Genomic DNA, 72,089 nt, shown 5'->3' with positions numbered 1-72,089 from the left:
TTTTGTTTTTGCCATAAAAAACGAAGTTTTCTTACACAAAAAGTGCATAAAACAAACAACAACAAAAAATCATAAAAACGTGATAAAAAGAATAAAAAGATCTGAGGTCGATCTAAAAATTTAACCGCTAAAATATATATTTTTTTAAATGTACGACTTATTTTTAAGTGAAGTGAAGTGAATTATATTTATATAGCGCTTTTTCCCTAGTGACTCAAAGCGCTTTACATAGTGAAACCCAATATCTAAGTTACATTCAAACCAGTGTGGGTGGCACTGGGAGCAGGTGGGTAAAGTGTCTTGCCCAAGGACACAACGGCAGTGACTAGGATGGCAGAAGCGGGAATCGAACCTGCAACCCTCAAGTTGCTGGCACGGCCACTATACCAACCGAGCTATACCGCTTAACACTTTAATGAGTGGCACCCTCTTGAATTCCCAATAATTTTAGTGGGATGTTTTTGTTTTTAAACTGTCTTTGTTCAAACAAAAACAATTAAAATCAACAAACAAAAATAATTAAATTCAATGTTATGAATCAATGACCAATTTAGGGTTCCAATTGTTTCACAACAAATATTACACTTAGAATTATTTTTAGGGAAGATATTTAATATTTTGTTTTTGCCATAAAAAACGAAGTTTTCTTAGACAAAAAGTGCATAAAACAAACAACAAAAAAGCATAAAAACGTGATAAAAAGAATAAAAAGATCTGAGGTTGATCTAAAAATTTAACCGCTAAAATAAACATTTTTTTTTTTAAATATACGACTTATAACACTTTTACAAGCGGCGCCCTCTTGAATCCCCACTAATTTTAGTGGGATTTTTTTGTTTTTAAACTGTCTTTGTTCAAACAAAAACAATTAAAATCAATGTTATGAATTGGTGACTTATTTAAGGCTCCAATTACTTAACATTAAATATTACAATATGTTAGTGAAACTATTGCATATTTTGTGTTTCCCATAAAAAAACAAAGTTTTCCTTGCCAAAAATGCATAAAACAAACCCCCAAAAAAGTCTAAAAACATGATAAAAACTCATAATCAACAAAAAGATCTGAGGTCTATCTAAAAATGTAATTTCTGAAAAAAAAATTATATATATATATATGTATATGTATACATATATATATAGTTGTTTTTTAAATGTACGACAAACACAAATAATTAAAATCAATGTTGTGAATTATTGACGTATTGTAGGCTCCAATTACTTAACATCTAATGTTACAATATTTTAGGGAAAATATTACATATTTTGTGTTTGCCATAAAAAAACCTGAGTTTTCTTTGACAAAAAGGGCACAAAACTATTTAAAAAAAACATAAAAACATGATAGAAATTCATAATCGACAAAAAGATCTGAGGTCGATTTAGAAATGTAACCGCTAAAAATGAAACTTATTTTTCTTTTATGTAAAAATGAAACTTATTTTTTTTTAAATGTACGACTTATTTTTAACTCTTTTATGGGTGGAGCCCTTTTGAATCCCCAATAACTTTAGAGGGATTTTTTTAATTTTTCAATTTCTTTGTTAAAACAAAAACAATTAAAATCAATGTTATAAATTATTGACTTATTTAAGGCTCCAATTACTTAACATTAAATATTACAATATGTTAGTGAAACTATTGCATATTTTGTGTTTCCCATAAAAAAAACTAAGTTTTCCCTGCCAAAAATGCATAAAACAAACCCCCAAAAAGTCTAAAAACATGATAAAAACTCATAATCGGCAAAAACATCTGAGGTCTATCTAAAAATGTAATTTCTGAAAAAAAAATTATATATATATGTATACATATATATATAGTTGTTTTTTAAATGTACGACAAACACAAATAATTAAAACCAATGTTGTGAATTATTGACGTATTTAAGGCTCCAATTACTTAACATCTAATATTACAATATTTTAGGGAATATATTACATATTTTGTGTTTGCCATACAAACACTGAGTTTTCTTTGACAAAAAGGGTACAAAACAATTTCAAAAAAACATAAAAACATAATAAAAACTCATAATCGACAAAAAGATCTGAGGTCGATTTAGAAATTTAACCGCTAAAAATGAAACTTATTTTTTTTAAATGTACGACTCATTTTTAACTCTTTTATGAGTGGAGCCCTTTTGAATCCCCAATAACTTTAGTGGGATTTTTTATTTTTTCAATTTCTTTGTTAAAACAAAAACGATTAAAATCAATGTTATAAATTATTGACCTATTTAAGGCTTCGATTACTTCACATCAAACATTACAATATTTTAGGGAAAATATTGCATATTTTGTCTTTACCATAAAAAAAAAAAAAAACATGATAAAAACTCATAATCGACAAAAAGATTTGAGGTCGATCTAGAAATGTAATCGCTGTAAATATATATACATATATATATATATATATATATATTGTTTTTATTAATGTACGACAAACAAAAATACTTAAAACAAATGTTATGAATGATTGACTTATTTAAGGCTCCAATTACTTAACATCAAATATTACAATATTTTACGGAAAATGTTGCATATTTTGTGTTTTTGCCATAAAAAAATAGGGTTTTGACAAAATGGCTTTAAAATGTAAAATGAAAATAATACATTCATATCGACAGATGGATCTGAAGTTGATCTAGAGCAGGGGTGCCCGTTACGTCGATCGCGAGCTACCAGTCGACCGCGGGGGGTGTGTCAGTCGATCTCCAGCCAGGCTTTTAAAAAAAATAGACCTAAAAATTAGTGATCATCAATCTTCACCAAGACGTCACTTAAATGACATTCACGGTACCGGAGGGTCTTGTGAGATGACGCTGGCTGCTGCAAGATCATTATTATGAAAATATGACCGAGAGGAAGGCGAGAAACACTTTTTATTTCAACAGACTCTTGCGCCGTACCTTCCGTCAAAACTCTAAAGGCCGACTGCACATTTCCTATCTTCACAATAAAAGCCCTGCTTCATGCTGCCTGCGCTAACTCAATACAGAGTCTCGGAAAACTGGCGTGCACAAGCGATCCCTCAGAAAGCTGGCGTGCACATCACTTGTGCACGCCAGCTTTCCGAGACTCTTATTTTGTTAGCGCAGGCAGCATGAAGCAGGGCTTTTATTGTGAAGATAGGAAATGTGCAGTCGGCCTTTAGAGTTCTGACGGAAGGGACGGCGCGAAAGTCTGTTGAAATAAAAAGTGTTTCTCGCCTTCCTCTCCGTCATTTTTTCATAATAATGAACTGGCAGCAGCCAGCGTCATCTCACAAGACCCTCGGGTGCCGTGAATGTCAATCAAGCAAGCTACGGAATTTGCCGCCAATGTTTTTCTTGTAAAGTGTACGGAAGCTGGATGAATTAGATGCCAAAAACCAACCACTTTCATGTGGTATTGTACAGAAAGGACAACTTTTTTTCTCCTCCATTTGAAAATGTGGGCGTTATCATCATTACTGTCTGATTCCAATCAATGCAAGTCATCAGAATCAGGTAATACACCAACTTATATTCTTGTCTTTGTGAAAGAAAGACATCTATATGTGTTACACATGCTTGTATTATCATTAAACACATTTAACTTGTTTACAAAAATGTCTCTTTCATAAATAAATAAATATAAATGAGGTAGATCCCCTCGAGTTGGTCAATTGAAAAGTAGCTCGCCTGCAGAAAAAGTGTGGGCACCCCTGATCTAGAGATTTAAGTGTTAAATAGAAACATTTTTCAAAAATCAACAAATTACTTATTTAAAATTTTTTGGAACCACAAGATGAGGGGAGCGCTAAAGGTAAAAAAAAAAGAAATAAAAAAATATTGTATTGGTTTTAAAAGCGAAAATTAATAAAAAATGGCCACCGTATGCTCTGATTTGGCTTTGAGGAAAACGTTTTGGGACACCGCTGCTTGTGGTGTTTTTCTTTTATGGAGAGAAATAGGCCGTCCTTAACACACACACACACACACTCACACACACACACACACGCACACACGCACACACACACACACACACGCACGCACACACACACACACACACACACACACACACACACACACACGTGAGAGACGGATGACATGTGGACCATGTAAAGTATCAGATGGTATCAGAGTGGGCGTGCTGCTGACTGGCTTCAGCGTCACAAGGCTCTATGAGGGAGGAGGGGGGCAGCAGGTGACCATGCATGCTTCTGGGAGAGTCCAGAGGTGGAAAGAAATACCTGAAGACACCACAGAAGAAGACGTGGACAAGAATGGAATGGAAAGAGAAAGAAGACGGACATTAAAAGAACGACTGCGGTCATGACATCAAGTTGTAATTCTACTGGAGGAAGTGAAGAAGCGAGGGTGCGCAGGACAGCAGCAGATGTGGTTAGAGGCATGCTGTTAGTGGAGGACATCTTTGGACCTGTCCTCTTTCTAATCCTGCATGCAAACAAACCAACACTTTTGTAAACACACCTGTAACACACCTGTCATGTAACACACCAGTCATCTAATACAGTGGTCCCCAAACACTGCAGAATAATTGTAGAAATATATATATATATATATTTTTTTATTCTTTGTATTAAATCAACATAAAAAACACAAGATACACATACAATTAGTGCAACAACCCCAAAAACCTGCCGTTTTCATGACAAAAAAGAAAAAAAATCCCCCCATCTTGCGGGACTAATTATCAAGCGTTGACCGGTCCGCAGCTACAAAAAGGTTGGGGACCACTGATGTAACACACCTGTCATGAAACACCTGTCATGAAACACACCTGTCATGTAACACATCTGTCATGAAACACATCTGTCATGAAACACACCTGTCATGAAACACACCTGTCATGAAACACATCTGTCATGTAACACACCTGTCATGTAACACACCTGTCATGAAACACACGTCACATGTAACACGCCTGTCATGAAACACACGTCACATGTAACACGCCTGTCATGAAACACGTCACATGTAACACACCTGTCATGAAACGTGTCACATGAACCACTCCAGTCATGAAATAGATCACGTGTAAAACGCCTATCATGAAACACACTTCACAAGAAACACACTTGACATGAAACACACGTCACATGTAACACGCTTGTCATGAAACACACGTCACATGTAACACGCCTGTCATGAAACACGTCACATGTAACACACCTGTCATGAAACATGTCACATAAAACACTCCAATCATGAAATACGTCACGTGTAAAACGCCTATCATGAAGCACACTTCACATGTAACACACCTGTCAGGAAACACACTTCACGTGTAACACACCTGACATGAAACACATGTCACATGTAACACAGATTTCATGAAACAAACTTCACATGTAACACACCTGTCATGAAACACACTTCACATGTAAAACACCTATCATGAAACCGACTTCACCTGTAACACACCTGTCATGACACAAACTTCATGTGTAACACACTTGTCATGAAAAACACTTAACGTGTAACACATTAGACATGAAACACAGTTCACGTGTAACACACCTGACATGAAACACACGTCATGTGTAACACACCTCTCATGAAACATACTTCATGTGTAACACACCTGTTATGAGACACACTTCAGTCGTAAAACACCTTTCATGAGACACACTTTGCATGTAACACACCTCTCATGAAACATACTTCATGTGTAACACACCTGTTATGAGACACACTTCAGTCGTAAAACACCTTTCATGAGACACACTTTACATGTAACACACGGGTAATGAAACCCACTTCACCTATAACATGCCTGTAATGAAACACACTTCAGATGTAACACACCGGTCATGAAACACACTTCACATGTAACACACCTGTCATGTCACAAATGACACATGTAACACACCTGTCATGAAATACACTTCATGTGTAAAACGCCTATCATGAAACACTTCACGTGTAAGAGACCTGTCATGAAACACACTTCATGTGTAACACGCTTGTCATGAAAAACACTTCACGTGTAACACACCTGACATGAAACACACTTCACGTGTAACACACCTGACATGAAACATACTTCACATGTAACACACCTGACATGAAACACACTTTGCATGTAACACACCTCTCATGAAACATCATACTTCATGTGTAACACACCTGTTATGAGACACACTTCAGTCGTAAAACACCTTTCATGAGACACACTTTACATGTAACACACGGGTAATGAAACCCACTTCACCTATAACATGCCTGTAATGAAACACACTTCAGATGTAACACACCGGTCATGAAACACACTTCACATGTAACACACCTGTCATGACACACATGACACATGTAACACACCTGTCATGAAATACACATCATGTGTAAAACGCCTATCATGAAACACTTCACGTGTAACAGACCTTTCATGAAACACACTTCATGTGTAACACGCTTGTCATGAAAAACACTTCACGTGTAACACACCTGACATGAAACACACTTCACGTGTAACACACTTGACATGAAACATACTTCACATGTAACACACCTGACATGAAACACACTTCACATGTAACACACCTGACATGAAATACACTTCACATGTAACACACCTGTCATGAAACACAATTCACGTGTAACACACCTGTCATGAGACACACTTCACGTGTAACACACCTGTCATGAAACACACTTCACGTATAACACCTGTCATAAGACACACTTCACATGTAACACGCCTGTCATGAAAAATAGTTCACATATAACACACCTGTCATAAAACACACGTCACATGTAACACACCGGTCATGAAACACACAACATGTAACACACCTGTCATAAAACACACTTCTCATGTAACACACCTGCAATAAAACACACATGTAACACACCTGTCATGAAACACACAACATGTAACACACCTGTCATGAAACATACTTCTCATGTAACACACCTGTCATGAAACACACAATATGTAACACACATGTCATAAAACACACTTCTCATGTAACACACCTGTCATGAAACACACTTCTCATGTGACACACCTGCAATAAAACACACATGTAACACACCTGTCATGAAACACACAACATGTAACACACCTGTCATGAAACATACTTCTCATGTAACACACCTGTCATGAAACACACAATATGTAACACGCATGTCATGAAACACACTTCTCATGTAACACACCTGTCATGAAACACACAATATGTAACACACATGTCATGAAACACACTTCTCATGTAACACACCTGTCATGAAACACACTTCTCATGTGACACACCTGCAATAAAACACACATGTAACACACCTGTCGTGAAACACACAACATGTAACACACTTGTCATGAAACATACTTCTCAAGTAACACACCTGTCATGAAACACACAATATGTAACACACATGTCATGAAACACACTTCTCATGTAACACACCTGTCATGAAACACACTTCTCATGTGACACACCTGTCATGAAACACACGTCACATGAATCATGCATGTTATGAAACACACTTCACGTGTTATACATTTCATTGCGACACGCAAAAGGCCTATTTAGTCATGTGGCATGTTGTTAGGACAGTTGCAGTTCCAGTAAAAAAAACAAAAAAACATCTTTACTGGAACTGATGGGATCAATAAGCAACATCTCATGAAGTGGGAGTCATTTTTTGATGGGATCATTATTTTGTTAGCCCACTTGGACCGGATGGGATGAGTAGAGCTATTATTGTGAAGGCCGGACGTGTGTGACTGGTGGGAAAAAGAGAGCTCTTGACGGTGGCCCTGTTTAAATGAGACGCGTCTCTCTGTAGAGTTCCTGACTGCTGGGTCCAAATGTTTTCCACCGAGAGCCGTACACTGGAAGATCATGGCTTGCGGGCGCCATTTTGGTATATATATTTTTCAAAACCATTACGATATTTTGTTTAACGTTTTGAGCTCATCCTAAGTTTGGTCCTAGATACCCAAAATGGTCTCAGCCATGAAATAGGCCATACATTACAGTATATACATATATATATATATATATATATATATATATATATGTATATATGTAGGTGTGGGAAAAATCACAAGACTACTTCATCTCTACAGAACTGTTTCATGAGGGGTTCCCTCAATCATCCTGACGATTGAGGGAACCCCTCATGAAACAGTTCTGTAGAGATGAAGTAGTCTTGTGATTTTTCCCACACCTACATATTGCGCTCTACCACGGTATCGAGCACTATTCTCTGGATAATCCAATCAAGATATATATATATATATGTATATATACATATATACATATATACACAAACACACACATACAGTATACATATATATATATATATTTATATATACACACATACATATATATATATACACACATACATATATATATACACAGAAAATGCACACATATATACATACACATATATACACGTATATATGTATGTGTATATATATATATGCATATATATGTTTATATTTGTGTATGTAAAAACCCCGTTTCCATATGAGTTGTGAAATTGTGTTAGATGTAAATATAAACGGAATACAATGATATGCAAATGATTTTCAACCCATATTCAGTTGAATATGCTACAAAGACAACATATTTTATGTTCAAACTGATAAACATTTTTTTTTTTTTTGCAAATAGTCATTAACTTTAGAATTTGATTTGGTGCATATATATACATACATACAGTACAGGCCTAAAGTTTAGACACACCTTCTCATTCAATGCGTTTTCTTTATTTTCATGACTATTTACATTTCAGATTGTCACTGAAGGCATCAAAACTATGAATGAACACATGTGGAGTTATGTACTTAATAAAAAAAAAGGTGAAATAACTGAAAACATGTTTTATATTCTAGTTTCTTCTAAATAGCCACCCCTTTGCTCTGATTAATGCTTTGCACACTCTTGGCATTCTCTCCATGAGATTCAAGAGGTAGTCACCTGAAATAGTTTTCACTTCACAGGTGTCATATATATATTTTTTGATTCTCTGCTGCACTTGGGTAACACCACTTCGGCTTTATAAAAACATCTCATAACAGGTTTGTTTTGTTCTTTTGATGTATTTTCTCAAAACTGTTATTAATCTACTATTAGTATCTGGCTGCTTCATGTTGTATCATGGTTTTAGCGTTACTTGTTAAAATGTAATACACTTATTCTTCCGTTGTTTGGAGACCTCCCATTAGTTTTGGGCGATACTACAAATTTGAGTATCGAGTAGTTACAGGGGTATAATTTGTCATTTCAATGCAGATATTGATACTTTAATTATAATCAGATAAAAACACAGGATGGTGGTGTCACAATATTAATTTACATTTAAATAATTTCTTCATTCACTTTTATTATATGCAGTGTTTTGATCAAAATAAAGCCAATAGTGCTAAATAACTGAATTTCCTCAGTTTGTAAACAATAACAAAAAACACCAAAATATTTGTAATGTGATATTAAAAAACATCAATCTAATCGTTGTATTGACCATATTTGTATGGATCCGGTCGCCCCGGATTACAGTCAGGAGCTCTGTTTTAGAGGTTAGTATGGCTTCTTGTATCCTCCTCCAGTTCATGTGTGACACCTTCGCACATAACACACACAACGAGCATTTAATTCAGGGGTGTCCAGATTTTAACTTTTTCCACTGAGGGTCGCACACTGAATATTTTCCCTTTTCCAAAATCAATACAATATATTGATTTTTTTAACCATCACGGCTCCCCTCATGTTTGGTACCGGGAACCCAAAACTGTCTCAGTCATAAAAAAGTTCAAAATAAGCCATATATCATTTTTTTATTCATGCGATACTTTCCCCAAAACTTTTTAAAACGTATTATTAATTCAATCGATAATTCATAGCAACATTCATTGGAATACATTTTTTTAGCAATGAGTTTTAATCAACTTTGTTAAAAGTCCTACTGAAATACTGAGAAATGTTCGAAGTTATACTTTGTTTTTGTTTTTTACTATCGAAGTGAAGTGAAGTGAATTATATTTATATAGCGTTTTTTCTCAAGTGACTCAAAGCGCTTTACATAGTGAAACCCAATATCTAAGTTACATTTAAACCAGTGTGGGTGGCACTGGGAGCAGGTGGGTAAAGTGTCTTGCCCAAGGACACAACGGCAGTGACTAGGATGGCAAAAGCGGGAATCGAACCTGCAACCCTCAAGTTGCTGGCACGGCCACTCTACCAACCGAGCTATGCCGCCCCAACAAATAAGTCTCAGATACACATTTGATTTTTTTACGTTTTTTATGTGTTTGTTTTATGCACATTTTGTCAAAGGAAACTTTGTTTTTAATATGGCAAACAAAACAAAATATACAATATTTTCCACAAAAATATTTCCATGTTTTGATGTGAAATAGTTGGAGCTTTAAATAGGTTAATATTTCATATGAACTTTGATTTTAATTATTTTGACAGTTTTTTTTTTTTTTTAAACTTGTAATAAAATTATTGGGATCCAAAAGAGCCCCACTCATAAGTGTTAAAAGTAAATGATACGTAATTCTTCATTTTTCAACACTTATGTCTCTAGATCAACTTCAGGACTTCCTACTGATTAAAAGTTTGTATTGTTTTCTTCATGTTTTTTGTGTTTGTTTTATGCCCTTTTTGTCAAAATGTTTAATATAACAAATTTTTGTTATTTTAAACTCATACTAAAGTTACTGGGGATCCAAAGTCATAAGAGTGTAAAATATAAATCCTTTTATTTTTTTTACTTTCAACTCTTACGTCTCTATATCAACCTCAGATATATTTTGTTGATTATGAGTTTTTGTTTTTTAAGGATTTTGTGTGTGTTTGTATTTTGCCCTTTTTGTTAACAAACATAAAATATGCAATATTTTCCCACCCCAAAAAATATTTTAAAATTGAATATCTAATGTGAAGTAATTAGAGCCTTATATTATCGGAGTCCATAATTCAAAACAACATTGACATTTATAATTATTTTTGAGCAACAACATTTTTAAAGAAAATAACAGCCTGCATGAGAGCTTTATGTTATTAGAGTCAAACATAGCAACTTTTCCTTGTTACATTTCACCTCTTTGCTCTTTTATTCCACTCTAATTAAGAGTTATTATAGAATATGTCACAGGAAGTTAAATAAATTAGCTGCGGGCCGCACACTTTGGACACCCATGATTTAAATTCAAGCTCAATATGGCTACTACTGCAACATTAAAGGGGAACATTATCACCAAACCTATGTAAGCGTCAATATATACCTTGATGGTGCAGAAAAAAGACCATATTTTTTTTTTAACCGATTTCCGAACTCTAAATGGGTGAATTTTGGCGAATTAAACGCCTTTCTGTTTATCGCTCATGTGGTGATGACGTCAGAACGTGACGTCGACGAGGTAACACAGCCGCCATTTTCATTTTCAACACATTGTCAACACCGGGTCTCAGCTCTGTTATTTTCCGTTTTTTCGACTATTTTTGGGAACCTTGGAGACATCATGCCTCGTCGGTGTGTTGTCGGAGGGTGTAACAACACTAACAGGGAGGGATTCAAGTTGCACCACTGGCCCGTAGATGCGAAAGTGGCAAGAAATCTGCCGCCAGACCCCCATTGAATGTGCCAGAGTGTCTCCACATTTTACCGGCGATGACAGACATGGCACAGAGATGTATGGATAACCTGCAGATGCATTTACAACTATAAAGTCAACTAAATCACAAAGGTGAGTTTTGTTGACGTTGATTTATGTGCTAATCAGACATATTTGGTCGTGGCGTGACTGCCAGCTAATCGATGCTAACATGCTACGCTAATCGACGCTAACATGCTATTTACCGGCGGTGCTAAAGCAGACATGGCACAGATATGTATGGATAACCTGCAGATGCATTTGCAACTATAAAGTCAACGAAATCACAAAGGTGAGTTTTGTTGATGTTGACTGCCAGCTAATCGATGCTAACATACTACGCTAATCCACGCTAACATGCTATTTACCGGCGGTGCTAAAGCAGACATGGCACAGAGATGTATGGATAACCTGTAGATGCATTTGCAACTATAAAGTCAACTAAATCACAAAGGTGAGATTTGTTGATGTTGACTGCCAGCTAATCGATGCTAACATGCCACGCTAATCGACGCTAACATGCTATTTACCGGCTATTTACCAAAGCAGACATGGCACAGAGATGTATGGATAACCTGTAGATCAGGGGTGCCCATTACGTCGATCGCGATCGACTGGTCGATCTCGGAGGGTGTGTCAGTCGATCTCAAGCCAGGCATTAAAAAATAGACATAAAAATGAGCAATCATCAATCATACCAAGACTTCACTTTCGTCAGTTGTTTGACATTCTCGGCACCCGAGGATTTTGTGAGATGACGCTGGCTGCTGCGAGCTCATATTTAAGAAAAAAATCACTAACAGGGCGGACGCAGAGAAACACATTTTAATTCTAGAGACAAAACTCTAAAGACCGACTGCACAGTTCCTGTCTTCACAATAAAAGACCTGTTTCATCCTGCCTGTGCTAACAAAATAAGAGTCTCAGAAAGCTAGCGTGCACAAGCTAGCAAGCTACGGAGTTTGATGCCAATGTATTTCTCCCCCGCCCTCAGCGACCGCTTTCTCACTTGCTTGCCCACCCGCACAGTCACTGACGTCACTCACCTGCTGCCAGACATTAAAGGGCCACACACATATGCAACTCTCATAACAAAGTGTTTAAAAACGAGTATGCAAGTTGGACAAATGAGATGCCGGATCCAACCACTTTCATGTGGTATTGGACAGAAAGGAGGACATTTTTTTTCCTCCTTTTGATAATGCGGACGTTATCAGCACCACTGTCTAATTCCAATCAATGCAAGTCATCAGAATCAGGTAATACACCAACTTATATTCTTGTCTTCATGAAAGAAAGGAATCTATGTGTGTTAAACATGCTTGTATTATCATTAAACACCATTAACTTGTTAACAAAAATGTCTCTTTCATAAATAAAAATAAATATAAATTATAAATAGGAATGAGGTAGATCTCCTCGACTTGGTCAATTGAAAAGTAGCTCACCTGCAGAAAAAGTGTGAGCGCCCCTGCTGTAGATGCATTTGCAACTATATTATGTTTCCTTCCACCCACATTTAATGCGAAACAAACACTTACCAATCGACGGATTTAAGTTGCTCCAGTGTCAAGAGATGCGAAAGTCCTGATCGTTTGGTCCGCACATTTTACCGGCGATGCTAACGCAGCTATTCGGCCATGCTATGGCTATGAATAGCGTCAATAGCTATTCGCTCAATAGCTTCAGTTTCTTCTTCAATACTTTCATACTCCAACCATCCGTTTCAATACATGCGTAATCTGTTGAATCGCTTAAACCGCTGAAATCCGAGTATGAATCCGAGCTAATGTCGCTATATCTTGCTGTGGTATTCCCATTGTTTGTTTACATTGGCAGCACTGTATGACGTCACAGATAAATGGATAGTCGTATCGCAAATAGCGAAAATCAAGCACTGTAAAACTTTTCTTTAGGGCTATTTGGGGACCGGTAAAATTTTGAAAAAAACTCCAAAAAATACAACAAGCCACTGGGAACTGATTTTTATTGTTTTTAACCTTTTTGAAATTGTGATAATGTTCCCCTTTAAACTAATGTTGCTTGTTAGATTACGGCATAGCACACTGATGCGATTGCTTCTCTTACATGTGCGGTGCACACATGCGTGTGTGTGAAAGGCAGGTTGAGCTGACAGAGCCGAAACGAACACATGCACACATGCACACGCGCATTGTAGCCAACTGTATTGCGAACCCTCCTCCAGTTACATTTCACAAAGGCTGGCAATAGAAGGAGTCCAAAAGAATTCACAAAGTCAAAATCAAGAGGTGTTATTTAATGACTGCGATCGCTTCTCCACATGTGATACAGAGAACAGATGAGTTGTAAACATGTAGACAGGAATGTCATGTCGTATATGAAATGCATGTTGAAGTGATGGAACTAGTACAGTTTGGGTGTCATTAAATGTATGTTTACATGGGACTAGTTGGTCATGGCGCCAGTCAAGGTGTGTTATGGCAGGTAGTCAGTTGGCCCCGGTTTGTGGCGAGCGGTGTCAGGCTGGCAACGCCACCTACCTTCCTGCAGGCATTCCGTTCACAGCGTTCTGTGCGGAAGAACCAACCACGGTTCTCATGGCTGTCGGCTGACCAGATGAACCCGCCAAGGGGCTGCCATCTCCCTTCAGGATGCCCGTGCACTTCCAGTTGTCCATGTAGTTAGCTAAGGAAGACGTCAAACATTTTCATTGTCTCTTCTCTCTTGTACAACATTGCTTCTTGAGGTATTTTATACAACCGTATCAACACGGTCAGAATAATTGTATCTTAAGTTATCACAAAACTTTGTGTTTCAACGAGAAGACAACAGCTGTCATTGAACCTACCAAGAAGAAGGCTTGTAAAACTCCACTGTGTAGGATGGGAAGCAACATGAAGGTGTTCTGTTTCTTTCATGAATTCTAATCATCCATCCACCCATCATCTTCCGCTTATCCGAGGTCGGGTCGCGGGTGCAACAGCCTAAGCAGGGAAACCCAGACTTCCCTCTCCCCAGCCACTTCATCTAGCTCTTCCCGGGGGATCCCGAGGCGTTCCCAGGCCAGCCGGGAGACATAGTCTTCCCAACGTGTCCTGGGTCTTCCCCGTGGCCTCCTACCGGTTGGACGTGCCCTAAACACCTCCCTAGGGAGGCGTTCGGGTGGCATCCTGACCAGATGCCCGAACCACCTCATCTGGCTCCTCTCGATGTGAAGGAGCAGCGGCTTTACTTTGAGTTCCTCCCGGATGGCAGAGCTTCTCACCCTATCTCTAAGGGAGAGACCCAAACTCATTTGGGCCGCTTGTACCCGTGATCTTATCCTTTCGGTCATGACCCAAAGCTCATGACCATAGGTGAGGATGGGAACGTAGATCGACCGGTAAATTGAGAGCTTTGCCTTCCGGCTCAGCTCCTTCTTCACCACAACGGATCGGTACAACGTCCGCATTACTGAAGACGCCGCACCGATCCGCCTGTCGATCTCACGATCCACTCTTCCCTCACTCGCGAACAAGACTCCTAGGTACTTGAACTCCTCCACTTGGGGCAGGGTCTCCTCCCCAACCCGGAGATGGCATTCCACCCTTTCTAATCAAAAGAAAGATATTGTCTTGACTCGAGATCTACAAAGCGAAGAGGAAGCAGGATGCGTCTCCCCTCCAGGCACTGCTTCTTTGAACTGTTTTACGACCTTTTCTTTGAATTGTTTTAATCAAAGGCGATGGCTGTTTACGACCCTTGGAAACAGCTGTTGCCGTGTAATCAGGGAAAGTCCAAATAAAAGAGGAGGCGTACAATCTTACGCCAGAGCGTAATGACACAGTACAAGGGTACAGATTAGGGCTGAGCAAGATATCAATATATACGATATATCGCGGGTTTGTCTCTGTGCGATAAAGAAAAGGACTATATCGTAATATTCGAGTATACGTTCTCATGCAGGACTTTTAGCTGCGGGCATTACACTTCAGGCTCCCCTCGCTCTTTCCTGTCTCTCATTCTCACGGACAAGCAGGCGCACATTCTTACATACGTCACATACACGCCCTCGCAGGGCAGAGAGGTAGCGGCGTGGCTAACGTTAGCTGCTACGAGAGAAAGATGGTGCGGATCTGGTAACAAATGAAGGAAGACTTAATTCCCAATAAAAACAGCAGGGTTTCCATCGTCTGGCGGTGGTTCGGCTTCAAGTGGGAATATGTCGAACATACAACCGTAATTTGTCAAGTGTGGGGGGAAAAGCGTTGGTATAAAAAGTAGCATTACTGCTAATATGTAGCATCATTTGTAAAGTCACTCGCTAGAGAATGAAGAGAATTTAATAACCTTTGTAACCTACCACATAGTAAAGGACGAATACTATTTGATTTCCTATTATGCAGCTCATTTTTATTTGACACTTAAAATGTCTCTGACAATCTTGCACTTTCTGTTTTGGAAATGACTTGAATGTTTGTGCCATTGCTTAATAACTTTAATAAATACACTTTTGGTCAATTGACTTAGTTGTGATTTCCCTCTCTGCATGAAAGTTTAAAAGTAGCATATATTAACGCAGTATGAAGAAGAATGTTTTAATGTAGACACATAGAATCATCATACTGCTGTGATTATATGGATCAAGTGTACATTCAAGGCCAAGGCAAAATATCGAAATATATATCGTATATTGCGATATGGCCTAAACCAGGGGTGCCCACACTTTTTCTGCAGGCGAGCTACTTTTCAATTGACCAACTCGAGGGGATCTACCTCATTTATATATATCATTTATATTTATTTATTTATGAAAGAGACATTTTTGTAAACAAGTTGAATGTGTTTAATGATAATACAAGCATGTGTAACACATATAGATGTCTTTCTTTCACGAAGACAAGAATATAAGTTGGTGTATTACCTGATTCTGATGACTTGCATTGATTGGAATCAGACAGTAATGATGATAACGCCCACATTTTCAAATGGAGGAGAAAAAAAGTTGTCCTTTCTGTACAATACCACATGAAAGTGGTTGGTTTTTGGCATCTAATTCATCCAGCTTCCATACACTTTACAAGAAAAACATTGGCGGCAAATTCCGTAGCTTGCTTGATTGACATTCACGGCACCCGAGGGTCTTGTGAGATGACGCTGGCTGCTGCAAGATCATTATTATGAAAATATGACAGAGAGGAAGGCGAGAAACACTTTTTATTTCAACAGACTTTCGCGCCGTACCTTCCGTCAAAACTCTAAAGGCCGACTGCACATTTCCTATCTTCAAAATAAAAGCCCTGCTTCATGCTGCCTGCGCTAACAAAATAAGATTCTCGGAAAGCTGGCGTGCACATTACTGGCAGCAGCCAGCGTCATCTCACAAGACCCTCCGGTACCGTGAATGTCATTTAAGTGACGTCTTGGTGAAGAATGATGATCACTAATTTTGAGGTCTATTTTTTTTAAAAGCCTGGCTCGAGATCGACTGACACACCCCCCACGGTCGACTGGTAGCTCGCGATCGACGTAATGGGCACCTCTGGCCTAAACATATCGCGATATTAAAAAAAGGCAATATAGCCCAGCCCTAGTACAGATGTACACGTGTCTCCTTCCTGAGCCAAATTGAATTCTGTCTCTGTTTGATTCTTTGCTACTTGCCTTGTTTAATAGATGTCATCAGTGTTTGAACCTGACAAAACTAATGCTACTTTTATAAGTCTATACTGGCTCACCTGCACTGGCTTCCTGTGCACTTAAGATGTGACTTTAAGGTTTTACTACTTACGTATAAAATACTACACGGTCTAGCTCCAGCCTATCTTGTCGATTGTATTGTACCATCTGCTTTCAAAGGACTCCGGCTTATTAGTGATTCCTAAAGCCCCAAAAAAGTATGCGGGCTATAGAGCGTTTTCCGTTCTGGCTCCACTACTCTGGAATGCCCTCCCGGTAACAGTTCAAGATGCCACCTCAGTAGAAGCATTTAACTCTCACCTTAAAACTCATTTGTATACTCTAGCCTTTAAATAGACTCCCTTTTTAGACCGTTTGATCTGCCGTTTCTTTACTTTTTCTCCTATGTCCCACTCTCCCTTGTGGAGGGGGTCCGGTCCGATCCGGTGGCCATGTACTGCTCGCCTGTGTATCGGCTGGGGACATCTCTGCGCTGCTGATCCGCCTCCGCTTGGGATGGTTTCCTGCTGGCTCCGCTGTGAACGGGACTCTCGCTGCTGTGTTGGATCCGCTTTGGACTGGATTCTCGCGGCTGTGTTGGATCCATTATGGATTGAACTTTCACAGTATCATGTTAGACCCGCTCGACATCCATTGCTTTCGTCCTCTCCAAGGTTCTCATAGTCATCATTGTCACCTACGTCCCACTGGGTGTGAGTTTTCCTTGCCCTTATGTGGGCCTACCGAGGATGTCCTAGTGGTTTGTGCTGTGGTTTGTGCAGCCCTTTGAGACACTAGTGATTTAGGGCTATATAAGTAAACATTGATTGATTGATGTCATTTCCAAAACAGAAAGTGCAAGATTGTCAGAGAAATTTTAAGTGTCAAATAAAAATGAGCTGCATAATAGGAAATCAAAGTGTTTGTCTTTCGCCATGTGTTAGGTTACTATGGACGTTATTAAATTCTATATTTTTCATATGGTGTTGACGTAGAAATGTTTGCCTCCACATTTTGATGGTGTTTTAGGGCGTGTGGCACCGAACTGAGATGTTGATATGCGAAGTAATTACCCTTCAATCTCTAGCAGGTTACTTTTCAAATGATGCAACATATTAGCAGTAATGCTCCTTTTTATTGCAACGCTTCTGCTGCATGCTTGAGTTATTACGGTTGTTTGTTCGACATATTCCCACTTGAAGCCACACCACCGCCAGACGACGGACCCCCTGCTGTTTTTCTTGGGAATTAAGTCTTCCTTCATTCGCACCTTCTTTCTCTCGTATTACCACTCACACGGCTTTGCTAGCATCACAGCTAACGTAACGCATGCTGCTACCTCTCTGCTCCGCGAGGGCGTATACGTATGTGACGTATGACGTGACAGTATGTGACGTATGTAAGAAGGTGTGCTTAGTGTCTGTGAGAAGGAGAGACAAAAAAGAGTGGGAAGAGCCTGTAGTGTAATGCGTGCAGCTAAAAGCAACTGCGTGAGAACGTATACTCGAATATCACGATATAGTCATTTTCTATATTGCACAGAGACATACCCGCGATATATCGTGTATATCGATCAGCCCTAATCTGAATCCTCGATCTTGCAAAAAAAACAAAATCGGGTGCTCATGCTAATCACCCTTGGTAAAGTTGTTTAAATGATAGTTTTCAAGAAACAAAAATGCTGCTACAGCATGGGTGTCAAACTCTGGCCCGCGGGCCAGATTTGGCCCGCCGTGTAATTTAATTTGGCCCTCGAGGCAATATCAAATTAACATAGCAGCGGTGCCGCTGTAACACCGCAATTCCTCAAATTTGCCAATCCTCCCGAAGTTCAGTGGCCCTCCCGAAAATCTCCCGGGGCAATCATTCTCCAGATTTTCACCCGGACAACAATATTGCGGGCGTGCCTTAAAGGCACTGCCTTTATCATTCTCTACAACCTGTCGTCACGTCCGCATTTTCTCCATACAAACAGCGTGCAGGCCCACTCGCATAATATATGCGGCTATTAAATAAATAAATGGGTTGTACTTGTATAGCGCTTTTCTACCTTCAAGGTACTCAAAGCGCTTTGACACTACTTCCACATTTACCCATTCACACACACATTCACACACTGATGGAGGGAGCTGCCATGCAAGGCGCCAACCAGCACCCATCAGGAGCAAGGGTGAAGTGTCTTGCTCAGGACACAACGGACGTGACGAGGTTGGTACTAGGTGGGAATTGAACCAGGAACGCTCGGGTTGCGCACGGCCACTCCCCCACTGCGCCACGCCGTACACACACATAAGTGAATGCAAGTCATACTTGGTCAACAGCCATACAGGTCACACTGAGGGTGGCCGTATAAACAACTTTAACACCGTTACAAATATGCGCCACACTGTGAACTCACACCAAACAAGAATGACAAACACATTTCGGGAGAACACCTGCACTGTAACATAACATAAACACAACATAACAAATACCCAGAACCCCTTGCAGCACTAACTATTTTGGGACGCTACAATATATTTTGATATTTACCTCAGAAGGCTGCAAATAGAAAAGAGGCATTACATTTGTATTTAAATTTTATTTAAAAAGCCATTGATATTTTTTAATTATTATTATTATTATTATTTGAAGCTCGATTTTGCATGTCACTATAAAGTTATATAAGCCTTGCTTGTTCAAAGTTCAATGCAAAACTTGTTTGGGTCCCTATTAAAAGGTTCATTTGTTCAACCTTGGCCCGCGGCTTTGTTCAGTTTTCAATTTTGGCCCACTCTGCATTTGAGTTTGACACCCCTGTGCTACAGGAAACAATTGTCCCCCCAGTCAGACCATAGAAACCTAAAATGTACATCTGAGTACAAGTGTAAAATAAAGCAGTTTACCATTTGATGAATGATGTTTGCTAAATTCAACAATGCAAGCATAGAGTTCACCCTAAAAATGGCTCACCTTTCCAGAGGCGCACGCAGCCGTCATCCCCAGAAGAAGCCAGTAGGGTTCCTGTGATGTTCCAGCTGACACGCCACACCTGTGAGTTGTGGTTGTCAAAGTGAGCAACAATCTGCACGTCAAACTTGGTGGGTCCTGTGGTGCTGCTCTCCTTCCTGGATGGAGACACACAATGCTAAGTATCCTTTGTGCCAGTCACTCCCACATCAAGCAAGGGCTGCACGATTATGGCCTAAATAATCATCACCATGCTTTTTATCGAGATTTTTAACTGGCAGAGAGCAAAGAGTCTCTGTAAAGAGCTGTCTCCCTGACTCTGTAACCATCTCCACAGGTTCACCCCAAGGATGAGTCCTTTCACCCTTACTTTTTATTACGTTTACTGATGAATGCAGGAGTCGGCAGGAAGACAGCTATGTGGAATGCACTCCCAACAGGTATAAAAGTAAGTGCATCTCTATATTCCTTCAAAACCGCTCTAAAACAACACCTCCAGGCAACTTCAACACTTTACTAACACCCTCCTCCATTCACATCCAATCTCCACCAATTATAAACAACTCAAATGTACTTCTAATGTATATACTTGTTCTTATGCTATGTGAACTCACTATGTTCTCTGCTGGCTGTACATATCCTACTAAATAAGACCTACACTGTTTCAATGTCCGCATTTCTCTGTTGATGACCGAAGTACTGATATCAACCAAAGCTCTTCATCCCACCCCCCGGATTGTAAATAATGTAAATAATTCAATGTACATACTATGATGATTAACTTGTGTGATAACTGTATTATGTTGATAGTATATATTTGTACCATGAATTGATTAACGTGGACCCCGACTTAAACAAGTTGAAAAACTTATTCGGGTGTTACCATTTAGTGGTCAATTGTACGGAATATGTACTGAACTGTGCAATCTACTAATAAAAGTGTCAATCAATCATAAATCTTCTGCCGCTTATCAGAGGTCGGGTCACGGGGGCAGCAGCCTAAGCAGGGAAGCCCAGACTTCCCTCTCCCCAGCCACTTCGTCTAGCTCTTCCCGGGGGATCCCGAGGCGTTCCCAGGCCAGCCGGGAGACATAGTCTTCCCAACGTGTCCTGGGTCTTCCCCGTGGCCTCCTACCGGTTGGACGTGCCCTAAACACCTCCCTAGGGAGGCGTTCGGGTGGCATCCTGACCAGATGCCCGAACCACCTCATCTGGCTCCTCTCGATGTGGAGGAGCAGCGGCTTTACTTTGAGTTCCTCCCGGATGACAGAGCTTCTCACCCTATCTCTAAGGGAGAGACCCAAACTCATTTCGGCCGCTTGTACCCGTGATCTTATCCTTTCGGTCATGACCCAAAGCTCATGACCATAGGTGAGGATGGGAACGTAGATCGACCGGTAAATTGAGAGCTTTGCCTTCCGGCTCAGCTCCTTCTTCACCACAACGGATCAGTACAACGTCCGCATTACTGAAGACGCCGCACCGATCCGCCTGTCGATCTCACGATCCACTCTTCCCCCACTCGTGAACAAGACTCCTAGGTACTTGAACTCCTCCACTTGGGGCAGGGTCTCCTCCCCAACCCGGAGATGGCATTCCACCCTTTTCCGGGCGAGAACCATGGACTCAGATTTGGAGGTGCTGATTCTCATTCCGGCCGCTTCACACTTGGCTGCGAACCGATCCAGTGAGAGCTGAAGATCCCGGCCAGATGAAGCCAACAGGACCACATCGATTGCAAAAAGCAGAGACCTAATCCCGCGGCCACCAAACCGGAACCCCTCAATGCCTTGACTGCGCCTAGAAATTCTGTCCGTAAAAGTTATGAACAGAATCGGTGACAAAGGGCAACCTTGGCGGAGTCCAACCCTCACTAGAAACGTGTCCGACTTACTGCCAGCAATGCGGACCAATCAATCAATCAATCAAAAGGATTAAGTTCTCTGATGACACGGCACTGCTGTCTCTCCTCTATGGTTCACAATCAAAGCATGAGAGCATCCTAACGGATTTGATCTTCTGGTGTGACTGTAACTTTTTGGATTTAAATGTATCTAAAACCAAATAATTAATTATTGATTTTACAAGTAAGAAGGAAATTTCTACGGAGTGCATCATACATAAAAAAAAACATCGACATTGTTTCATCATATTTGGGGACCTTTTTTGACGACCAGCTCAAGTTTGATGTGAACACAGATTTTATAGTGAAGCGAGCACCACAGAGAGTTAATCCTCTCAAGAAATTACATTATTTCTCTGTCAAGCCTGTTATCCTCTGTCATTGTTATCAAACATTTATTGAAAGTCTCATGTGTCTGTCTTTTATTTGTTGGTTTCACTGTCTTTCAGTTATTTATCTATTTATTGAGTCAAAAATATTAAAGCTCGATGACTTGATAAAATTGCAAACAGCTAAATTGATGTACAAAGTAAATTATAACCTGCTACCAAAGAATGTACAACAATTCTTCTCAACTAAAGAGGAGAAATATAACCTTAGAGGAAAATCTAACTTAAAACATTTGTATGCCCGTACAACACTTACAACTTTTAGCATATCAGTATGTGGAATTAAATCATGGAATGGATTAAGTAAAGAAGTTAAACATTGTACTGATATGAGCCAGTTTAAGAGGATGTTTAAATTAATAGTGCTTACAAAGTACAAAGAAGAAGTATTATGAGAAACACTTTCAAACTTATTGAAAATAAGATATTCTTCATCTTAGTATGTTAATAATGACTGAAATAATTAAGTACATGTTAGAAAACTGCTGTGTTAATCACTCATAGATGTCATTTTGCTATTTTGCTGTAAAGAAGGTCAGTGAATAATTGTATATATTGTGGGCGCTCTGAAGTGGGAAAAGGGGTAGGATTAAATAAGGTTTGCTTCTTCCTACTCCTTTTCGGACATGATGTATTGTGTATTGCGAAATTATGAATTTAACTGATGTATAATGTATGTATGTCCATCCATCCATCCATTTTCTACCGCTTATTCCCTTTTGGGGTCACGGGGGGCGCTGCCATTTTCTACCGCTTATTCCCTTTCGGGGTCACGGGGGGCGCTGGCGCATGTTCGAAATAAACTAAGAAAAAGAAAAAAGAAAGACCGAAACAGCCTGACTAGTTTAATTAAGTCTTGCTCTAAGATTACCAGAGTAAAAAACTAAGAGACTTAAACTGCTTCTGCAACCAGCAAATCCTCCAAAAACAAAAAACAAAAAAAGAGCATTTTAGCCTCCCGAGTCATGTCTTTGAGGGGGAATTCTCTCTGTTGCCTTCAGGGTGACGTTATGCCCTTCCATTGAGTAAAACAAATTGTTTTTTCAAATCATTCGTCCCCTCTGTACTCAGACTCCTAAACTTTTAAAGTCCTACTGAAAGCCACTACTAGCGACCACACAGTCTGATAGTTTATATATCAATGATGAAATATTAACATTGCAACACATGCCAATACGGCCTTTTTAGTTTACTAAATTACAATTTTAAATTTCCCGCGGAGTTCCCTGTTGAAAACGTCGCGGAATGATGACGCGTGTTTGTGACGTTATTGGTTGGAGGGGACGTATTACCCAGCACCACTTGCGGCTAAAAGTCGTCTCTTTTAATCGCGCAATTACACGGTATTTTTTACATCTGTGTTGCTGAATTTTTTGCAATTTGTTCAATTAATAATGGAGAAGTCAAAGTAGAAAGATGGAGGTGGGAAGCTTTTAGCCTTTAGCCACACAAACACACGGTGTTTCCTTGTTTCAAATTCCCGAAGGTGAAGCTTTACTATGGATCAGAGCGGTCAAGCGAACATGGTTCCCGACCACTTGTCAACCGGCAGTTTTCGGTGAGAAAATTGTGGTAAAAAGACGCCTCTTACTGGAGATCAGCGGAGGTTGCGCCGTCCATGCAGCTGCCGTGACTTCCCTCAGAGACTGGCGTCAACACACCCCTCCGACTATCAGGTACTATTTAACTCACTAAAACACTAGCAGCACAATAGAAAGATAAGGGTCTTCCCGGAATTATCCTTGTAAATGTGTCTAAAAACATCTGAATCGCTCCCAAAGCAATCGCCTTTTTTTTTTTTTTTACTTTATTTTTTTTCTAGTCCTTCAATATCAATATCCTCATCCACGAATCTTTCATCCTCGCTCAAATTAATGGGGAAATTGTCGCTTTCTCGGTCCGAATAGCTCTTGATGTTGGAGGCTCACATTATAAACAATGTGAGGAGCCCTCACACCGATGACATCATCGTCTGCTACTTCCGGTAAAGGCAGAGCTTTTTTATTAGCGAGCAAAAGTCGCGAACTTTATCGTCGATGTTCTCTACTAAATCCTTTCAGCAAAAATATGGTAATATCGCGAAATAATCAAGTATGACACATAGAATGGACCGGCTATCCCCGTTTAAATAAGAAAATCTCATTTCAGTAGGCCTTTAAAACTTTAAAATTTTTCAGAGTGTTGTATTGTTTATGTCTATATTTACTTTTTATTTATTGTGAGCCATTTAGGCTTTGTGAACCTGTTGCTCAAATTGAATTGCCCCTTGAGGGATTAATAAAGTTGTTTGAATTGATTGAAAGATTGAAATCAGGATTACTGAGCATGATTATTCATTATGTTGGGTAAAACAGTGTGCCCCACAGGTCAGCAATCTACTTGCAGTAATGGGGTCCTGGAAGATAAAAAGTGTTTGGAGCAAGACACAAGCCTATGTGAGAAGGAAAAGCATCAACACAGGTTCAAAATTGGCGAAATACTCTGGGTTGCAAGACCAGATGTAATGTTAGATGCCAGCAACATAGCATCAGGCATGAAAAACGCAACTGTGCAGACTCTTCATGAAGCAAACAGAATAGTGTGCTAGATTAAGAGCAAGAAAGTGTCTTTGTACTTGTCTATGAATGTTCTCATTCATCTAGGTCAGGGGTCGGGAACCTTTTTGGCTGAGAGAGCCAAGAATCCAAATATTTTAAAATGTATTTCCGTAAGAGCCGTATAATATTTTTTTCAACACTGAACACAACTAAATGCGTGAATTTTAAGTAAGAGCAACATTTCTAGAGTATAATAGCTCTCTTATTCTTTGTAATAACACTGTTATTCTGAAGCCAACTGTGGAGGGGGCGTGGCCTGCAGCGAAGTGGGGTGTTGCCAGGATCGGCCTCGAAATCAGCGACAGGTGCGTAGATGGACCACCTGGGCCTTGTTATCTAATCACCTGTCTCTATGTTATAAGCAGCAGCCAGGAGGAGAGACGGGGTTGGGGCTGGAGCCAGAGCGCGAGTGAGAACAAAAGAGGAAAAGACAATTGCTGAAAAGAAACTAAGAGACTTATTGAACAATAAAACAATATTGTAACCCTGAAACAGGCTCTCATGTCGGTGCTTGGTGGTCTGAAAAACCCCCAGGAAAGTAAACACTACAATAACCAATAATAAGAAAATAACTTCTTACCATTAACGAAACTTCTTGAACTGGGGCGGTAGTAAATGGATGGATGGATTAAAAATGCATGAGAATGTTTTGCATTTTGAACTTTTTTTTTAATACCGTGATTACAAGTGGAATTATTCATTACTTGTCGTGCTACGCAATGTCAGCTCAGATTTATCCGAGAGCCAGATGCAGTCATGAAAAGAGCCACAGGTTCCCTACCCCTGATCTAGGTCATTGTAATCTCAGGGCATTCAAGAATAACAAAGATCAACCATGTTTAAACGAGGCAGCCCAAATCAATATGGTGATTCTAAATTGGATTAACTGTGCAGCCCTACATTCAGCATTTGAAAGTCACCTAACAGGGAGCATCTTAAAGATTCGAACATCTTTGGTGGCGATGGCGAGGACGTGGAAGGATCTGCCCAGGTTCGGAGCAAAGGCGATGTCATGCACTGCGTCTGTGATGGTCATCAGAGTCTCGGCTTTAGCGTATTTCCTTTTCCATATTGGCAGGGAGACAAAATGCAAAGAAAATTAAGTACAGTGGAAACACAAACACGCAGTCACCGGCGAAGAAGAAGCTACCTTGTGTTTTCGTTGTACTCATAGATATGGACTTTGCCGCCATACGTCATACTGTCGTCGCTGCCTACTGCAAACATTGGCGGGTGGGCACGCGAGCTGGTTGGGGAACACAAATTGCAATTTACTCTTCTATGAGAACACACAGTAATACAACTGTAATTGCAACTTAATGTCGTACTTAAAGGGGAACATTATCACCAGACCTATGTAAGCGTCAATATATACCTTGATGTTGCAGGAAAAAGACCATCTATTTTTTTAACCGATTTCCGAACTCTAAATGGGTGAATTTTGGCGAATTAAACGCCTTTCTGTCTATCGCGCTGGAGGCGATGACGTCAGAATGTGACGTCGCCGAGGTAACACACCCACCATTTTCATTTTCAAACCCATTACAGCTCTGTTATTTTCCGTTTTTTTGACTATTTTTTGGAACCTTGGAGACATCATGCCTCGACGGTGTGTTGTCGGAGGGTGTAACAACACTAACAGGGAGGGATTCAAGTTGCACCACTGGCCCGAAGATGCCAAAGTGTCTGCCGCCAGACCCCCATTGAATGTGCCGGAGTGTCTCCACATTTGACCGGCGATGCTAAGGCAGACATGGCACAGAGATGTATGGATAACTTGCAAATGCATTTGCAACGATAGTCAACGAAATCACAAAGGTTAGTTTTGTTGATGTTGACTACCAGCTAATCGATGCTAACATGCTACGCTAATCGATGCTAACATGCTATTTACCGGCGTTGTTAAAGCAGACATGGCACAGAGATGTATGGATAACCTGTAGATGCATTTGCAACTATATTACCTTTCCTTCCACCCACATTTAATGCGAAAAAAACACTTACCAATCGACGGATTTAAGTTGCTCCAGTGTCAAAAGATGCGAAAGTCCTGATCGTTTGGTCCGCACATTTTACCGGCGATGCTAACGCAGCTATTCGGCCATGCCATGGCTATGAATAGCGTCAATAGCTATTCGCTCAATAGCTTCAGTTTCTTCTTCAATATTTTCATACTCCAACCATCTGTTTCAATACATGCGTAATCTGTTGAATCGCTTAAGTCGCTGAAATCCGAGTTTGAATCCGAGCTAATGTCGCTATATCTTGCTGTGGTATTCCCATTGTTTGTTTACATTGGCAGCACTGTATGACGTCACAGGGAAATGACCAGTGTCTTCGCAGACAGTCGAAAATAAGGCACTTTAAAGCTTTATTTAGGGATATTCCGAGACCGGTAAAATTTTGAAAAAAACTTCAAAAAATATAACAAGCCACTGGGAACTGATTTTTATTGTTTTTAACCCTTTTGAAATTGTGATAATGTTCCCCTTTAACAACTCAGAAATGGCATTTAAAACAAGATATGACAGATCGACAGTAATTGTCATAATCAGCATATTTTCAAAGGTTGCAATAAAAAATGAGAAGTTATTATTCAAAATATTTCATATTTATGAGCAAAACTTAAGTATCAAAAATTGGTAAGGATTCCAAGGTACCCGGAATTGGTACCGTATCGGTTGAATGTGAAAGGTAACTGTCCCTATATTATTGTCTCTCCTGATTTATTATTCTACTTGCTAATTTCTTCTACTTAGCCAGTTACTATCTGCTGTAAAGCCTTTCCAGTTGGCCTTCTGTTCAAATATATATTTATAGTTATTTACAAAACCAAAAACAAGTGAAGTTGGCACGTAGTGTAAATCCTAAATAAAAACAGAATAAAATGATTTGCAAATCCTTTTCAACCTAAATTCAATTGAATAAACTGCAAAGACAAGATACTTAACGTTTGAACTGGTGAACTTTGTTGATTTTTGCAAATATTAGCTCATTTGGAATTTGATCCCTGCAGCATGTTTCAAAAAAGCTGGCACAAGTGGCAAAAAAGACTGAGAAAGTTGAGGAATTCTCATCAAACACTTATGTGGAACATCGCACAGGAAATACAGGCTAATTGAGAACAGGTAGGTGCCATGATTGGGTATAAAAGCAGCTACCATGAAATGCTTAGTTATTTACAAACAAGGATGGGGCGAGGGTCACCACCTTGTGAAAAAATGCGTGAGCAGATTGTCCAACAGTTAAAGAACAACATTTCTAAACAAACTATTGCAAGGAATTTAGGGATTTCATCATCCAGGGTCCGTAATATCATCAAAACGTTCAGACTATCTGGAGAAATCAATGCATGTAAATGCCAAGGACAAAAACTAACATTTAATGCCTGTGACCTTTGATCCCTCAGTCGGTACTGCATCAAAAACCGCATCGGTGTGTAAAAGATATCACCACATGGGCTTCAGGAACACTTCAGAAAACCACTGTCAGTAACTACAGTTTGTCGCTACATCTGTAAGTGCAAGTTAAAACTCTACTATGTAAAGCCATTTATCAACAACACCCAGAAACGTCGCTGGCTCATCTACGATGGACTGATACAAAGAAGAAAAGTATTCTGTGGTCTGAGGAGTCCACATTTCAAATTGCTTTTGGAAACTGTGGACGTCGTGTCCTCCGGAACAATGAGGAAAAGAACCATCCGGACTGTAATAGGCGCAAAGTTCAAAAGCCAGCATCTGTGATGGTATGGGGGTGTATTAGTGCCCAAGGCATGGGTAACTTACACATCTGTGAAGGCGCCAATAATGCTGAAAGGTACATACAGCAAAGTCTTTTTCATGCACAGTCCTGCTTGTTTCAGCAAGACAATGCCAAGCCACATTCTGTACGTGTTAAAACAGCGTAGCTTCGTAGTAAAAGTGCAGGCACTAGACTGACCTGCCGTAGTCCAAACCTGAAAATGTGTGGCGCAATATGAAGCCTAATCTACCACGACTGAGACCCCGAACTGGTTGAACAACTTACAGGTACTGTTCATATTATTAGAATATCATGAAAAAGTTGATTTATTTCAGTAATTATATTCAGAACGTGAAACTTACATATTATATCAATTCATTACACACATAGTGATATATTTGAAATGTTTATTTCTTTAAATGTTGATGATTAGTACGGACAATTACTGAAAATCCCAAATTCAGTATTTCAGAAAATTAGATTAGTTACGACTAGTACCAAAAAATATTTTTTAGAAATGTGGGCCAACTGAAAAGTATGAACATGGAAAGTTTCAGCATGTACGGCAATCAATACTTAGTTGCAGCTCCTTTTGCCTGAATTGCTGCATAAAATACGGCGTGGCTTGGAGTCCACCAGTCTGTTGCACTCCTCAGGTGTTATGAGAGCCCAGGTTGCTTTAATAGTGGCCTTCAACTCTTCAGCATTGTTGGGTCTGGCATCTTGCATCTTCCGCTTCACAATACCCCGTAGGTTTTCTATGGGGTTAAGGTCAGGTGAGTTTGCAGGCCAATCAAGAACAGGGATACCATGGTCCTTAAACCAGGTACTGGTAGATTTGGCACTGTGTGCAGGTGCCAAGTCATGTTGGAAAATGAAATCTTCACCTCCTTAAAATTGGTCCGCGGCAGGCAGCATAAAGTGTTCTAAAACTTCCTGGTAGACTGCTGCATTTACCCTAGACCTCAGGAAACCCAGTGGACCAACACCAGCAGATGACATGGCACCCCAGACCATTACCGATTGTGGAAATTTGACACTGGACTTCAGGCAACGTGGATACTGTGCCTCTCCTGTCGTCCTCCAGACTCTGGGACCTTGATTTCCAAAGGAGATACAAAATGTACTCTCATCTGAAAACATAACTTTGGACCACTCAGCAGCAGTCCAGTCCTTTTTGTCTTGAGCCCAGGCGAGACGCTTTTGACGTTGTCTCTTATTCAAGAGTGGCTTTACACAAGGAATGCGACAGCTGAAGCCCATATCTTGCATACGTCGGTGCGTGGTGGTTCTTGAAGCACTGACTCCAGCTCCAGTCCACTCTTTGTGGATCTCCCCCACATTTTTGAATCGGTTTTGTTTGACAATCCTCTCCAGGGGGCGGTTATCCCTCTTGCTTGTACACTTTTTTCTACAGCATCTTTGTCTTCCCTTCGCCTCTCTATTAATGTGCTTGGACACAGAGCTCTGGGAACATCCAACCTCTTTGGCAATGACCTTTTGTGTCTTGCCCTCCTTCTTCAAAATATCAATGGTCATCTTTTGGACAGTTGTCAAGTCAGCAGTCTTCCCCATGATTGTGTGTCATACAGAATCAAAACGAGAGACCATTTAAAGGCTTTTCCAGGTGTTTTGAGTTAGTTAGCTAATTAGAGTGTGGCACCAGGTGTCTTCAATATCTGACCTTTTCACCATATTCTAATTTTCTGAGATGTTGAATTTAGGGTTTTCATTGGTTGTCAGCTATAATCATCTCCTTTTTGGCAAAAAACACTTGAAATGTATCAGTCTGTTTGGAATGAATGTATACATCCCACAAGTTTGACTTTTTAAATGGAATTAATGAAATAAATCAACTTTTTCATGATATTCTAATAATATGACCAGCACTGGTAAGCTGTACATCAAGCAAGAACGGGAAATAATTACAACTGAAAAGCTTAAAAAATTGGTCTCCTCAGTTCCCAAACATTTACTGAGTGTAGTTAAAAGGAAAGGCCATGTAACACAGTGGTAAATATGCCCCTGTGCCAACTTTTTTGCAATGTGTTGCTGCCATTAAATGTGCCAATTTAACTGGTTTTGTATATATTCCCAATCGTGAGAAGCGAAAACAAAAGCAAAATTAAAATTCAACTAATGGTCAAGCCCTACTTTTTGACTATTAAAATAATCAGTATTGGATCTGAGAAATCTACATCTGTATATTACTACATCATCAGTCACAATAGCAATGCCATGGTTTTTCTTTTAATATGCCAACTCTTCCCTTCAACCAGAAACATCCTGACTTTTAATCTCACAAGATGTGTATTCTACTTCCCCTTGGGCTGCTTGTTCCGAATACTTGGAACTAGTAAGTGAGTGATCTAACCTGGAGGGGTTCCAAGAAATACAGCTGCAGCTGAGCTTGCAAGAAATTTCATGCTGTAGGGACCACTGACTGAGGTTCATGACATCAGGTGCCTCATAGATCCTCACCACACCGTCTGCAGAACACGTGGTCAACATCAGGCCCATGTGTTTAGGAGCAAACTTCACGTCCGTAACTGATGTTCGACTGTCCACAAGAGTGGTTCTTTTGATCTGGGAAGGAAGAACATGGCACACTTAAAATCCAATAATGGCTACTACAACAACAACATTATCACTCTATGTTTCTACATCTGTTCCACTATTGCAGGAGTATCCAAAGCTGTGGCCCACAGGTAATTTTAAAATGGCTCACGGCACACTCTGAAAATAATATTGAAAAAAAAAAGCAGACAGTGAAATAAAAGAACAAACAGGTGAAACGTACCAAAAAAATCAGGCTGTTTTTTTTTTTATCTGACATTGCTCAGTAAATAATAATGACTCAAAACCAATATTTTTATGAAAAATTTACCTGTTCAAAGCTTCAATTACTTCACATTCAAATTCTAAATTTTAAATATTTTGGGGGGAAAATATTACATATTTTGTGTGTTTACCATAAAAAAAAGTTTTTTACCAAATGGGCATAAAACAAACAAAAAAACGAGAAAAAATAATACAACTTATAATCGACAGATAGATCCGAAGTGACCTAAATATTCAAGTGGTAAAAGTAGAAAAATATATTTGTTTAATACTTTACTGAGTAATGATAGTGATAATGAGAATAATTTTTGTGGTACTTTAATATCTTTTTTAAACGTCTGCTAAAATAACAATAATTTATTAAAATCAATGTTATGAACTATTGACCAAAATAAGGTAACAATTATTTTTCCATTAATTATTCCACTTCGAACTTTTTTGAAGGGAAAATATTGCATATTTTGTGTTTTTGCCCCCAAAAAAAACAGGGCTTTCTTGGACAAAAAGCGCAGAAAAAAACATATCAAATCTTTATATTGACAAATAGACTTGAAATGGATCTAGCGATTTAAGTATTGAATGAAAAACAATACAAATAAAAATATACATATTGTTTATTTTTAACATATTCATGACTGGGACCATTCTGGGTCACTCGGACCAAACTTGAGGAGAGGCCAAAAGGTTTAAAAAATAATCTATAAAATATTAGGAGTGTAAAAATTAATCGGTACAGACTAATAACCGATTTTAACTTTAGAGTTACGAATACATTGCTTGGCAAACCTCTGAATCGATCTACAGTGGGGCAAAAAAGTATTTAGTCAGCCACCGATTGTGCAAGTTCTCCCACTTAAAATGATGACAGAGGTCTGTAATTTTCATCATAGGTACACTTCAACTGTGAGAGACAGAATGTGAAAAAAAAATCCAGGAATTCACATTGTAGGAATTTTAAAGAATTTATTTGTAAATTATGGTGGAAAATAAGTATTTGGTCAACCATTCAAAGCTCTCACTGATGGAAGGAGGTTTTGGCTCAAAATCTCACGATACATGGCCCCATTCATTCTTTCCTTAACACGGATCAATCGTCCTGTCCCCTTAGCAGAAAAACAGCCCCAAAGCATGATGTTTCCACACCCATGTTTCACAGTAGGTATGGTGTTCTTGGGATGCAACTCAGTAGTCTTCTTCCTCCAAACACGACCAGTTGAGTTTATACCAGAAAGTTATATTTTGGTTTCCTCTGACCATATGACATTCTCCCAATCCTCTGCTGTATCATCCATGTATCCATTTTGGTATAAACTCAACTGGTCGTGTTTGGAGGAAGAAGAATACTGAGTTGCATCCCAAGAACACCACACCTACTGTGAAGCATGGGGGTGGAAACATCATGCTTTGGGGCTGTTTTTCTGCTAAGGGGACAGGACGATTGATCCGTGTTAAGGAAAGAATGAATGGGGCCATGTATCGTGAGATTTTGAGCCAAAACCTCCTTCCATCAGAAAAAGATTTGAATGGTTGACCAAATACTTATTTTCCACCATAATTTACAAATAAATTCTTTAAAATTCCTACAATGTGAATTCCTGGATTTTTTTTTTCACATACTGTCTCTCACAGTTGAAGTGTACCTATGATGAAAATGACAGACCTCTGTCATCATTTTAAGTGGAAGAACTTGCACAATCGGTGGCTGACTAAATGCTTTTTTGCCCCACTGTACATGGAATATGGATCGGTCGATGTTCGGTTGGAAAGTCATGAATCGTTTTTCTGTTGATCTGATAAAAATATATGGCCGATCTAATCTGGCGAGACTTTTGTGATGAAGTACTACGAGAGTAGGCGACGTAAGGCGGGTCTTTAAGGCTTTATTTTTCCCACACACTTCAGTGCATCATTATCAACTTGGCGAATTTCTTGCTAAATCTAGAACTTTTCCAACTCCTCTCAATCATTTTCCTTCTCAAAAGCCACTCACGACAAATCTAGCAACGTTTTTGGATGTTTGGAGACATGAAAGCGCGTAACACTGTCTTCAACGTGAAAGTGGTGCAGCTGTGAGCCTTTCCTCTCAGGCGCTCACTTGTCTACTGAATGTCAGCTCTTAGACATCTTAAACACATTTTGTTTTACTTTTAAGTGCAATCACAATGAAGTCCGTTCCATTCGAGTCAGAACAGTGAGGAGACAAACACCCACTCTGTGCAAAGCTGCCGCTGTTCTGCCTTGGTTGAGATGTAAACTTTTCATCCTCTGTCATGCTTCAAATAAAAACAAACCTATCGAATCGTTCACGTTAAAGAGCCAGTCAGTAGATCTGGTTTGGTAGTGAATATCCCAACCTTTCAGTCTTTTGATCCAATGTGATAATCGAACATTGAACAGTGTAGAACAGGGGTGCCCACACTTTTTCTGAAGGCGAGCTACTTTTCAATTGACCAACTTGAGGGGATCTACCTCATTTATATATATCATTTATATTTATTTATTTATGAAAGAGACATTTTTGTAAACAAGTTAAATGTGTTTGATGATAATACAAGCATGTGTAACACATATAGATGTCTTTCTTTCACGAAGACAAGAATATAAGTTGGTGTATTACCTGATTCTGATGACTTGCATTGATTGGAATCAGACCGTAATGATGATAACGCCCACATTTTCAAATGGAGGAGAAAAAAAGTTGTCCTTTCTGTACAATACCACATGAAAGTGGTTGGTTTTTGGCATCCAATTCATCCAGCTTCCATACACTTTACAAGAAAAACATTGGCGGCAAATTCCGTAGCTTGCTTGATTGACATTCACGGCACCCGAGGGTCTTGTGAGATGACGCTGGCTGCTGCCAGTTCATTATTATGAAAAAATGACAGAGAGGAAGGCGAGAAACACTTTTTATTTCAACAGACTTTCGCGCCGTCCCTTCCGTCAAAACTCTAAAGGCCGAGTGCACATTTCCTATCTTCACAATAAAAGCCCTGCTTCATGGTGCCTGCGCTAACAAAATAAGAGTCTCGGAAAGCTGGCGTACACAAGCGATGTGGACGCCAGCTTTCTGAGGGATCGCTTGTGCACGCCAGTTTTCCGAGACTCTGTATTTAGTTAGCGCAGGCAGCATGAAGCAGGGCTTTTATTGTGAAGATAGGAAATGTGCAGTCGGCCTTTAGTTTTGACGGAGGGTACGGCGCGAGAGTCTGTTGAAATAAAAAGTGTTTCTCGCCTTCCTCTCGGTCATATTTTCATAATAATGATCTTGCAGCAGCCAGCGTCATCTCACAAGACCCTCCGGTACCGTGAATGTCATTTAAGTGACGTCTTGGTGAAGATTGATGATCACTCATTTATAGGTCTATTTTTTTTAAAAGCCTGGCTCGAGATCGACTGACACACCCCCCCGCGGTCGACTGGTAGCTCGCGATCGACGTAATGGGCACCCCTGGTGTAGAACAAATAAAAATACAACTAAACAAACAGTTTAGTTTACAGTTCTAGCCATAATTTGCATTTTTTTTAAACTCACATCTTTGATTTTCTTTAAGTTAATGGATTGCAATGCATTGAAGTTGATAGTTCTACTATTAGCTAATAATACAGGAACCACCTGTTTTGTATTTGTCTATTAAAAAAACACATGGCATTGTTCTGAAATGATACATGATGCATTTAATTTAATTTTCACCATGCAAAGCTTACATTTGCATCCAATCGAATCGCTTTGTATCGAAATGTTTTAAAAAGTATTGTTAGTGAATCGTATCGTAATCTATCTATCGAGCACCATTTAAGGTAGAGATGCACACCCATCCATCCATTTTCTACCGCTTGTCCCTTTTGGGGTCGCTGGAGTCAATCTCAGCTGCATTCGGGCGGTAGGCGGGGTACACCCTGGACAAGTCGCCACCACATCGCAGGGCCAACACAGATAGACAGACAACATTCACACTCATATTCACACACTAGGGCCAATTTAGTGTTGCCAATCAACTCCTAATATATTGGATTGGTTTTGAAAAGGAAAATTATCAAAAAATTAGCATGCTCTGATTTTTCAGTGTGCCGCCCTCTGCGCCTTTTGCAATATTTATTTCCACTCCATAAAACAGGTGTACCTTGGCAAAGTGTATATACAGTTGTGATCACAATTATTCAACCTCCATACAATTTTGGTGTTTTAGCAAGTTGGACATTTATTCCGTATTTTGTTTATAGTCATATCAAATAAAGATGCATTATATGGACAAATGCAACTTGAATTACAACATTATATTTTGTAACATACCAAACAGTGTCATTTATCTTAATATCTCATTGACAAAATTATTCAACCCCTTGAAGATCATAACTCTTAAGAACAGAATTTGAATAAGGTCTTTTCAATCAGGTGTTAAACACCTGTAGATGTGATTAGAACCATAACGAGCAACAATTAAACTGATTGAAAAAGACTGACGCTCAGCTTCTTGTCAATGGTGTATTTACAACATGGTGAAGTCCAGGGAGTGGTCAAGGAAGTCAAGAGAGGAGGTAATTTCTCTTCATAAGAAAGGATATGCATATAAGAAAATAGCAAAGACATTACACATTCCAAGAGACACAGTTGGGAGCATAATTGGCAAGTTTAAAGCTAAAGGCACAGTGGAAACACTACCTGGGCGAGATAGAAAGAGGATGCTGTGTGCAACTGCTGTCCGGTATTTGAAGCGTACAGTGGTGAAAAACCCCTGGGTAACAGCTGAGGAACTACAACAGGACATTGCAGAGGGGGGAACGCAGGTTTCGTCAGACAATAAGGCGCGCACTACGAGATGAAGGCCTCCATGCCAGAACTCCCAGGCGCACCCCACTTCTGACTACCAGGAACAAGAAAAATAGACACCAGTATGCCAAAAATCATCTGGACAAACCCCAAAGGTTTTGGGAAACTGTTCTATGGAGTGATGAGAAACTCTTTGGGCCTATAAATCAACGTTATGTCTGGAGGAGAAAAAATGAAGCTTACAAAGAGAAGAACACCTTGCCTACTGTTAAGCATGGTGGGGGTGGGTCAATCATGCTCTGGGGCTTTTTCTCTGCCTCAGGTACCGGTTATCTCCAGCGCGTTCACGGCATTATGAATTCTATTTCCTACCAGGATATATTAGCTGTAAATGTCATGAAGTCAGTGACGAAGCTGAGGCTTGGGACACGTTGGACCTTCCAACAGGACAACAATCCCAAGCATACCTCCAAATCAACAGAGTGGTTGCAGAAGAAGGGCTGGAAGACTCTGGAGTGGCCTTCACAGTCGCCAGAACTAAATCCTATAGAAAAGCTGTGGTGGGACTTGAAGAAGGCAGTTGCAGCACGCAAGCCCAAGAATATGAATGAACTGGAGGCCTTTACCCAAGAGGAATGGGCTAAAATACCTGTAGATGGTTGGAAGAAGCTTGTGTCCGGTTATGTATCACCTTTGAAGGATGTCATTACTGCCAAAGGGTGTTCTACTTAGTACTAAAGATGCATGGAACTAGGGGGTTGAATCATATTGTCAATGAGATATTAAGAAAAATGTCCTTTTTTGGTATTTTGTAAAACACAGTGTTACAATTTAAGTTGCATTTGTCTATTTGACACATCTTTATTTGATATGACTATAAACAAAATACGGAATAAATGTCCAACTTGCTAAAACACCAAAATTGTGTGGGGGTTGAATCATTTTGATTACAACTGTAGTGTCAAAGTCATATTAGGAACACTTGCTTTGTTACAGGACTAATTTACAAGTGACTCTTTTGGCAAAACTTTTGTAGGGACAAGTTGGAAGCGAAGTTCTGGTAAAAGACATACACTGAAGAGTTGGTTGAGATTGTTTTAGTGTACATAAGTGAAACAAGAAACAATGTTTGGTTGTACCAACCCAGTGGCTCAGTCCTCTCTGCTTGTCGTTTGACTCGCCCACAATCTCCTCCCACACAGCCGCCGTCCTGTCAAAGGAGCACGAAGCCAGCACTTGTCCAAACTCTGGATGAGCCCAAGTCACTCTCCACACCGATCCACTGTGTGTCTTTGTGCAGAAAGAATACACGACTCACGAACAATTTTTGAATTTTTGTCAAGTCACTCTCCATGAGAAATGGATTCATCTTCAAATACGGCTCATTTTATCATGGCCCATTGGTCCAAAGCCTGACTGCAGTAAATGTAGTATCATCGTTATTACATTTAAAGGCCTACTGAAAGCCACTATTACCAACCACGCAGTCTGATAGTTTATATATCAATGATGAAATATTAACTTTACAACACATGCCAATACGGCCTTTTTAGTTAACTAAATCGCAATTTTAAATTTCCCGCTAAGTGTCGTGATGAAAACGTCGCGGTATGATGACTCGTATGATGACGCCTGCGTTTGACGTCTCGGGTTGTAGCGGACATTATTATCCAGCCCGATCCAAGCTATAAGTAGTCTGCTTTAATCGCATAATCAAACAGTATTCTGGACATCTGTGTTGCTGAATCTTTGGCAATTTGTTCAATTAATAATGGAGAAGTCAAAGTAGAAAGATTGATTGATTGATTGATTGATTGATACTTTTATTAGTAGATTGCACAATACAGTACATATTCCGTTCAACTGACCACTAAATGGTAACACCCCAATAAGTTTTTCAACTTGTTTAAGTCGGGGTCCACGTTAATCAATTCATGGTACAAATATATACTATCAACATAATACAGTCATCACACAGGTTAATCATCATAGTATGTACATTGAATTATTTACATTATTTACAATCCGGGGGGTGGGATGAGGAGCTTTGGTTGATATCAGTACTTCAGTCATCAACAATTGCATCAACAGAGAAATGTGGACATTGAAACAGTGTAGGTCTTATTTAGTAGGATATGTACAGCCAGCAGAGAACATAGTGGGTTCACATAGCATAAGAACAGGTATATACATTAGAAGTACATTTGAGTTGTTTATAATCCGGGGAGATGGGATGTGAATGGAGGAGGGTATTAGTAAAGTGTTGAAGTTGCCTGGAGGTGTTGTTTTAGAGCGGTTTTGAAGGAATATAGAGATGCACTTACTTTTATACCTGTTGGGAGTGCATTCCACATTGATGTGGCATAGAAAGAGAATGAGTTAAGACCTTTGTTAGATCGAAATCTGGGTTTAACGTGGTTTGTGGAGCTCCCCCTGGTGTTGTGGTTATGGCGGTCATTTATGGAGGTGGGCGCTTTTAGCCTTTAGCCACACAAACACAGTCGGTGTTTCCTTGTTTAAAATTCCCGAAGGCGAAGCTTTACTATGGATCAGAGCGGTCAAGCGAACATGGATCCCGACCAAATGTCAACCGGCGTTTTTTGGTGAGAAAATTGTGGTAATAGGTTCGCTCTTACCGGCGACATCAGCAGAGCTTCCAACAGCGTGACTTGCCTCAGAGACACTGGGTCAACACACGTACCCGTGGCCACACCCCTCCGACTTTAGGTACTGATTCATCTCACTAAAACACTAACACAATGGGCAGATAAAGGATTTTCCAGAATTATCATTTTAAATGTGTGTAATAACATCTGCAATCGTCTTTTTTTAATTTTTTTTTAGTACTTTACTCTCAATATCCTCATCCACGAATTTTCATTCTCTCTCAAATTAATGGGGAAATTGTCGCTTTCTTGGTCGTAATAGTTCTTGCTGCTGGAGCCTCACATTATAAACAATGTGAGGATGTGAGGAGCCCTACAACCAGTGACGTCACACGCACGTCTGCTACTTCCGGTAAAGGCGAGGCTGTTTTATTAGCAACCTAAAGTTGCGAACTTTATCGTGGATGTTCTCTACTAAATCCTTTCAGCAAAAATATGGCAATATCGCGAAATGATCAAGTATAACACCTAAAATGGGCCTGCTATCCCCGTTTAAATAAGAAGATCTCATTTCAGTAGGCCTTTAATAACTGTTTAATAAATACAGTTTTGGTCAATTTACTTAGTTGTGATTGAACGTATAAAATAAGCATATATTAATATGACGTATAAACAAGAAACTTTTTAATGTTGACACATAGAATCATCATACTGCTGTGATTATATGCATTCAAGGCTAAGACCAAATGTCGAGATATATATTATGGCCTAAAAATATCGAGACATCAATAAAAGGCCATATTTCCCATCCCCTAATTGAAATACTTTGTATAGTTCAAGACTTACGGTCATTTGAAAACATCACTGCACATCACAATGGCGGCTACAGTTTGGAGTTTAAAGCGCTAAAAAAATTATTAGGGAATGTCCGGCGGGCCAGATTGAAAAGCTTAACGAGCCACATCCGGCCCACGGGTTTTAAATTGCCCAGGTCTGGTGTAAATAGTCAGCTGGGAAAAAAATCAGATAAAAAAAAAAAAAAAGTGATTTGGGCCACGTTGGCCTGCAGTGTAAACTTAGTCTGTGTCTAAGAAAGCCCAGCCTGTACGATTATTCTACACAACTGAATATCTTAGTTGCTCAGACAGTAATGTGTTTATACAAGTTTAGATAGGTGTATGTTGTTATTTTTTATACAAATTTAAATAAGTGTATGTTGTTGTCTTTATTTATTGAGGAAAGACGTTAATGTCTCGTTTTCTTGTTAGCATTCAAGTTAGCTCGCACTTCTGCATTTTTATTTCAAACCGTAACAATAACCGCCGGAAGTTTTACCGTGGTTCATCACGATACCGTTTATCGTCACATCCAGCATGCACACACGCATAGTGGTTACCTTCCAGCTGGCCGTGCAGTGCCATTCTCCATTTTCACTCTTGTCCCAAACCTGCAGAATACATGTTGAATGTTAGCATTCATGTTTTCATCGTCACATCACACACAGTATCCTGTCTTTACACTACAACTTCTTCTACATGCCACAACTTAAAATGTGGCATCACACAAATCAATCATTCTTTATAAGCTGATTTCAAAAGTTACCTGATTTAAAGCAGCGTTGTCCAAACATTTTCACTCATGGCAGTGAAAAATGTCAGCATGCAGGGGCCATTTTGATAGTTTTCATTTTCAAAACCTATACAATATATTAGGGATTTCCGAAAATATCGGACTGCTGATATTATCGGCCGATAAATACTTTAAAAATGTAATATCAGAGGCTACACGGTGGCAGAGGGGTTAGTGCGTCTGCCTCACAATACGAAGGCCCTGCAGTCCTGGGTTCAAATCCAGGCTCGGGATCTTTCTGTGTGGAGTTTGCATGTTCTCCCCGTGAATGCGTGGGTTCCCTCCGGGTACTCCGGCTTCCTCCCACTTCCAAAAACATGCACCTGGGGATAGGTTGATTGGCAACACTAAATTGGCCCTAGTGTGTGAATGTGAGTGTGAATGTTGTCTGTCTATCTGTGTTGGCCCTGCGATGAGGTGGCGACTTGTCCAGGGTGTACCCCGCCTTCCGCCCGATTGTAGCTGAGATAGGCGCCAGCGCCCCCTGCGACCCCACAAGGGAATAAGCGGTAGAAAATGAATGAATGAATGAATGAAGGATCGGTATCGGTTTGAAAAAGTAAAATTGATAACTTTTTAAAAACGCCGCTGAACGGAGTAGTACACGGACGTAGGGAGAAGTACAGAGCGCCAATAAACCTTAGAGGCATTGCCTACGGCTTTTCACACACACAAGTGAATGCCGCGCACACTTGGTCAACAGCCATACAGGTCACACTGAGGTTGGCCGAACAAACAACTTTAACACTGTTACAAATATGCTCCACACTGCGAACCCACACCCAACAAGAATGACAAACACATTTCGGGAGAACATCCGCACCGTAACACAACGAAAAAATACCCAGAACCCCTTGCAACACTAACTTATCGTCTCGATTACTGTAACGTATTATTTTCGGGTCTAGCATTAAAAGATTACAGTTGGTACAAAATGCGGCTGCTAGACTTTTGACAAGAACAAGAAAGTTTGATCACATTACGCCTGTACTGGCTCACCTGCACTGGCTTCCTGTGCACTTAAGATGTGACTTTAAGGTTTTACTAATTACGTATAAAATACTACACGGTCTAGCTCCAGCCTATCTTGCCGATTGTATTGCACCATATGTCCCGGCAAGAAATCTGCGTTCAAAAGACTCCGGCTTATTAGTGATTCCTAGAGCCCAAAAAAAGTCTGCGGGCTATAGAGCGTTTTCCGTTCGGGCTCCAGTACTCTGGACTGCCCTCCCGGTAACAGTTCGAGATGCTATCTCAGTAGAAGCATTTAAGTCTCACCTTAAAACTCATCTGTATACTCTAGCCTTTAAATAGACCTCCTTTTTAGACCAGTTGATCTGCCGCTTCTTTTCTTTCTCCTATGTCCCCCCCCTCCCTTGTGGAGGGGGTCCGGTCCGATGACCATGGATGAAGTACTGGCTGTCCAGAGTCGAGACCCAGGATGGACCGCTCGTCGGGACCCAGGATGGACCGCTCGCCTGTATCGGTTGGGGACATCTCTACGCTGCTGATCCGCCTCCGCTTGAGATGGTCTCCTGTGGAAGGGACTCTCGCTGCTGTCTTGGATCCGCTTTGAACTGAACTCTCGCGGCTGTGTTGGAGCCACTATGGATTGAACTTTCACAGCATCATGTTAGACCCGCTCGACATCCATTGCTTTCGGTCCCCTAGAGGGGGTGGAGTGGCCCACATCTGAGGTCCTCTCCAAGGTTTCTCATAGTCAGCATTGTCACTGGCGTCCCACTGGATGTGAATTCTCCCTGCCCACTGGGTGTGAGTTTTCCTTGCCCTTTTGTGGGTTCTTCCGAGGATGTTGTAGTCGTAAATGATTTGTGCAGTCCTTTGAGACATTTGTGATTTGGGGCTATATAAATAAACATTGATTGATTGATTGATTGATTGATTGATAACTCTTCCGGGACGCTACAGTATACACCCCCAACCCAGCTACCTCCCATCACCTCAACCTCCTCATGCTCTCTCAAGGAGAGCATGTCCCACATTCCAAGCCGCTGTTTTAAGACATGTTAAAAAAAATTATGCACTTTGTGACTTCAATAATAAATATGGCAGTGCCATGTTGGCATTTTTTTTCCATAACTTGAATTGATTTATTTTGGAAAACCATGTTACATTGTTTAATGCATCCAGCGGGACATCGCAACAAAATTAGGCATGACATTGTGTTAATTCCACGACTGTATCGGTATCGGTTATTATCGGAATCGGTAATTAAGAGTTGGACAATATCGGAATATCGGCAAAAAAGCCACTATCGGACACCTCTACAATATATCAAATGTTTTGGGGGCAATGACAGCTTACGAAAAAGCCTGTTTGAGGTGAACCAGAATTGTATTTCAAATAAAGAGGAAGTGAGGGATGAGGGTGGAAGTGTGGCATTCAGCTTGGTGGAGAGGCAGAGTCGGACGTCATCAGCGTAGCAGTAGAAGTTAATGTTACATTTAGGGAATCTATGGCCAAGGAGGAAAAGGGTAAGTAATGAAGAGAAAGGCACTTCAGACAGATCCTGTTGTGACTGCACCATAATCCGATTTAAAGGATTTGAGCTGTGTGAACTACCTACTCAGTGGCCTAGTGCAGGGGTTCTCAAATGGGGGTGCGTGTACCCCTGGGGGTACTTGAAGGTATGCCAAGGGGTACGTGAGATTTTTCAAAAATATTCTAAAAATAGCAACAATTTCTGCTATTTTTCTCCTATTTCTGGGGATGAGGTTGCTGAGGTAGTCAAAAAGCTCCTCGGCGGCAAGGCCCCGGGGGTAGATCAGATCCGCCCGGAGTTCCTTAAGGCTCTGGATGCTGTGGGGCTGTCTTGGTTGACAAGACTCTGCAGCATCGCGTGGACATCGGGGGCGGTACCTCTGGATTGGCAGACCGGCGTGGTGGTCCCTCTCTTTAAGAAGGGGGACCGGAGGGTGTGTTCCAACCATCGTGGGATCACACTCCTCAGCCTTCCCGGTAAGGTTTATTCAGGTGTACTGGAGAGGAGGCTACGCCGGATAGTTGAACCTCGGATCCAGGAGGAACAGTGTGGTTTTCGTCCTGGTCGTGGAACTGTGGACCAGCTCTTTACTCTCGGCAGGGTTCTTGAGGGTGCATGGGAGTTTGCCCAACCAGTCTACATGTGCTTTGTGGACTTGGAGAAGGCATTCGACCGTGTCCCTCGGGAAGTCCTGTGGGGAGTGCTCAGAGAGTATGGGGTATCGGACTGTCTTATTGTGGCGGTCTGCTCCCTGTGTCAGACCTTGGTCCGCATTGCTGGCAGTAAGTCGGACAAGTTTCCAGTGAGGGTTGGACTCCGCCAAGGCTGTCCTTTGTCACCGATTCTGTTCATAACTTTTATGGACAGAATCTCGAGGCGCAGTCAAGGCGTTGAAGGGTTCCGGTTTGGTGGCCGCGGGATTGGGTCTCTGCTTTTTGCAGATGATGTGGTCCTGATGGCTTCATCTGGCCGGGATCTTCAGCTCTCACTGGATCGGTTCGCAGCCGAGTGTGAAGCGACCGGAATGAGAATCAGCACCTCCAAGTCCGAGTCCATGGTTCTCGCCCGGAAAAGGGTGGAGTGCCATCTCCGGGTTGGAGAAAGACCCTGCCCCAAGTGGAGGAGTTCAAGTACCTAGGAGTCTTGCCTGCTTAGGCTGCTGCCACCGCGACCCGACCTCGGATAAGCGGAAGATGATGGATGGATAGCAACAATTCAAAAATCCTTTATAAATATATTTATGGAATAATACTTCAACAATATGAATGTAAGTTGATAAACTGTGAAAAAAAAAATGCAACAATGCAATATTCAGCGTTGACTGCTAGATTTTTTTGTGGACATGTTCCATAAATATTGATGTAAAAGATTTATTTTTTTGTGAAGAAATGTTTAGAATGAAGTTGATGAATCCAGATGGATCTCTATTACAATCCCCAAAGAGGGCACTTTAAGTTGATGATTACTTCTATGTGGAAAAATCTTTGTTTATAATTTAATCACTTGTTTATTTTTCAACAAGTTGTTAGTTATTTGTATATATATTTTTTCCAAATAGTTCAAGAAAGACCACTACAAATGTTATACAATTGAATAAATCAGAAACTGATGACATAGTGCTGTATTTTACTTTGTTATCTCTTTTTTTTTAACCAAAAATACTTTGCCCTTATTAGGGGGTACTTGAATTGAAAAAATGTTCACAAGGGGGTACATCACTGAAAAAAGTTCTGAAAAAAGTTCGAGAACCACTGGTCTAGGTGTTAGAGTGTCCGCCCTGAGATCGGTAGGTCGTGAGTTCAAATCCCAGCCGAGTCATACCAAAGACTATAAAAATGGGACCAATTACCTCCCTGCTAGGCACTCAGCAGTAAGGGTTGGAATTGGGGGTTAAATCACCATAAATGATTCCAGGGCGCGGCACCATTGTTGCCCACTGCTCCCCTCAGCTCCCAGGGGGTGATCAAGGGTGATGGGTCAAACGCAGAGAATAATTTCGCCACAGCTAGTAGTGAAGTGAAGTGAATTATATTTATATAGCGCTTTTCTCAAGTGACTCAAAGCGCTTTACATAGTGACACCCAATATCTAAGTTCCATTTAAACCAGTGTGGGTGGCACTGGGAGCAGGTGGGTCTTGCCCAAGGACACAACGGCAGTAACTAGGATGGCACAAGTGGGAATCGAACCTGCAACCCTCAAGTTGCTGGCACGGCCACTCTACCAACCGAGCTATGAGAGTATGTGTGTGACAATCATTGGTACTTTAACTACTTTACTTTAACTTTTTTTTTGTTGTTGTTTATTGTTCTTCGGTCAATGGTCAACAAAGCAAACAAACAGTTGTACATTCATAGATTGAAAATAAAAAATGTTGCAGACCGAAAGGCTTTAGGCTGAAGTTAAACACTTATTGCGCCTAACCCTATAAACAATTTCAAGTACAAAATAAACTTCCAAAAATTATAAAATGTCCTTTGCACAACTTATTATAAATACACATTATAAACAAAATTATAAACAACATGAAGGTAGTTCAATTTTATACACAGTACAGGCATGTGAAATATCCCTGTGTACATATTAGACCTTTGCACTAATTATATATATAATATATACAAACAATTGTACTTCTATTATTATTTATATCTCATGTTTAATTTTTAATTAACATTAATCATAGTATTAACTACAATGTTGATTCAAGAGTGATATATTTTTTCAAGACATTGGTCTTAAAAGTGTTTTTTAAACTCAGTGCAGCCTTTGCCTAAGGCAAAATATCGAGATATATATCGTCCATCCATCCATCCATCATAATCCGCTTATCCGAGGTCGGGTCGCGGGGGCAACAGCCTAAGCAGGGAAGCCCAGACTTCCTTCTCCCCAGCCACTTCGTCCAGCTCTTCCCGGGGGATCCCGAGGCGTTCCCAGGCCAGCCGGGAGACATAGTCTTCCCAACGTGTCCTGGGTCTTCCCCGTGGCCTCCTACCGGTTGGACGTGCCCTAAACACCTCCCTAGGGAGGCGTTCAGGTAGCATCCTGACCAGATGCCCGAGCCACCTCATCTGGCTCCTCTTGATGTGGAGGAGCAGCGGCTTTACTTTGAGTATATATATATCGTGTATCGCGATATGGCCTAAAAAATATTGAGATATTAAAAAAAAAGACCATATCGCCCAGCCCTACTTTGGTATAATGTTTATTTATTATTTATGTGTTCACTGTTCTGTTACAGAGAACAAGGAAATTGGATAAAATTGCTATGGTATGAACAGGGGTGGGATTAAAAAAGATCTGCTTCTTCCTGCTCCTTTTCGGACGTGTAGTAATGAAACAACTGGAAATGTGTGATGCATCACATTATATCGTAATGCATGTTCCAAATCAGGGGTCACCAACGCGGTGCCCGCGGGCACCAGGTAGCCCGTAAGGACCAGATGAGTCGCCCGCTGGCCTGTTCTAAAAATAGCTCAAATAGCAGCACTTACCAGTGAGCTGCCTCTGTTTTTTAAATTGTATTTATTTACTAGCAAGCTGGTCTCGCTTTGCAGAACATTTTAATTCTAAGAAAGACAAAACTCAAATAGAATTTGAAAATCCAAGAACATGTTTTAAAGACTTGGTCTTCACTTGTTTAAATAAATTCATTTATTTTTTTTACTTTGCTTATTATAACTTTCAGACATACAATTTTTGAGAAAAATACAACCTTAAAAATGATTTTAGAATTTTTAAACACATATACCTTTTAAATTCCTTCCTCTTCCTTTCAGACAATTTAAATCAATGTTCAAGTAAATTTATATTTTTTATTGTAAAGAATAATAAATACATTTTAATTTAATTATTTATTTTAGCTTCTGTTTTTTTAACGAAGAATATTTGTGAAATCTTTTTTCAAACTTATTATGATTAAAATTCAAAAAAATTATTCTGGCAAATCTAGAAACAATTAAAATGGAAGTCTTTTGAATTTCTTTTAAAATTTTTGTTCTGGAAAATCTAGAAGAAATAATGATTCGTCTTTGTTAGAAATATAGCTTGGTCCAATTTGTTATATATTCTAACAAAATGCAGATTGGATTTTAACCTATTTAAAACATGTCATCAAAATTCTAAAATCAATCTTAATCAGGAAAAATTACTACTGTTGTTACATTAATTTTTATTTTTTTATTTTTTTTCAAAAAGATTTTAATCAGCAAGTTTTTTTCTTCTTTTTTTCGGTTGAATTTTGAATTTTAAGAGTTGAAATTGAAGATAAACTATGTTTCAAAATTTTGTTTTCATTTGTTTCCTGTTTTCTCTTCTTCTAAACCGTTCAATTAAGTATTTTTTTCATCATATATTCTCTACAAATAACCTTCCGTAAATGGAAAAAAAATGTACGACGGAATGACAGACAGAAATAACGATTTTTTTTGTATATATATATATAGATTTATTTATTAAAGATAAATTGAGCAAATTGGCTATTTCTGGCAATTTTTTAAAGTGTGTATCAAACTAGTAGCCCTTCAAATTACTCAGTACCCAAGAAGTAACTCTTGGTTTCAAAAAGGTTGGTGACCCCTGTTCCAAATAAACTGAAACTGAACTGAACAAGTCTGGGCTTCCCTGCTTAGGCTGCTGCCCCCGCGATCCCACATTTTGATAAGCAGAAGCAAATGGATGGATAAACTAAACAAGTGTGAAAAGTAATAACCATAACTTACAGCTTTTTTTTCTTATGCCATTATTTAAATTGTTTTTTTGTATTCCGACAACACGTGTAACCTCAAATACCACACAGCTCGTTTATTTTGCACACTTTAAGGGAGCAACAGAAAGAATGCTAACGGCTAACAGGCTAACATGTACCTTAACACTTTGGTCACTGGAACAAGTCGCCATTCTTAGTCCGTGGAAATCATAGGAAACATCATGGATGAGATCTTTATGATCTGCTGCAATGCTGCGTGCCACAAACATCGTTAATGTTATTAGCACAACAGTTTAGGAAGCAAGCTACTTCTTCGAGTGCAACGCTAGCGTCACTACCCGATCAGTTCCGAAAGATTACGTCACTTCCTTTCTGTAAAAAAATTACGACATTTCTGCGATGTTTAATCATTTTTTTTATTTTACCATAATACAACAATAACTTTCCCAGAAGTAAAATGGAACGAAAATAAAAAAAATAATTAATTAATAAATTAATTGTCAGACAGGAAGTGACTGTATCTTCGCGCATGCGTGGACTGATAAAGTATTCTCGTATTAATCAATCAATGTTTACTTATATAGCCCTAAATCACTAGTGTCTCAAAGGGCTGCACAAACCACTACGACATCCTCGGTAGGCCCACATAAGGGCAAGGAAAACTCACACAAAGTGGGACATCGGTGACAATAATGACTATGAGAACCTTGGAGAGGAGGAAAGCAATGGATGTCGAGCGGGTCTAACATGATACTGTGAAAGTTCAATCCATAATGGATCCAACACAGTCGCGAGAGTCCAGTCCAAAGCGGATCCAACACAGCAGCGAGAGTCCCGTTCACAGCGGAGCCAGCAGGAAACCATCCCAAGCGGAGGCGGATCAGCAGCGCAGAGATGTCCCCAGCCGATACACAGGCTAGCAGTACATGCCCACCGGATCGGACCGGACCCCCTCCACAAGGGAGAGTGGGACATAGAAGAAAAAGAAAAGAAACGGCAGATCAACTGGTCTAAAAAGGGAGTCTATTTAAAGGCTAGAGTATACAAATGAGTTTTAAGGTGAGACTTAAATGCTTCTACTGAGGTGGCATCTCGAACTGTTACCGGGAGGGCATTCCAGAGTACTGGAGCCCGAAATGAAAAAGCTCTATAGCCCGCAGACTTTTTTTGGGCTTTGGGAATCACTAATAAGCCGGAGTCCTTTGAACGCAGATTTCTTGCCGGGTAGTAACACTCATTGTCCCAGTTTTAGGACATTAATTTACATGATATTTAAAACAGAATAGGATATGAATAGAGGAAATTATAAATAGCATAGGGTTTTTAAGAATAGATCATATAATAAATATAAAAATAGAATACATTTTGATATAATAAGGGATCCCATCCATTCCTTTTTCTACCGCTTGTCCCTTTCGAGCCTTTATTAATAATTCCACACTACCTTGCTGCAACTCCAGAGTAGAACAAAGTCTAAACCTGGTATCTTAGGTCCAAACCAATGGGGTCCAAACTGCGGCCTGGGGTCCATTTGCGGCCCACAGCTGCGGCACATTCTATTAATCGTGAACGCATCATAATAATCCCTTCAATTCCCCCCAAAAACGGAATAACTCGCTGGAATATAAAGACAATACAACATACATCCCATCTCCCCGGATAATAAATAACCTAATGTAAATAATCAAATGTACTTCTCTGATGTATATACTTGTTCTTATGCTATGTGAACTCACTATGTTCTCTGCTGGCTGTACATATCCTACTAAATAAGACCTACACTGTTTCAATGTCCATTTCTCTGTTGATGCAATTGTTGATGACTGAAGTACTGATATCAACCAAAGCTCCTCATCCCACCCCCCGGATTGTAAATAATGTAAATAATTCAATGTACATACTATGATGATTAACTTGTGTGATGACTGTATTATGCTGATAGTATATATTTGTACCATGAATTGATTAACGTGGACCCCGACTTAAACAAGTTGAAAAATGTGTTTGGGTGTTACCATTTAGTGGTCAATTGTAGGGAATGTACTGAACTAAAAAAAAAGTGTCAATCAATCAATCAATCAATCAATCAATCAAAAAACCTGGATGCATATGCAAAAGTGCATTATATGTATCTGTACAGTAACCATTATTTACTTTTTACTTTTTTTTAAAAAATTGATCTCAACTCTGTACACTGCTGCTGGAATTTTAATTTTCCTGAAGGAACTCTCCTGAAGGAATCAATAAAGTACTATCTATCTACCTATCTATTTTTATCTGCACCTTATTGCTCTTGCGTTCTTATAGAAGCATTTAAGTCTCACCTTAAAACTCATCTGTATACTCTAGCCTTTAAATAGACCTCCTTTTTAGACCAGTTGATCTGCCGCTTCTTTTCTTTCTCCTATGTCCCCCCCTCCCTTGTGGAGGGGGTCCGGTCCGATGACCATGGATGAAGTACTGGCTGTCCAGAGTCGAGACCCAGGATGGACCGCTCGTCGGGACCCAGGATGGACCGCTCGCCTGTATCGGTTGGGGACATCTCTACGCTGCTGATCCGCTTCCGCTTGAGATGATTTCCTGTGGACGGGACTCTCGCTGCTGTCTTGGATCCGCTTTGAACTGAACTCTCGCGGCTGTGTTGGAGCCACTATGGATTGAACTTTCACAGTATCATGTTAGACCCGCTCGACATCCATTGCTTTCGGTCCCCTAGAGGGGGGGGGGGGGTTGCCCACATCTGAGGTCCTCTCCAAGGTTTCTCATAGTCAGCATTGTCACTGGCGTCCCACTGGATGTGAATTCTCCCTGCCCACTGGGTGTGAGTTTTCCTTGCCCTTTTGTGGGTTCTTCCGAGGATGTTGTAGTCGTAATGATTTGTGCAGTCCTTTGAGACATTTGTGATTTGGGGCTATATAAATAAACATTGATTGATTGATTGATGATTATCTGTACTGTAAAGTTCAAATTTGAATGACAATAAAAAGGAAGTCTAAGTCTAAATGAAAAAAGAGGAATAAAGAGCAAATAGAAGAGAAGCAACACGAACAAATTACAATGCTGACTCTAATAACAAAAAGCTGCAACGCAAGCCGTGTTTTTTTCTTCAAAACCGTCATTTGCTCAAAAATTAATAATGAGTTAAAATCAATGTTGTCATGAATTTTTGACCTATTTAAGGCTCCAAATACAGTATTTCACATCAAATATTCGACTTAGAAATATGTTTTTGGGAGTGGGGAAATGAGGCATTTTGTGTGTGTTTGACAGAAAAAACAATTAGAAACAAAATAGGGCAAAAATCAAACAGAAAATACATTTAAAAAAAAAAAAAAAAAAAACCATCTGATAGAGCCAAACTTGATCTCGGGACTAAAGTGTTGAAACTAGAAAAATAAAAGTCACACAGCTGGCCACCTGAGTCCAGTCCAAAAAAAATTGTGAGTGAGGCCCTTTTGGATCATTGATAATTATAGTGGGAATTATTTTTAAAAATGAGGGTTTTAACAAAAATGGCATTAAATCAAAATAAAATGTATCCATGGATGGATCTGGATGTATGCAGGGTAAAACAGGTGGACCGCTCGCCTGTGCATCGGTTCTGGACATCTCTGCACTGCTGACCCGTCTCCGCTCGGGATGGTCTCCTGCTGGCCCCACTATGGACTGGACTCCCACTATTATGTTAGATCCACTATGGACTGGACTCTCACTATTATGTTAGATCCACTATGGACTGGACTCTCACTATTATGTTAGATCCATTATGGACTGGACTCCCACTATTATGTTTGATCCACTATGGACTGGACTCCCACTATTATGTTAGCTCCACTATGGACTGGACTCTCACTATTATGTTAGATCCACTATGGACTGGACTCTCACTATTATGTTAGATCCACTATGGACTGGACTCTCACTATTATGTTAGATCCACTATGGACTGGACTCTCACTATTATGTTAGATCCACTATGGACTGGACTTTTACTATTATTTTAGATCCACTATGGACTGGACTCTTATTATTATGTTAGATCCACTATGGACTGCACTCTCACTATTATGTTAGATCCATTATGGACTGGACTCCCACTATTATGTTAGATCCACTATGGACTGGATTCTCACTATTATGTTTGATCCACTATGGACTGGACTCCCACTATTATGTTAGATCCACTATGGACTGGACTCTCACTATTATGTTAGCTCCACGATGGACTGGACTCTCACTATTATGTTAGATCCACTATGGACTGGACTCTCACTATTATGTTTGATCCACTATGGACTGGACTCTCACTATTATGTTAAATCCACTATGGACTGGACTCTCACTATTATGTTAGATCCACTATGGACTGGACTTTTACTATTATTTTAGATCCACTATGGACTGGACTCTTACTATTATGTTAGATCCACTATGGGCTGGACTCCCACGATTATGTTAGGTCCACTATGGACTGGACTCTTACTATTATGTTGGATCCACTACGGACTGCACTCTCACTATTTTGTTAGATCCACAATGGACTGGACTCTCACTATTATGTTTGATCCACTATGGACTGGACTCCCACTATTATGTTAGATCCACTATGGACTGGACTCTCACAATATTATGTTAGATCCACTATGGACTGGACTCCCACTATTATGTTAGATCCAATATGGATTGCACTCTCACTATTATGTTAGATCCACTATGGACAGGACTCCCACTATTATGTTAGATCCACTATGGACTGGACTCCCACTATTATGTTAGATCCACTATGGACTGGACTCCCACTATTATGTTAGATCCAACATGGACTGGACTCCCACTATTATGTTAAATCCACTATGGACTGGACTCCCACTATTATGTTAGATCCACTATGGACTGGACTCCCACTATTATGTTAGATCCACTATGGACTGGACTCCCACTATTATGTTAGATCCACTATGGACTGCACTCTCACTATTTTGTTTGATCCACTATGGACTGGACTCTTACTATTATGTTAGATCCACTATGGACTGGAGTCCCACTATTATGTTAGATCCACTATGGACTGGACTCCCACTATTATGTTAGATCCACTATGGACTGGACTCTCACTATTATGTTTGATCCACTATGGACTGGACTCTCACTATTATGTTAGATCCACTATGGACTGGACTCTCACTATTATGTTAGATCCACTATAGACTGGACTCTCACTATTATGTTAGATCCACTATGGACTGGACTCCCACTATTATGTTAGATCCACTATGGACTGGATGGACTCTCACTATTATGTTAGATCCACTATGGACTGGACTCCCACTATTATGTTAGATCCACTATGGACTGGACTCTCACTATTATGTTGGATCCACTACGGACTGCACTCTCACTATTTTGTTGGATCCACTATGGACTGGACTCCCACTATTATGTTGGATCCACTATGGACTGGACTCTCACTATTATGTTAGATCCACTATGGACTGGACTCTCACTATTATGTTAGATCCACTATGGACTGGACTCCCACTATTATGTTAGATCCACTATGGACTGGACTCCCACTATTATGTTGGATCCACTATGGACTGGACTCCCACTATTATGTTAGATCCACTATGGACTGGACTCCCACTATTATGTTAGATCCACTACGGACTGGACTTTCACAATATTATGTCAGACCCACTCGACGTCCATTGCATCGGGTCTCCCCTAGAGGGGGCCGGGGGTTCACCCACATCTGCGGTCCTCTCCAAGGTTTCTCATAGTCATTCTCACTGACGTCCCACTGGGTTGTGAGTTTTTCCTTGCCCTTATGTGGGCGCGGATCCATTTTTGTGACTTGTGCAGCCCTTTGAGACACCATATAAATAAACATTGATTGGTTGACTGATTGATTGAAAACTATGGAACAAACTGGATTTGCAACACAAGCAATGCCAAACTATTAATGGATTTAAACTGTTATACAAACATTGGGTCTGGTTCAAATATAGAGATGAGGGTCTTTATTAATTTGACTCAAAGTGTTAACATTTGTTCAATGTTTCCTTACCATTATTGCTATGTTGTCTATTACAATTGTCGGTATATTCATTGTTGATACAAATTGTTGTTAAAGTGTAATAAATATTGTTACCTGTGGTAATGCCACTATGATACATTTGTATTATAATCATAAAACAAAGTAAAAGTGAAACACAATGGAATAATCACTGAATGAAGCCCACTCCCTTTCAGGCAAAACTGGAAAATCCTGCATTCCATACTCTACATTACCCTTGCACTAAATTATCAATCAATCAATCAATCAATGTTTACTTATATAGCCCTAAATCACTAGTGTCTCAAAGGGCTGCACAAACCACTACGACATCCTCGGTAGGCCCACATAAGGGCAAGGAAAAACTCACACCCAGTGGGACATCGGTGACAATGATGACTATGAGAACCTTGGAGAGGAGGAAAGCAATGGATGTCGAGCGAGTCTAACATGATACTGTGAAAGTTCAATCCACAGTGGATCCAACACAGTCGCGAGAGTCCAGTCCAAAGCGGATCCAACACAGCAGCGAGAGTCCCGTTCACAGCGGAGCCAGCAGGAAACCATCCCAAGCGGAGGCGGATCAGCAGCGCAGAGATGTCCCCAGCCGATACACAGGCAAGCAGTACATGGCCACCGGATCGGACCGGACCCACTCCACAAGGGAGAGTGGGACATAGAAGAAAAAGAAAAGAAACGGCAGATCAACTGGTCTAAAAAGGGAGTCTATTTAAAGGCTAGAGTATACAAATGAGTTTTAAGGTGAGACTTAAATGCTTCTACTGAGGTGGCATCTCGAACTGTTACTGGGAGGGCATTCCAGAGTACTGGAGCCCAAACGGAAAACGCTCTATAGCCCGCAGACTTTTTTTGGGCTTTGGGAATCACTAATAAGCCGGAATCCTTTGAACGCAGATTTCTTGCCGGGACATATGGTACAATACAATCGGCAAGATAGGATGGAGCTAGACCATGTAGTATTTTATACGTAAGTAGTAAAACCTTAAAGTCACATCTTAAGTGCACAGGAAGCCAGTGCCGGTGAGCCAGTACAGGCGTAATGTGATCAAACTTTCTTGTTCTTGTCAAAAGTCTAGCAGCCGCATTTTGTACCAACTGTAATCTTTTAATGCTAGACATGGGGAGACCAGAAAATAATACGTTACAGTAGTCAAGGCGAGACGTAACAAACGCATGGATAATGATCTCAGCGTCTTTAGTGGACAGAATGGAGCGAGTTTTAGCGATATTACGGAGATGAAAGAAGGCCGTTTTAGTAACGCTTTTAATGTGTGCCTCAAAGGAGAGAGTTGGGTCGAAGATAATACCCAGATTCTTTACCGGGTCGCCTTGTTTAATTGTTTGGTTGTCAAATGTTAGAGTTGTATTATTAAATAGAGTTCGGTGTCTAGCAGGACCGATAATCAGCATTTCCGTTTTTGGGCGTTGAGTTACAAAAAGTTAGCGGACATCCATCAAAATTAATGTATCTTATTATGTGTTGTCAACTTTGTACTTTTTGTCTGTCATTGCCTGAAATAAATAAATAAATAAATAAATGAAAGAAAAAATCTGAAGTCGATCTACAGATTTTAAATGTTGAATAAAAAACATAGTATTGTTTATTTTTCACACCTTGATGAATGGGGCCCTTTTCGGGGTTTTTTCATTGCTCAAAATTTGATATTTAATCATATTGTCATGAATATTTGGCCTACTTAATGCTCCAAATACTTCATATCAAATATTCCACTTTGAAATGTTTTCAAAATGTGGCATTTTGTGTGTGTTTGTCAGAGAAAAAACAACTTTATTTAAAAATAGGGCATGGGTGTCAAACTCTGGCCCGCCGTGTGATTTCATTTGTGCCCGTGAGGCAATATCAAATTAACATAAGGGCTGGCCTGCCGGTATTATACAGCGGCGGTGCCTCTGCAAAACTGCATTCACCGCTAATACTCATACTTGCCAACTCTAGAGACTCCCGAAGTTCAGTACTCTGTTGTGTTACGGTGCGGATGTTCTCCAGAAATTTTTTTCATTCTCGTTTGGTGTGGGTTCACAGTGTGGCGCATATTTTTAACAGTGTTAAAGTTGTTTATACGGCAACCCTCAGTGTGACCTGTATGGCTGTTGAATAAATATGCCTCGCATTCACTTGTGTGTGTGTGTACAAGCCGCATGTAGTATGTGACTTGGCCGGCAAGCTGCTTGTATGGAGGGAAAGTTGTAGAGAATGTTAAAGGCAGTACCTTTAAGGCATGCCCCCAATCCGAAGATTTTTGGGGCAACCATTCTCCCGAATTTCTCCCGATTTCCACCCGGATAACAATATTGGGGGCATGCCTTAAAGGTACTGCCTTTAGCGTTCTCTACAAGTCACATACTGCATGCGGCTTGTACGCACACAAAAGTGAATGCAAGGCATATTTGGTCAACAGCCATACAGGTCACACTGAGGGTTGCCGTATAAACAACTTTAACACTGTTACAAATATGCGCCACACTGTGAACCCACACCAAACGAGAATGACAAACACATTTCTGGAGAACATCCGCACCGTAACACAACAGAACAAATGCCCAGAACCCCTTGCAGCACTAACTCTTCCGGGACGCCACAATACACTCCAAACCTCCCCTCCCTCTCAATCCCGCCCACCTCATTGTTATTTTATTTTCAAATTTATTAGCCTGAGGAAAGAGTTAATGTTGATATTTTCCTCAGAAGGCTGCAAACATAAAATAGACATTACATTTTATTTTATTTTATTTAATATACCATTGATGTGTTTTTGTTTTATTTTTTTTGAAAGTTGATTTTGCACTATTAAGTTATATAAGTGTTGTTAAAGCAAATCAGTGGAGCAAAACTGAGCAAGAACTAACGTTTTATTCTTGCACTTTCTCTTACTACTTTAAAGTTTGAATGTTTGATTCATTCATTGTTATTTTATTTTCAAAATTATTATTAACCTGTGGAAAAAGCTTATTTTGATATTTACCTCAGAAGGCTGCAAATAGAAAAGAGGCATTCAATTTTTATTTAAATTTAATTTGTTATGCCATTGCTATTTATTATTAGGGTCCTTTGGCCCATTGCAAAGGACTCCAAATGAGTCCTTTGCAATGGGCCAAAGGACCCTATTGAAACTGGTGCGTTTTATTATTATTATTATTATTATTATTATTCTTTCTTTCTTTATTCCCCACCTATGCGCTGTAATTTGACCCATTTAACATGCTTCAAAACTCACCAAATTTGACACACACATCGGTCTGGCATGCCTTCTCAACTTATTAGGCAGCAAAACCAGAAAAATCAAAATTGCGCGCTAGCGCCCCCTGGGAAGGAAAGAAAAACAGACTGCTTGTAACTTCCGTTAGGAATGTCGTACAGACATGAAACAAAAACTGTCACGTAGGTCTGACTTAGACCTACATTTCATAATTCTACCTTCTAGGGCTAAAATCAACAGGAAGTTGGCAAAAACCCCTTCAAAACTAAATTTTCGCTAAAAATTCTATTTTTGCCTCTTTGAGCTGAAATTTGACCCCCTTAAAATGCTTCAAAACTCACCAAACTTGGCACACACATCAGGACTGGCAGAAATTGCGATCTAGCTTTCAAAGAACCCCTGCTCAAATTTTCCTGAAAAATGTCAGTTTTGCCTCTTTGAGCTGTAATTTGACCCCCTTAAAATGCTTCAAAGTGCAAGTTAAAGCTCTACTATGCAACGCGAAAGCCATTTATCAACAACATCCAGAAACGCTTATCTGTAAATTCACCCCCTTAACATGCTTCAAAACTCACCAAATTTGATACACACATCGGTCCCACCTTATTAGGCAGCCAAACTAGAAAAATCAAAATTGCGCGCTAGCGCCCCCTAGGAAGGAAAGAAAAACAGACTGCTTGTAACTTCCGTTAGGAATGTCGTACAGACATGAAACAAAAACTGTCACGTAGGTCTAACTTAGACCTACATTTCGTAATTCTACCTTCTAGGGCAAAAATCAACAGGAAGTACGCAAAAACCCCTTCAAAACAAAATTTGCGCAAAAAATTCAATTTTCGCCTGTTTGAGCTGAAATTTGACCCCCTTAAAATGCTTCAAAACTCACCAAACTTGGCACACACATCAGGACTGGCAGAAATTGCGATCTAGCTTTCAAAGAACCCCTGCTCAAATTTTCCTGAAAAATGTAATTTTTGCCTCTTTGAGCTGTAATTTGACCCCCTTAAAATGCTTCAAAGTGCAAGTTAAAGCTCTACTATGCAAAGCGAAAGCCATTTATCAACAACATCCAGAAACGCTTATCTGTAAATCCCCCCCCTTAACATGCTTCAAAACTCACCAAATTTGATACACACATCGGTCCCACCTTATTAGGCAGCCAAACCAGAAAAATCAAAATGGCGCACTAGCGCCCCCTTGGAAGGAAAGAAAAACAGACTGCTTGTAACTTCCGTTAGGAATGTCGTACAGACATGAAACAAAAACTGTCACGTAGGTCTAACTTAGACCTACATTTCATAATTCTACCTTCTAGGGCAAAAATCAACAGGAAGTTGGCAAAAACCCCTTCAAAACTAAATTTGCGCAAAAAATTCAATTTTCGCCTGTTTGAGCTGAAATTTGACCCCCTTAAAATGCTTCAAAACTCACCAAACTTGGCACACACATCAGGACTGGCAGATATTGTGATCTAGCTTTCAAAGAACCCCTGCTCAAATTTTCCTGAAAAATGTCATTTTTGCCTCTTTGAGCTGTAATTTGACCCCCTTAAAATGCTTCAAAACTCCCCAAACTTGGCACACACATCAGGACTGGCAGAAATTGCGATCTAGCTTTCAAAGAACCCCTGCTCAAATTTTCCTGAAAAATGTTATTTTTGCCTCTTTGAGCTGTAATTTGACCCCCTTAAAATGCTTCAAAGTGCAAGTTAAAGCTCTACTATGCAAAGCGAAAGCCATTTATCAACAACATCCAGAAACGCTTATCTGTAAATTCACCCCTTAACATGCTTCAAAACTCACCAAATTTGATACACACATCGGTCCCACCTTATTAGGCAGCCAAACCAGAAAAATCAAAATGGCGCGCTAGCGCCCCCTAGGAAGGAAAGAAAAACAGACTGCTTGTAACTTCCGTTAGGAATGTCGTACAGACATGAAACAAAAACTGTCACGTAGGTCTGACTTAGACCTACATTTCATAATTCTACCATCTAGGGCAAAAATCAACAGGAAGTTGGCAAAAAACCCTTCAAAACAAAATTTGCGCAAAAAATTCAATTTTCGCCTGTTTGAGCTGAAATTTGACCCCCTTAAAATGCTTCAAAACTCACCAAACTTGGCACACACATCAGGACTGCCAGAAATTGCGATCTAGCTTTCAAAGAACTCCTGCTCAAATTTTCCTGAAAAATGTCAATTTTGGCTCTTTGAGCTGTAATTTGACCCCCTTAAAATGCTTCAAAGTGCAAGTTAAAGCTCTACTTTGCAACGCGAAAGCCATTTATCAACAACATCCAGAAACGCTTATCTGTAAATTCACCCCCTTAACATGCTTCAAAACTCACCAAATTTGATACACACATCGGTCCCACCTTATTAGGCAGCCAAACTAGAAAAATCAAAATTGCGCGCTAGCGCCCCCTAGGAAGGAAAGAAAAACAGACTGCTTGTAACTTCCGTTAGGAATGTCATACAGACATGAAACAAAAACTGTCACGTAGGTCTAACTTAGACCTACATTTCATAATTCTACCTTCTAGGGCAAAAATCAACAGGAAGTTGGCAAAAACCCCTTCAAAACTAAATTTTCACAAAAAATTCTATTTTTGCCTCTTTGAGCTGAAATTTGACCCCCTTAAAATGCTTCAAAACTCACCAAACTTGGCACACACATCAGGACTGGCAGATATTGTGATCTAGCCTTCAAAGAACCCCTGCTCAAATTTTCCTGAAAAATGTCCTTTTTGCCTCTTTGAGCTGCAATTTGACCCCTTTAAAATGCTTCAAAGTGCAAGTTAAAGCTCTACTAGGCAAAGCGAAAGCCATTTATCAACAACATCCAGAAACGCTTATCTGTAAATTCACCCCCTTAACATGCTTCAAAACTCACCAAATTTTACACACACATCAGGACTGGCAAAAAATGCCATCTAATAAAAAAGCAAACCCTAAAAATCAAAATTGCGCTCTAGCACCCCCTAGGAAAAAACACAGACAAAAATGCTTAAACTTCTGTTAGGAATGTCGTAGAGACATGAAACAAAAACCTCTATGTAGGTCTGACTAAGACCAGGGCTTGAGTCGCGGGGGCAGCAGCCAAAGGCGGACCCGACCAACGCTGCTTGCAGCTTTAATTAAATTGTATAGCAGTGCAAAATATTGCTCGTTTGTTGTGGTCTTTCTTGAACTATTTGGAAAAAAACTTGTTAAAAAATAAATAAGTCATTCAATTATAAAAAATAAAGATTTCTACACATAGAAGTAATCATCAACTTAAAGTGCCCTCTTTGGGGATTGTAATAGAGATCCATCTGGATTCATCAACTTAATTCTAAACATTTCTTCACAAAAAAACAAATCTTTAACATCAATATTTATGGAACATGTCCACAAAAAATCCAGCTGTCAACACTGAATATTGCATTGTTGTATTTCTTTTCACAGTTTATAAACTTATATTCATATTTTGTTGAAGTATTATTCAATAAATATATTTACAAAGGTAGAAAAGCGCTGTACAAGTACAACTCATTTATTTATTTATTTATAAAGGATTTTTAAATTGTTGCTATTTTTAGAATATTAAAAAAATCGATGGGGTGTGAATGTGAGTGTGAATGTAGTCTGTCTGGATGTGTTGGCCTTGCGATGAGGTGGCGACTTGTCCAGGGTGTATCCCGCCTTCCGCCCGATTGTAGCTGAGAAAGGCACCAGCGCCCCCCGCGACCTCAAAAGGGAATAAGCGGTAGAAAATGAATCGATGGGGTGTGAATGTGAGTGTGAATGTTGTCTGTCTATCTGTATTGGCCCTGCGATGAGGTGGCAGCTTGTCCAGAGTGTACACCGCCTTCCGCCCGATCGTAGCTGAGATAGGCACCAGCGCCTTCCGCGACCCCAAAAGGGAATAAGCGGTAGAAAAATGGATCGATGGGGTGTGAATGTGAGTGTGAATGTTGTCTGTCTGCCTGTGTTGGCCCTGCGATGAGATGGCAACTTGTCCAGGGTGTACCCCGCCTTCCGCCCGATTGTAGCTGAGATAGGCACCAGCACCACCTGCGACCCCAAAAGGGAATAAGCGGTAGAAAATGGATCGTTGGGGTGTGAATGTGAGTGTGAATGTTGTCTGTCTATCTGTATTGGCCCTGCGATGAGGTTGCGACTTGTCCAGGGTGTACACCGCCTTCCGCCCGATTGTATTTGAGATAGGCACCAGCACCCCCTGCAACCCCAAAATGGAATAAGCGGTAGAAAATGGATCGATGGGGTGTGAATGTCAGTGTGAATGTTGTCTGTCTATCTGTATTGGCCCTGCGATGAGGTAATGACTTGTCCAGGGTGTACACCGCCTTCCGCCCGATTGTATTTGAGATAGGCACCAGCACCCCCTGCAACCCCAAAAGGGAATAAGCGGTAGAAAATGGATCGATGGGGTGTGAATGTGAGTGTGAATGTTGTCTGTCTATCTGTATTGGCCCTGCGATGAGGTGGCGACTTGTCCAGGGTGTACACCGCCTTCCGCCCGATTGTATTTGAGATAGGCACCAGCACCCCCTGCAACCCCAAAAGGGAATAAGCGGTAGAAAATGGATCGATGGGGTGTGAATGTGAGTGTGAATGTTGTCTGTCTATCTGTATTGGCCCTGCAATGAGATGGCGGCTTGTCCAGGGTGTACCCCGCCTTCCGCCCGATTGTAGCTGAGATAGGCACCAGCGCCTCCCGCGACCCCAAAAGGGAATAAGCGGTAGAAAATGGATCGATGGGGTGTGAATGTGAGTGTGAATGTTGTCTGTCTATCTGTATTGGCCCTGCGATGAGCTGGCGACTTGTCCAGGGTGTACACCGCCTTCCGCTTGATTGTAGCTGAGATAGGCACCAGACCCCCCACCCCCCACACCCCACCCCCGCGACCCCAAAAGGGAATAAGCGGTAGAAAATGGATCGATGGGGTGTGAATGTGAGTGTGAATGTTGTCCGTCTATCTGTATTGGCACTGCGATGAGGTAGCGACTTGTCCAGGGTGTACACCGCCATCCACCCGATTGTAGCTGAGATAGGCACCAGCACCCCCCGCGACCCCAAAAGGGAATACGCGGTAGAAAATGGATCATTGGGGTGTGAATGTGAGTGTGAATGTTGTCTTTCTGCCTGTATTGGCCCTGCGATGAGGTGGCGACTTGTCCAGGGTGTACCCTGCCTTCCGCCCGATTGTAGCTGAGATAGGCACCAGCACCCCCCGCGACCCCAAAAGGTATATGTGGTAGAATGGATGGATGGAATATTTGTGACATGAAAGCATAGCACGCAACTTTAAAAAAAAAAAGTATCGACTCCCACAGTACCGATACTATCCCCGGTATCGACACTGCCGATGTTCGCATCGCCGCGGGTATCAGGGCGACTCTCCGCAGACAGCCTCGCTTCACAGATTGTTTTTGATGGCTGCCAGAAGAACTTGCTAACACAGTTTTGTAACGAAGTGTTCCAATGGAGCAACAATTCCAAGACATTGATTGTTCGGGGAGCTGGCAAAACATTTACAACGTAAGTGGAACACGGAGAAACCTTTTTTTGGGGGGGGGGGGTTGGATGACGCTTCTTCGCTAGCGAGCAACATAGATTATATTACATGGTGCCTCTTTTTCAACACTTCCCCATCTTTCATCGCCACATGTTTAAAGTTGAGTAACGCGATGGTGTTTTTTTAATTCTTCACATTTGACAAGTAGCTTAGTCGCCGAGTGAGCTAGTCGTCTCCCACTTCCGTAGCACCAAAACGTGCTAGCTTCTGTTAGCTGGCTCGAGCTAGCATGAACTTTTACTGAGTTTTTCCCGTCAAATGGCGCTTCTTAGCTCGTGTTGGCTGGTTGGAGTTAATCACAGCCAGTACTAACTTTTGCTTAGTTTGTGTTACAGGACGCCTGTTAGCCAATGTTAGCTGATTAGAGCTAACCATAGCCGGTATTAGCCTGTGTTTTGTTTTGTTTACATAGCCAGTGTTAGCTGGTCAAAGCTAGTCGTAACTTTTAGATTTGTAGTCCCGATGAGCAACAGCTGCGTGAAGGCAGATACATATAGTGATGTTATGAGCTAGTTAGAGTGAAAACTCCATTACCCGGCATGCCACAGTGGTGACGCGCATGCGCAGTAGCCGCGTTAAGCCATGCCGGTGGCGGGATGTTTTGGTTTGATTGATTGATTGATACTTTTATTAGTAGATTGCACAGTACAGTACATATTCCGTACAATTGACCACTAAATGGTAACACCCGAATAAGTTTTTCAACTTGTTTAAGTCGGGGTCCACGTTAATCAATTCATGGTACAAATATATACTATCAACATAATACAGTCATCACACAAGTTAATCATCATAGTATGTACATTGAATTATTTACATTATTTACAATATGGGGGGTGGGATGAGGAGCTCTAGTTGATATCAGAACTCCAGTCATCAACAATTGCATCAACAGAGAAATGTGGACATTGAAACAGTGTAGGTCTTATTTAGTAGGATATGTACAGCCAGCAGAGAACATAGTGAGTTCACATAGCATAAGAACAAGTATATACATTAGAAGTACATTTGAGTTGTTTATAATACGGGGAGATGGGATGTGAATGGAGGAGGGTATTAGTCCAGGATTGTCGTTGCCTGGAGGTGTTGTTTTAGAGCGCTTTTGAAGGAATATAGAGATGCACTTACTTTTATACCTGTTGGGAGTGCATTCCACATTGATGTGGCATAGAAGGAGAATGAGTTAAGACCTTTGTTAGATCGAAATCTGGGTTTAACGTGGTTTGTGGAGCTCCCCCTGGTGTTGTGGTTAGGGCGGTCATTTACTTTATTGAAGTAGTTTGACATGTACTTCGGTATCAAGGAGGTGTAGCGGATTTTATAGACCAGGCTCAGTGCAAGTTGTTTTACTCTGTCCTCCACCCTGAGCCAGCCCACTTTGGAGAAGTGGGTTGGATTGAGGTGTGATCTGGGGTGGAGGTCTAAAAGTAACCGGATTAGCTTATTCTGGGATGTTTGGAGTCTAGATTTGAGGGTTTTGGAGGTGCTGGGGTACCAGGAGGTGCAAGCATAATCAAAGAAGGGTTGAATGAGAGTTCCCGCTAGAATCCTCAAGGTGCTTTTGTTGACCAGATAGGAGATTCTGTAGAGGAATCTCGTTCTTTGGTTGACCTTTTTGATCACCTTGGTTGCCATTTTATCACAGGAAAGATTAGCCTCTAGAATGGAACCTAGGTAGGTGATCTCATGGGCGCTTCACGGTGGAAGAGGGGTTAGTGCGTCTGCCTCACAATACGAAGGTCAAATCCAGGCTCGGGATCTTTCTGTGTGGGGTTTGCATGTTCTCCCCGTGAATGCGTGGGTTCCCTCCGGGTACTCCGGCTTCCTCCCACTTCCAAAGACATGCACCTGGGGATAGGTTGATTGGCAACACTAAATTGGCCCTAGTGTGTGAATGTGAGTGTGAATGTTGTCTGTTTATCTGTGTTGGCCCTGCGATGAGGTGGCGACTTGTCCAGGGTGTACCCCGCCTTCCGCCCAATTGTAGCTGAGATAGGCACCAGCGCCCCCCCGCGACCCCGAAAGGGAATAAGCGGTAGAAAATGGATGGGGATGGATGGGCTGTCACGCCAAATTTCTTCCCCCCCCTACAAAAACCTTCCCCCCATTTACATCCAGGGTCATGATTAATACAGACATTTTGTTAACGCTATGTTATAAAAATATAACGCTATATTATAAAAATACAGACGTTTTTTTAACGCTATATTATAAAAAAATTTAAAAAACGATTTACAAACACAAGCCATGGGATGACGCATTTACTTCCGGGGTCACGTTTCCTCTTATGTCATCCCATAGCTTGTGTTTGTAATTTTTTTAATTTTTTTTTATAATATAGCGTTAACAAAACATCTGTATTTTTATAATATAGTGTTAACAAAACGTCTGTAGTTTTTATAATATAGCGTTATATTTTTATAATATCCATCCATCCATCCATCATCTTCCGCTTATCCGAGGTCGGGTCGCGGGGGCAGCAGCCTAAGCAGGGAAGCCCAGACTTCCCTATCTCCAGCCACTTTGTCTAGCTCTTCCCGGGGGATCCCGAGGCGTTCCCAGGCCAGCCGGGAGACATAGTCTTCCCAACGTGTCCTGGGTCTTCCCCGTGGCCTCCTACCAGCTGGACGTGCCCTAAACACCTCCCTAGGGAGGCGTTCGGGTGGCATCCTGACCAGATGCCCGAACCACCTCATCTGGCTCCTCTCGATGTGAAGGAGCAGCGGCTTTACTTTGAGTTCCTCCCGGATGGCAGAGCTTCTCACCCTATCTCTAAGGGAGAGACCCAGACTCATTTCGGCCGCTTGTACCCGTGTTCTTATCCTTTCGGTTATGACCCAAAGCTCATGACCATAGGTGAGGATGGGAACGTAGATCGACCGGTAAATTGAGAGCTTTGCCTTCCGGCTCAGCTCCTTCTTCACCACAACGGATCGATACAACGTCCGCATTACTGAAGACGCCGCACCGATCCGCCTGTCGATATCACGATCCACTCTTCCCTCACTCGTGAACAAGACTCCTAGGTACTTGAACTCCTCCACTTGGGGCAGGGTCTCCTCCCCAACCCGGAGATGGCACACCACCCTTTTCCGGGCGAGAACCATGGACTCGGACTTGGAGGTGCTGATTCTCATTCCGGTCGCTTCACACTCGGCTGCGAACCGATCCAGTGAGAGCTGAAGATTTATAATATAGCGTTAACAAAACGTCTGTATTAATCATGACCCCGGAAGTAAATGGGGGGGGGGGGGGGGGGGGCGTAGGGGGGAAGAAATTTGGCATGACAGCACCTTGTGGAGTACCGGATTTCCCTGAATAGCCGCCCGGGCGCTAATTAATTTAAAACCTCTTCTCACCCCTGCGCTTACCAATGGAATGCAGTAAAAAACTGAGTGTGATTAAAAAAAAAAATAAATAATGAAAAATTCTGCTGTGGCTGCGGACCGGTGGTTGGGGACCACTGCTCTACACCATGCTATCTGCACCATGCGTGCCGGCCGAATGCATGCATTTCGCTGCTTCTCATACGAGATTGCAATGCATACTTTGTCAACAGCCATACCGTTTACACTGATGGTTGTGATATAAACAAGTTTAACACTCTTACTAATATGCGCCACACTCTGTGAACCCACACCAAACAAGAATAACAAATACATTTCTGGAGAACATTGGCTCTGTAACATATTATAAACGCAACATAAGAAGTACCCAGAATTCAAATGCATCCATGACTCTTGGCTGTATTAAACACGCGCCCCCAACCCTGCCCACCTCAACCGACGCAAGGAGAGGAAGGTGGAGGGTTTGGTGCTAGCGGGTGTATAATGTAGCCAAGAGTCTTGGATGCATGGCATGCTGGGTAATCGTTATGTTGCGTTTATAATGTGTTACAGAGACAATGTTCTCCAGAAATGTGTTTGTCATTTTTGTTTGGTGTGGGTTAGTAAGAGTGTTAAAGTTGTTTTATATCACAACCATGAGTGTGATCTGTATGGCTGTGGAACAAGACCCCTGGTTTACACATAGTTGAAGCAAACAAAACTCTTATGCCATTTTGATGAAGACGACAGGGGAAGCGTCACTCGTGACGTCACGAATTTGACCCGGCGGTAAAAGTAAGCATGTGCTAATAAATTTGGGGAGCGAGTTTGACCCGGCAGTAATTCAAGGCATGCGCATATTACATGCCTGGCGGCTATTCAAGGAGATACGGTAAATTTCAAAGGCCTACTGAAATGAGATTTTCTTATTTATACGCGAATAGCATGTCATACTTGATCATTTCGCGATATTGCCGTATTTTTGCTGAAAGGATTTAGTAGAGAACATCCACGATAAAGTTCGCAACTTTCGGTCGCTAATAAAAAAGCCTTGCCTGTACGGGAAGTAGCAGACGATGTGCGCGTGACATCACGGGTTGTAGGGCTTCTCACATCCTCACATTGTTTATAATGTGAGCCTCCAGCAGCAAGAGCTATTCGGACCGAGAAAGCGACAATTTCCCCATTAATTTGAGCGAGGATGAAAGATTCGTGGATGAGGAAATTTAGAGTGAAGGGCTAGGAAAAAAAAAAAAGGCGAGGGCAAGTGAGAGCGATTCAGATGTTTTTAGACACATTTACTAGGATATCCATCCATCCATTTTCTACCGCTTATTCCCTTTCGGGGTTGCGGGGGGCGCTGGCGCCTATCTCAGCTACAATCGGGCGGAAGGCAGGGTACACCCTGGACAAGTCGCCACCTCATCGCAGGGCCAACACAGATAGACAGACAACATTCACACACTAGGGCCAATTTAGTGTTGCCAATCAACCTATCCCCAGGTGCATGTCTTTGGAAGTGGGAGGAAGCCGGAGTACCCGGAGGGAACCCACGCATTCACGGGGAGAACATGCAAACTCCACACAGAAAGATCCCGAGCCTGGATTTGAACCCAGGACTGCAGGAACTTCGTATTGTGAGGCAGACGCACTAACCCCTCTGCCACCGTGAAGCCCCATATTCCGTACGATTGACCACTGTAACACCCGAATGAGTTTTTCAACTTGTTTAAAGGCCTACTGAAATGAGATGTTCTTATTTAAACGGGGATAGCAGGTCCATTCTATGTGTCATACTTGATCATTTCGCAATATTGCCATATTTTTGCTGAAAGGATTTAGTAGAGAACATCGACGATAAAGTTCGCAACTTTAGGTCGCTAATAAAAAAAGCCTTGCCTGTCCCGGAAGTAGCAGACGATGTGCGCGTGACGTCACGGGTTGTAGGGTTCCTCACATCCTCACATTGTTTACAATCATAGCCACCAGCAGCTAGAGCTATACGGACCGAGAAAGCGACAATTTCCCCATTAATTTGAGCGAGGATGAAAGCTTCGTGGATGAGGAAATTTAGAGTGAAGGCCTAGAAAGGAAAAAAAAAGGCGAGGGCAGTGAGAGCGATTCAGATGTTTTTAGACACATTTACTAGGATAATTCTGGGAAATCCCTTATCTGCCTATTGTGCTGCTAGTGTTTTAGTGAGTTAAATAGTACCTGATAGTCGGAGGGGTGATGCTGATAGTATATATTTGTACCATGAATTGATTAATGTGGACCCCGACTCAAACAAGCTGATAAACTTATTCGGGTGTTATCGTTTAGTGGTCAGTTATACGGAATATGTACTGTACTGTGCAAATATACTAATCAAAGTCTAAATCAATCAATCTCTCAGCTTGACCACCACGCATATTTAATGGTGGGATGTGAGCCGGATGTGACGTCGTTATTTTATAATTATGTTAACATTTTATGATTCATGACCAAAGATGATTAACTTCCACATGTGTGACACTAATACTTTGTGTTGAGAAAATCAATCTAACATTTTTGTGTTTTCCTGCAGGAAATCCGAAACCAAGCCAATGAATATTCATACAAAGTGGCCAAACTTCCTGCCAATCGATTGTTGAACCGCTACAGAGACGTTAGTCCATGTAAGTGTCATCACCTTATACATACAGTACATCTGATCCATTATTATTATTATTATTATTATTATACAAATACATTCATGTGTCTTTCATGAATTAATTTGTGCTTTTATGAATAATAAATAGGTCTACAATGAATAAATGTGTCCAATGGATGAATGAATGAATGTGTCTGCAATGATTGTGTCTGCAATGAATGCATGAAAGTGTTTTATATAAATGAATAAATGTTTCCTATATGAATAAACTGCGATGGGGTAGCGACTTGTCCAGGGCCTTCCGCCCGATTGTAGCTGAGATGGGCACCTGCTCCCCCCGCGACCCCAAAGGGAATAAGTGGTAGAAAATGGATGGATATATGAATAAATGAATGTGTCCTAAATGCACGAATGTGTTTCAAATGAATGAATAAATACCCATTGTGATCACCACAATGTCTTATATGAATGACTGTGTCCTATATCAATGGGTTTTAATGAATGCATGAATGAATACCTATTGTGATTGCCACAATGTCTTATATGAATGACTGTGTCTTATATCAATGGGTTTTAATGAATGCATGAATGAATACCTATTGTGATTGCCGCAATGTCTTATATGAAAGAATGTGTCCTATAAGAATAAATAAATGTCTTACATTAATGCGTAAATGTGTCTTGAATGAATGAATGTGCCTCATATTAATGAATGAATGTCTCTTTAATGACTGAATTAATGTGTCTTTTATGAATGAGTGAATGTGTCTTAGAATGAATGAATATATCTTGAACGAGTGAATGTGTCCTATATGAATGAATGATTGTGTCTTTAATGGATGAATGAATGTCTTAAATGAATGAATGTGTTCTATATGAATAATTGTATTACAGAATGACAATGTCTTATATGAATGAATGTGTTTTAAATTAATGAATGAATACCTATTGTGATCACCACAATGCCTTTAATGAATGAATGAATGAATATATATTGAACGAATGAAAGTATCCTATATGAATGAATGATTGTGTCTTTAATGGATGAATGAATGTCTTAAATGAATGACTGTGTTCTATATGAATAATTGTATTATAGAATGACAATGTCTTATATGAATGAATGTGTTTTATATTAATGAATGAATACCTGTTGTGATCACCACAATGTCTTATATGAATGAATGTGTCCTATATGAATGGGTTTTAATGAATGCATGAATGAATACCTATTGCAATTGCCACAATGTCTCATATGAAAGAATATGTCCTATAGGAATAAATACATGTTTTGTATTGATGCATGAATGTGTCTTTAATGACTGAATAAATGTGTCTTTTATGAATGAATTAATGTGTCGAATGAGTACCGGTATATCTTGAACAAACTAATGAATGAATGATTGTGTCTTTAATTCATGAATATATGTGTCTTTAATGAATGAATACATACCTATTGTGATCCCTGCAGTGTCTTATTAACATGAATGTGTCTGATATTAATGCATGAATGTGTCTTGAATGAATAAATGAATGTCTCATATTAATTAATTAATGTGTCTGTAATGACTGATTTAATGTGTCTTTTGAATGAATGAATACATCTTGAACGAATGAATGTGTCCTACATGAATGAATGCTTGTGTCTTTAAAGGATGAATGAATGCGTCCAATAGGAATACATGTCTTATATGAATTAATGTGTCCAATATGAATGAATGTGTTTTTAATGAATGAATGAATGAATGAATACCTATTGTGATTACCACAATGTCTTGTATGAATTAATGTGTCCAATATGAATAAAGGAATGTGTCCGAAATGATGAATTAATACGTTTTTAATCATGAATGAATACATAATGTGATTGCCACATTGTCTGTATATGAATGAATGTGTCCTATATGAATTAATGTGTTTTTAATTCATGAATACATGTGTCTTTAATGAATTAATGAATACATATTGTGATCACTGCAGTGTCTTATTAAAATGAGTGTCCCATATGAATGAATACATCTTATATCAATAAATGAATGTGTCTTGAATGAATATGTCTCATATTAATGAATGAATGTGTGTTTAATGACTGAGTGTGTCTTATAGGAATGAATGATTTTGTCTTTAATGAATAAATGATTTTGTCTTTCGATAACGAAGGAATTTGTCTTTAACGAAATAATGTCTTTCTTGAAGAAAGACATTTGACTGATATTTTCTGATTTTAGATGATCACAGTCGGGTCAAGCTTGAAAACTCCGAGAATGATTACATCAATGCAAGTTTAGTCACGGTGAAAGAAGTTCAAAGAGCTTACATTCTTTCTCAGGTAAGCACTGTACCATGCTGTGATGTATGGTTATGAATTATGATTTCATGTGTCTATATCAGCAGAATATACACGTCTATGACTTTTGCAGAACATCCAACTAGTTAGCTCTTAACAATTCTTCAATGTTCGTACGCAAGCGAGGTAAAGTTTGTGTGGATTATAAATAAAAGTTTATGAAGGACTTACAGTTTTTAATATATTTTTGAACAGGCATGGGCAATTATTTTGACTTGGGGGCCACATTGTTCAGTAAAGATGCTTCTGGGGGGCCTATATATATATATATATATATATATATATATATAACAGCCAGGCCACTGGCCAAATCATTTTAACCCAATGAAGACCCCGGGTCAAAAATTTTGAGGACCCCTGCTCTGTATAAACATGACAGTGTGCACACTGTGTAGTTTACACAATATAGAATAAAACTTTGTTTCTTTGTATCACCGCAATACATGCACACATAAACTATATAATTATTTTGACTTTGGGGCCACATTGGTCAGTAAAGATCCGTCTGGGGGCCGATATATATATATATATATATATATATATATATATATATATATATATATATATATATATATATTAGGGTTGTATGGTAAATTAGTATATTACCGCCATACTAATTAATCAAATTCGGTCCTATACCGCCTAGGGGCGGCATGGCTGAGTGGGTAGAGCGGCCGTGCCAGAAACCTGAGGGTTGCAGGTTTGCTTCCCACCTATTGACATCAAAGTCGCTGCCGTTGTGTCCTTGGGCAGGACACTTCACCCTTTGCCCCCGGTGCCGCTCACACTGGTGAATGAATGATGAATGAATGATTGGTGGTGGTCGTAGGCGCAAACTGGCAGCCACGCTTCCGTCAGTTTACCCCAGGGCAGCTGTGGCTACAGGTGTAGCTTACCACCACCAGGTGTGAATGAATGATGGGTTCTCACTTCTCTGTGAGCGCTTTGAGTATATAACAATAGAAAAGCGCGATATAAATCTAATCCATTATTATTATTACTATTTTTTGAAAAGTACCAGTCCGCCATTTTTTGGCATC

At 40.3% G+C, this 72,089-nt stretch overlaps 2 protein-coding genes across 2 annotated transcripts in view; one reads left to right on the top strand and one right to left on the bottom strand.

Moving 5' to 3' along the window:
- Window positions 1–13,850: 13,850 nt before the first annotated feature.
- Window positions 13,851–48,232, bottom strand: seh1l (SEH1-like (S. cerevisiae)). The gene is made up of 8 exons (XM_061881702.1): window positions 48,028–48,232; window positions 40,430–40,480; window positions 37,571–37,717; window positions 31,190–31,401; window positions 26,222–26,317; window positions 25,992–26,132; window positions 20,186–20,340; window positions 13,851–14,260 (listed from the first exon to the last, which is right to left on the bottom strand). Exons 1-8 carry the CDS (start codon window positions 48,136–48,138, stop codon window positions 14,112–14,114), a joined length of 1,062 nt encoding a protein of 353 aa, XP_061737686.1. The 5' UTR covers window positions 48,139–48,232; the 3' UTR covers window positions 13,851–14,111.
- Window positions 48,233–62,521: 14,289 nt separating this feature from the next.
- The window catches only part of ptpn2a (protein tyrosine phosphatase non-receptor type 2a), a 36,192-nt gene continuing 26,624 nt past the window's right edge, over window positions 62,522–72,089 (top strand). The window contains exons 1-3 of the mRNA XM_061881700.1: window positions 62,522–62,707; window positions 68,637–68,727; window positions 70,931–71,031. Coding sequence (XP_061737684.1) covers window positions 62,651–62,707; window positions 68,637–68,727; window positions 70,931–71,031 — 249 coding nt within the window. The 5' untranslated portion in view covers window positions 62,522–62,650. The remainder of the gene's footprint in view (window positions 62,708–68,636; window positions 68,728–70,930; window positions 71,032–72,089) is intronic.

Source organism: Nerophis ophidion, linkage group LG21, assembly GCF_033978795.1.
Source record: "Nerophis ophidion isolate RoL-2023_Sa linkage group LG21, RoL_Noph_v1.0, whole genome shotgun sequence".
NCBI lineage: Eukaryota > Metazoa > Chordata > Actinopteri > Syngnathiformes > Syngnathidae > Nerophis > Nerophis ophidion.
This window is presented reverse-complemented; position numbering and strand designations above follow the sequence as displayed.

Bases quoted from the DNA above. Each gene is read 5' to 3' on its own strand.
- seh1l (XM_061881702.1), bottom strand. From the start codon at position 48,138: ATGTTTGTGGCACGCAGCATTGCAGCAGATCATAAAGATCTCATCCAT. The intron at 40,481-48,027 runs GTACATGTTAGC...TGTATTCTGCAG, and splicing joins CCAGTGACCAAAGTGTTAAG to GTTTGGGACAAGAGTGAAAA. The intron at 37,718-40,429 runs GTAACCACTATG...TTCTGCACAAAG, and splicing joins ACTGCACGGCCAGCTGGAAG to ACACACAGTGGATCGGTGTG.